We start from the raw sequence: 65,887 nt of genomic DNA, 5'->3' as shown, positions 1-65,887 counted from the left end.
ACCCCACGGCCAGGCGCGCGCGCCCCGGCCCTTGGCGCCCGCAGGCGGCTCCCCCGGCTCTCGCCTCACTCCGCGCGGACCCCGGCGCTCTGTCAGGATTTGGGTGAACTCCCGCAGCCTCGCGGTACCTCCTTGCGGGATTGCTTAAGTAAGTGAATTGACGGCCGAAACCTCCGGAGGGGGAGTGCATGTGAGACTTCTGAGGCGCGGGTGGGCGGAAGGAATCTCGGCTCCTTGACCCAGCCGGGCGCCCCTGCCGGGCTCCGAGCCTGGCCATTCCCGCGTCGTCCGCGCATCTCGGTCCCAGCGCCGGCGCGCGGTGAACGTGCGCGGGCCATGATTCCTCTTACTTAAAAGGTTTGAAGTGGCTGAAGTTAGTAACTGCTGGCAACTGACCTCAGATGCAGACACACATAATGATGACGTGCTGTCATAAATATCTTCACGAATAAAAGGTGTAATTTGAACCCCCCCAAAAAATTAGGCAAAAATCAAGCTACCAAACTACCTCACTGGTGGAAGATAGTTTAGTTCTTTTAAAGGGTGGCTAAAAAAAAAAAAAAAAAAAAAAGAGCATTGGCTTTCTATAGGAAAAAGCTTCACCTGAGGTGAGGACTAAAATGTTTTTTTTTTTTTTTTAAAGATTTATTTATTTGTGCATACAGAACTGGGGTACAGGCCAGAGACTCAAGGGCGGCGAAAGACTTCACCAGAGACAGAGCGGGGAGCAAAACAGGCAGATAAACGAAGTACACTGCTGAGGGGAGCAGCGGGCGGGTCAGGAGAGGTCTGCCACGCCATGTGGTCACCTCCGGGGCAGACGGGAATCGAACTCATGTGGAAGTGGTCTCAGCTTCTTAGTGCAGTGCTTTAACCCGCTGCGCCACCAGGGAGGGCCCAGGACTAAAATGTTTTAAGATGAGGAATGACAAAGATGCGGGGAGATTCTAAACTGTTATTAGAGTGCTCTCTGTAAAAGCCTGAAATAAGGGGCCCTCGCTCCCTGGTGGGGCAATGGGTTAAAACTCAGACCTGCGAAGCTGGCCGCAGCTGCTTCAGCGCTAGTTCAACCCCCGGCTAGGGATGGGTGACCCACAAGGCTTGGCATACCTCTCCTGACTCCTACTAATCCCCTCAGCAGTGTATTTTGTCAATCTGCTGTTCTGCTCCCCACTCTGAAGCCGTGAATCCTCTCACCACCCCTGCACTTCTGGCCTGTACCCCAGTTCTGTATGCATAAATAAATCTTTTTTTTTAACCTGAAAAAATTTTCAGAGTAGGAAAAACTTGGATATTTGCCTAAAGAATACAAAGACACAAATTCAAAGACATATCTGTACCTCATAATCATTACAGCATTAATTAAAATAGCCGAGTATAAATATATGGTATATATACAAAATAAAATACTATTTAGCTATTTTTTTAAAAGATGAAATATTGTTATTTGCAACAACATGAATGGACCTAGAGAATATTTTGCTTGTGAAGTTTGTCAGAAAAAGGTGTGATTTCACTCATATGGTAGATAGAAACCAAGCAAATGAATGAACGACATCAAACAAAAATGAACTTTGAGCCTATAAGGCCAAATTTTTGGTTACTAGAAGGGAGGTGTGTAGGTATGTAACTTGGGTGTTGACTGGGTCAATTTTATATTGAAGGATAGAATCAGACTTTTAGTGGTGAACTTAATATATACTGATTAGTTGATTTCTAGTGAAATTTACATGTTATGATGCAATGTTACTTAAGTAAAGTTTTCTTTAAAAAATGGGAAAAAGGATTGACTATTTGCAATACAAGGTTAATATGGATTGAAAATGTCTCTAGACCAGGGGTTTGCAACATGAGACATACGGGTTTCTTGGAATAACTGAAATAATATGCAGATTTTTTTAAGCGTTCACAGCTTTCCTCAGGTTCTCGAAGTCCAGATCCTTAACAGTAAGAATTGGTTCTTGACAAATCTAGGTGATTACTCTATATTCTAGAATATTTTCTGACTTACTCATGCTAATTTGGTGTCCCTCCTATAGATGGCATATTTCTGCAATTAGCAGTTGTGCTATATTGTAATTATGTACGTTCCTGTTTTTTGTTAATGTTTAACTTTCTTTTAAATGAAAACAATGCATTTCCATAACATTATCTTTTTTATATTAGTCTCATACACACTAGGTTCTGAAGGAATGTTTATTCAATCAATAAATGAACAGAAACAAAGATGGGTACAGCATAAAATATCTAAAAAGGGATACTTTCTGGGCCCTTCCTGGTGGTGCAATGGGTTAAAGCGTTGCACTGCAAAGCTAACCATTTCAGCGAGAGTTCCATCCCTGGCTGGACAGTAAGGACCTCTCCTGTCTTGCCCACTGCTGCCTTCAGCAGTGTACTTCATTGATCTGCCTGTTCTGCTCCCTACTCAGTCATTGGTGAATCCTCTCACTGCCCCTGCACCTCTGCCCTGTACTTGGGTTCTGTATGCATAAATTTTAAAAAAAGGACACTTTTCTCCTTCAGGAAAAAATAATATGGTAAGCAAAATGACTTTCAAAATGTTACCATGCAACATAGTAATTTTCCTTGAATACTTTTGAAAACGCTTGTTCCAACAGGATGAACTATAACTCAAGAGGACATTTAGCTTCTTCAGACTAATATGAAGCAAAAAAAGCATTCTAAGGAATATACCAGAAAGTCAGAGTAGTGACTGGACCATGCCTGTTAGTTTTATTCAATTAATTGGGGGAAATTACAGAAAAATATGATGTATTTCTAGGCCACTATAAAATGAAGCATTTGTATGTCACTTTGCCATTCTACTCAGTAAAATTGTACAAATTGTGGCATGTATAGGGATGCTTTCAGCAAACAAAGCAGAACTACTGACACTCCTATGTACTGACTCTTCTATCAGGTCTTCTTAACTCATGGTATTCCATAAATATTTGTGGGATGTATTACTAACCTTCCCCTAGCTGTTGGATTAATGAAGAAATATTTAAATGACAAGTACTAATCCATTAACAAGTAAATGAGGTGCCTACAGTAGTTAAAAATTAGTGTTTCATAAAATACCAGATGGTTTTATTCATAAAAGTATAAAGGACCAGGGGGAAAAATAATAATAATGAACAACTATATACCAGAGACATTTTATGGGGGTGGAGTTGGGAATGGGATCAAAAACGGGAAGGTGGGGGGAGGAAGTGCACTGGACTATGGTGATGGCACATGGGTGATTTGGTGATGGGAAACCCATGGGGATTACAACTGAGAAGGAAATAGGCACAAAATAATGTAAAATAAACTATTATATTATTTTAAAAATTAGTGTTTCATAAAAAACCTGCTTTAAAAAATGGAATACTATTATCTGAATTTAAAATAACTATTATATGGATTTAATTTACTAACAAGTCCAAACATTTGTAGATGTGTTGTTTTTCTATTAATTTATCCTGGTATAAAATGTTTTCTCCTTGCAGGTTTCTATAAGCTAACTAAAAAAATATCACTTGATGACTTGGAATGTCATCCCAGTGAATAGTACTAATTCCCCTAGAAAGCAATAATCTTTACTTTTATATTTGCAGAATCAAGCAAGCTTGGCTAAACTGCTAAATAAAAACTCAGTTGATATTAGAAAACAAATAGGGATCTATTGAACCTGACATCATGGAAATGGCTCCATTTCTTCAGGGTATTCCATTTTATTTATTATCTGATCAAGGAAGCAGAAGCAAAAGTTCAGTGGCTGTGAGGGAGGATATACACAGCTAGCTAGCTTCTCATATGCCCACATAGTAATTACTTACATATGTTTTCCCATACTGCATTTTTGTTTATTCAGTTAAGACTAGAATTAGAATGTTATTAAGATGATTGTTTAAAAGATTTGTTTACTCGTACAAGAACTGGGGTACAGGCGGAGATGTGGGAAGTGAGAGGATTCACTAGAGTCAGAGTGGGAAACAGTACAGGCAGATTGACTGAGATACACTGTTGATGGGAGCAACAGGTGAGGTAGGCAAGGTCCCTGGTCAGGGATCAAACTCATGATGCTGTAGTGGCTGCTGATAGCTTCATAGTGCTGTACTTTAACCCATTGCACTATTAGGGAGGCTCCTATTAAGATGATTTTAAAAATGTGAAATGTTATATGAACATATGTGAAAAAGAGCTTCCTTTTGAAACAACCATAGAATTTAATTGGGTTAGTCCCAGGTTTGCGCAACAAATGTTACATTTCTATATGCAAGCAATGAACTACCAGAAAGAAATGATGAAAACAATACTACTTCAGCTCACAGCAAAAATAATAAAATATGTAGGAATAAATATAACCAAAGACCTGTACACTGAAAACTATCAAATACCATTGAAAGGAGAGAAGACACAAAGAAATGGAAATAGTCTGTGTTCCAAATATTCTTTTGGATCAAAAGAATCAATATAGTTAAAATGGCATTTTACTTAAAAGCAGCACACAGATTCGACATAATCCCATTATTAATCTTCAGAGAAGTAGGCCGAAAAATTATAAAATTTATATGGAACCATAATACTCCTCTATTATCTAAAACAGTCCTGAGGAAAAAAGCACAAAAATGGAGGCATCGTGCTCTAATGTTAATCAAAACAATAAGTGTGCTATTGTAATAAAAATAAGATCAATAGAGGCAAATCAAGAGCCCAGAATTAAACCCACATGTATATGGGCAAGTAATATATGACAAAGGAGCCAAGAACATATAATGGACTAGGAAGTCTTTTCAATAAATGGTGCTGGGAAAAGTGGAAACTGTCTTACACCATACACTTGAATGTAAAACTTAAAACCATGAAATAGAAGAAAACAATACATAATCAGCTCTTTGATGGTCTTACTGATATCTGTGGATTTGTTTCCAATGGCAACAGAAACAAAAGAAACAAACAAATAGGACTCCACCAAACTAAAAAGCTTCATTCAGCAGTGAAAGAAATCATTAAAACAAAAAAGGCAGTCTACTGAATTGGAAAAAGTATTTGCAAACCTATGTATCAGGCAAACGTATAACTTGTAAAACTCAACGACAAAAAATTACCACCTGATTTAAAAACAGAGGATCTAAATAGGCCTTTCACTAAAATAAGATATATAGATGGCCAACAGACACATGAAATGATGCTGTGCATCATTTATCATTAGGGAAATACAAATCTCACAGTGAGATTTTACCTCACTCATTTAGAGTGACCATTATCAAAAAAAAAAAAAAACAAAAAAACCAAGAAATAAGTGTTGGTGAGGAATGGAGGAAAAGGAAAATGATATACTTACTGTTGGCAGGTATATAAATTGGTGCAGTCACTATGGAAAATAATATTGAGGTTCTTCCAACAAAAACAGAACTACTATATGATGTAGTGATCCCACAGTTCTAGGTATTTAGGTGAAGAATATGAAAGCACTAAATCAGAGATACTTACAGGACTATGTTCATTGCAGCACTATCTACAATAGTGAAACTCAAGTGCCTGACTATGGTTGAATGCTTAAAGACATATATATACACAATGGCTTACTACTCAGGTATTAAAAAAGAACAAAATCTTGCCATTTGTGAAAACACAGAGGACCTTGAGGGGATTATGCTAACTGAAATACATGAGGAAAAAATACCACAAGATTTCACTGCAGGCTTCATTGTTATGTAATTATGTATATTTGGCATAAATTTTAACTTTTATTTGTTCTTTTCCCCTAATAATCCTGGGAACCATTCTGCTCTATTATGCACTGCTGTCAATAGCGAAATTGCCTTTTGTAAATTAAAGGGATATGACAGGTACATTGTCTCCTTAAAAAGCTCATTTGGGGCCTCCCTGGTGGCGCAGTGGGTTAAAGCACAGCACTAAGAAGCTAAAGCCACTACCACATGAGTTCACCGCATGAGTTCAAATTCCGCCTGCCTTGGAGGAGATCCACATGGCGAGGCAGACCTCTCCTGACCCACCCGCTGCTCCCCTCAGCAGTGTATTTCATCAATCTGCCTGTCCTGCTCCCCACTCTGTCTGGTGAATCCTCTCACCCTCCACATCTCTGACCTGTACCCCAGTTCCATATAAATAAATAAATAAATCTTTAAAAAAAAAAAAAAGCTCATCTTTCCCCTACATAGAATAAAAATCTTAAGTCATTCAAGTTAGTCCAGTAACTTTACTCAAATCATCTCAGCAGAGTTTTCATCTAAAAAAGGATAATGTTTAGATAAAACCTCAAAGGCAGTTTTATTTAAGAAAGCAAAAATTTAAACTTCTCAGTGCAGCCAGAGGTACAGGGAATGGTGAGAAGAATCTCCAGAGACAGAATGGGGAGCAGAACGGGCAGGTTTAATAAGTACACTGCTGAGGGGAGCAGTGGATGAGACAAGAGGTCTGCTGCACTTTATGGGTCGCCTCCCTGGCTGGGGATTGAACTTGTGCTGCATTGGTTGAGGATAGCTTCATAGTGCTGCACCAACAGGGAGGGCCCTGTTACACTAAATTTTAAATGATTATCTCCCACATAAGTAGGCGATCTTTTTGAAGGTTGTACACGTCTTGTTCTCTTTATTTCATGCCAGGAGACTCTGGATTTTGACAGTTCAGCCTTTTCCTTTGAAATGATTTATTGGGCAACTAGATACTTTGAGCTAAAAATTAAAGTTACGAAGTTTATTGTTAAACAGTTCATTATTTAAAACTTTTGAGGTAAGAACAAGTATCAGTAAGTTTATGAGCTGCGTTACTCTGACAAGACACCGTAATAACTAATTCTGTATGCTAATTTGTCCTGAAGACACTGTTTTCTTACTTCTCTTAGTGCTAGGAAAAGTTGTTCACTCATTTCATTAAGCCAGTCTTAGGATAAATTAAGTCCATGTAAAGTCCCTGTGTTTAGTGTAATTAAAACAGAGGATGACAGATCATCAAGAAACTTCTGCTTTTGGGGAAAAAGGCAAGAGGATGGATGATAGAATAATGTTACAAAAGGTCTGAGTCTTCTATTGGCCTGCCATGTACCGTTTGGGAACTAAGACTAAACCACTTCAGTTACAGAAGGAAAAGTTTAGTAGAAAACCAGACAAATGGGAAACCCAAGGGGATTGCAACTGAGATGGAAAAATGCACAAAAGTATGTAAAAATAAACTATATATATATAAAACCCACCAGACAAGCCTCCAAGTGATTTGGTCACTGTAACACCATCCTTAGCTAGGACAGTATCCTGCATTAGAACTAGGGTTGAGAATAAGTGAGGGAACCAGTATTTGATGCCACTTCCTTTTTTGTCCACTACATCTATAAACAGGTTATTTTAGTCTTTGATAATCTGGTGTATGAATGCTATATTTGAGTGAGTTTACAAAGATATTTTGGGCCCTCCCTGGTGGTGCAACAGGTTAGGACGCAGTACTGCAAGCTAACCACAGCTGTTTCAATGCAAGTTTGATTCCTGGCCCTGAGGTTGATCTGCATGGCGTGGCTCTTCTGACTCGCCCGCTGCTCCCTTCAGCAGTGTTATTCCTCTATCTGCCTGTTCGGCTCCCCACTCTGTCTCTGGTGAAGCCTCTTACTGCCCTCTGAACCTCTGACCTGTACCTCAGTTCTGTATGTATAAATGAATAAATCTTTAAAAAAAATTCATTTTTGTTCTTTGAAAGTTCCAAAGACTACTGAACTGACTTTGTGTGAGTTTTCTGGATACCTTTATTCAGATGTGGGCATTAAAATATACTGTCTTTTTCAAGAATGATATAATTGGAGCACTAGTTTTTGGTCTCTGAGAGACTGAGAACCATATCCAAGGGAGCTTGGGCCCTAAGGAGTATAAAACAAAACCACTATATAGGCTCTGGACTACCCCTGCCTGGACTTCTTCATAGAGGGAGAACTAAACTCCTACCAGATTTAATCTATTTTATCTATGGCTCCCAAATGTAGCCAGGTACATTTGGATGCTTCCTAGAGCTCTATGACAGGAATATCCTGTGAGATCTACTACATTAAGACTCTAGCGATAACACTGAGCTGACTTGCGATATATTATTGAGAGCCTGAAATGCTCTGCTTGAGGAATACCAGTCCAGTAAAGTTGGAAGTTGCATTTTAAGAAACCATTTGGCATATAACATATACATTAAGGTAAATACTAATGGTATAAAAGTTATAAAATGTTTACAATGTAATATTGAAAAGGCTTTGTCTAAGAATCTGTTTTTATATACATATAAGGATAAGTTTGGGAGAGAGATCCTGATTACCATGAAATCTGTGTGTTATTTCTATAAAGGATTCTGATATAACTTTAATAGGAAAAACTTGACATAAAATATTTCAACAAATGTTTAATGAATTGGCAATATTTACATTATCTTAATGTTCTGAATACCTAAAGCAAATACTAATTTTTCTCTTAAAGTTTAGTTTTCTTTAGATTTTTTGGACAGCAAATAACAAGTTTCATCATCAGAAATAAAATACTGGACCATTAACTACTACATTTTTAAATTTATGCCTTTATAGTATTTCAAAAGCCAATCTTAAGCTAGTATCCTTGAAAAGAAATTAAAAACATTTAATTTCTAGAGTTACATAAGGTAGACAGTACAGGCCACATTTTTGTATTCTGTAAACACAAACTATTGCATAATAAATACATAATAAAGGTAACAGTGATAGCTATTATCAAGGATAAGAACATAAAAAGCTGCTTTCTGAATCCGAATGATGTACTCTGAAGATTTATCAGTTTCATATGTAGAATCTCTGTGGTCAAACTTATTCATTTTCATGCCCCCACATGGGAAGTGGTAGGTGAGTATCTGTAGGAATACAATTTGTTGTCTGCTCCTCCACTCAGAAGTAACTATGTAAAGGGAGAGGAAAAAAAAAAACACAAACACAAAGGTAACTATAATTATTCCATGTTAGATAAATCTAATTAAATACCATGGATGAGTAGTTAATATGCATTCAGTTAATATGTAAATGGGCCAATCACATCAACTTTCATTATGTTACAACACATTATATTAAAAGTTTAGAACGATTTGATTTGGTTGAGGTATAATGTTAATGAATTTACTATGAAATATTTGCTAATACAATTGAAATTTTAAAGATAATTTTAAACAGGACATAATTTTACCTATTTAAGGATTTTTAAAAAAATACCCTTATTTATTTTTTTCACTGTATGGGTTTACTTCAGGTGTGATGATTGTAGCTCTTAAAGGACAGTCCATTTAACATATACAGATAAATGGATTATTACAAGTAATTGAAGTAGCTTTAGATACCAGAGCTAACTAACTTTAGTTAGTATTTTTAGGCTAAAAGAGCTTAGTTCTATATACAAATACTTAAATTGTAATTCTTTAAACAGATTTTATAATCTAGATCTTTCCAAAATGGGAAAGACTTTAATCCAATTAGTATGAAGCAGCAAGCTCTTTAAAACTTATGATAAAATAAATCTTAAAAATTTCAAATTTTACTATTAATGAAAGCTAAATTTGTTTCACTTTTGAATAAGATCTATAAAACACACGAGATTCATTTTAATATTTTCTTCTTCACCAAGTAATAAATTCTTACCCCTGTGTCTGTCCAATCTACACTCAGAACTTTGTCTTCATGAGCAGCCAGATCATAGAGAGGAGCCTTACAACTAAAAGAGGAAAACAAGAACATTATATGTACTTTATAATACTAAAAAAAGATCTATGAACAATCACTTATACTTTTCTAAAAATTCTAGTGTATAACCCTTGCTCAATAATTACTTACTACAGAAACCCTAAGTTAAAATGATCATCAACTCTGCTTTTCCCATATCATTAGCAATTATAGATTTATTACAATATTTTTTAGGAAAATTTACATCAATTTTTACTTATAAAAATTTATCTTAATTAGGGTTGTATCCATACTTTCTTGACTACTTCTCTGTAGCCATCCCATTTTATATACCCTTTGTCTATCCATCTACATGATGATAATCCCCACATTTCTATTTTAGCCCAAATGTCTGCTGATTTTGATATATACAGCCAATGCATATCCCAACAGCTGCCTTGACTTATGGGCCTACAAATTTAAAACAACCAAAACAAATCTCTTGATTTCCTCCTACTAGGCTAATAGAAAATGGTAGCACTTATCACCCAATTGCTCAGACAGAAAATTTGAGCATAGTCCTGGTTCCTATTTTCATATTCAATGCACAGACCATCTTCAAAAGAGATAGATTCAAAATATACCCAGAATCCAACCATTTAGCATACAAATCACCATTATCTATCTCTTGAACTATATTAACAATCTATCTGCTGCCAGTCTTCCCCATTTGTTTATAATCCTCCAAAGCCTTTCCTACCATTAACGCAAATTCCTTATTAAGACCTCTGAGAGTTTATTGACAGTAGCCATTATTTGTCTCAAGCTTCCTCCACTCTGTCAACACCCACTCTCTTGCTATTTTGTCATTATGCTAACATTTTCCCTGTCTCACCTATGATCTGTGTCATGATCTGAGCCTGGCTCAGACCTTAATATGTGCAATTTATTAGAATCACTGTCAAAGAGTGACCTTTAATCCTGAGTTTTCTTTTTGATACCAACACAGGGCCTATGACCAATAACTTTCTTCACTCTTATGCTTTTGGATAATCATTCAGTATTCATTTCATTTTCTTTGTATACAACAGATAACGAATACATTTCTTTTGTACATCAGAAACAGTAATTACCTTCTTATATCCCAAAGCTTGACAATATTATCTAAAGAACCTGAAATCAGCTGCTGTTCGTGGGTAGGAGACCATTTTACTGATGTGACCCAGCCTGTATGTGAGGTTAGGGACAGCGACACCAAAGATCCATCTGAACAATGTAAAAAAGATTACAATAATTGAATTTTGGAAAACAGAAACAAAAAAACTTGTAGAAAATTACCTTTTTAAAGAAAAAAAAAGATTTATTTATGCATACAAGAAATGGGGTACAAGCCAGAGGTGTGGGGTGTGAGAGGATTCAGCAGAGACAGAGTGGGGAGCAGAAGGCAGATTGACCGAAATACACTGCTGAGGGAGCAGCGGGTGGTCAGGAATAGTCTGCCATGCCAAGTGGGCTAGCCCCAAGGTTGGGGATCAAACTTATGCCATGGTGGCTGCAGAGAGCTCCATAGTGCTGTGCTCTAAGCTGTTGTGCCACCAGGAAAGGCTGAAAATTACTTTTTATGTACATCTCTAGTGAGAAGAGAAAGTGACTTTATTTCTACATACTTTTTCCTCTAGTGGTTTACATTACTCACCTTTAGTTCGAGGATCCCACAGTCTGATATGCCTATCTGTGCTTCCAGATGCTAAACGTTTACAAAGTGGAGAATAGGAGATGCAATTAAATACTTTATTTCCTGTCTAAAGAGGGGGAGGAAAAAAAAGGGGTTAGGACCTTTTACTTCTTTTGTTTAAAAGTAATCATCTCTAGTTTTGTCACTTAAGAGTTAATAGAAGAAATACTGATTTATATGCCTTACCAAAGTTGACTTAAGGCTGCCAGACTCAACATCCCACACTCTAATTGTGTGATCCCAAGATGCACTACAGATTTCTTCAGCATCAGACCACAGAACGGAGGAAATTGCTTCCTTATGGCCAGAGAGAGTCACTATGGGAGTCTAGAAATGAAAGATACCCAAAAGGAAAAACCTTTTCAGTTTAGGGTAATTAAAACAATAAGTTATTATTTCTGAAGCCCATATGGTAAATATTTTGCCAGGTGGTTTAGCTTTCATATCTTAACGTTTCTTCTTTACAATGATACTACAAGAAAGATAATGGCTTTACTTCATAACTGAAGAACTAAACCTGACATTCATACACTTTATAAGTGACAGATTTAAGTTACCAAATAGCAGTCCACAGTTATACTCTTTATGTTATATTCTGCTACTTCCTCCATTTGTTTTAATTTTCATTTTGAGAAATAATAAAGTTAAAACTAACTTAATTCTGTACATAATTCTGTTATGTCAGTTAGTAGAAAAAGCCCTGGGGTCTTACAAATTTAGGCTTTAGTCAAAGTGCTGCCATTTTGTATATTACTTCCACTGGAGGAAAAAGGTGCATGAATAACATTAATATCTTCCAGGTAAATTAATCTAAATAATTTATTATCACCACTTCATTTCCTAAGTATCTTTCAGTTCTATTATCAAATCTTTAAATGATGTCCATGTCTTAGTTATGAATACACCAAAATTCCTAATGTCCTTCTCAAACTAAAATACCAAAAGGAGGTGTAGTGCTAGTCTTAAATATAAGGAATATGTTAAAGAGACTGGAAATAATTTTGAAATGGGAGACAATTTAGTGGATAATGCTGTAACATCTAACTGCTTTAAATATTTAAAATATTTATTATTTGTTTGCTTATATGGAGAAGAACTGGGGTATAGGTCAGAGATGGGAGGAGGTGGGATGATTCACTAGTGGGGAGTTGAACAGGTGGATCCACTGAAATACTCTGCAAAGGGGAGCAGTGGGCCAGGTCTGCTGCAGGCTTCAGTGGTCATAGCAGTGATAATGCTGAGATTTAACCCCTACATCACCAGGGAAGCCCCATAACCTCTTTAAATATTACTTAATCTGTAATATGAGGTTAGATTAGATTAGTGTTCAGTAAACATTTTCAGTAAAGATTCATAATGTAAATATTTTTCAATTTTGATAGACCAAATGCAATTGCTGTTACATATTCTTTGTTTTAAAGCATCCCTAAAAATGTGAAAACCACTGCTGGCTCTCTACAGTATAAAACAGACCTAGTGAAAGAGGCTGCTGGGCTATAGTTTGCCAATTCTGGGATTAAATGTTCCCTAAAAAGATACATCAAAAAAAGTCAAGCAGCAGAAAGACTGAAATCTGACAAATATTTTATTTAGTTTAACAACTGATGAAGCTAATCTATAAAAGTTACAATGGTGATTAAATTACTGCTTATAAGAGAACTCCAGAAAATCTTCTAGGGTGCTGGTAATTCTGTTTTGGTTTGGATAGTGATTATTTGGCTATATAAACATGTAAAAATTCACTGAAATTCAATTGAAAAGATAAAAATTATCCTCTGAGTGATTTTTTAAATTAGGACATCTTTTTATACATACATATTTAAAAGATTTATTTATGCATCAAGAACTGGGGTGTAATCTAGAAGTGCGGGGGGTAAGAGGATTTACCAGAGACAGAGTGGGGAGCAGAACAGGCAGACTGACAAACAGGGGTGAGACAGGAGAGATCTGCCATGCAATGTTGATCACCTCTGGGATCAGGGATGGAACTGGTGCTGCAGTGGCTGCAGATAGCTTCACAGTGTTCTGCTTTAATCAGTTGCACCACCAGGGAGGGCCCCTTACTAATATTCTTCAGAGGTTTATCAGTAGTATGCATTAATGAATTACCACCAGTAGAGTATCTGATTAATAAAGCTCCTTTACTTTTAATCTGTCCTTCCAGAGTTAGTTGACAAGAAAGTGAAGTAGCTGCTAGATAGATCATTCCTCTTGCAATTCAACAGTTCATGTTTAAATGTACTAAGAAATTATAGCTATTGTAAGTTGGAACCAATAAGCATTTTACAAGTTTGATAAATCATTTATGATCACACTTTATGCCTTGACACCCTCATTTCAACAGTTGTTTTCTTATCACTGTAATTATAAGAAATAAAATTCAAATTTCTACCTGATTTACTACATATTCATTTTAGCTGTTAGAAACTAAGTGAAAAATATGTTTTCATAAACTGAATTCAGTATTAAGTACATATCCATACATGACAAATATCTTTTTAACAAAACAGATCAAAGAAGAACTTGGATGAACTTTCTGAATTTGTATTAATTGGTTCTAACAGTTTAATGACAAAACCAAAACCTAAAATAAAATCTTGACTTCTAGTAACTTAGGAAAAAAACATTAGCACCCTAGTAATAATTACATTTCTGGTGTATGAAGCAAATATTATTATTAAACAGTCAGATAATAAGATACTTAATTTTAGTGCAACTCTAACAATTGAAAGATCGTACTTCAAAATGCACATGAAATCATATATAATGGCTAAATCATTAACCTTTCCCATCTGTGAGCCTGGCTCAATGCTACTGCATTTAATGACAGATAAATGTAGCATAATACAGTATTCATAATAAAAATTTACAAATCTGCTGAAAGAAACCCTAATTAGAGTTGAAGCAATATAGATAAAGGAAATTTCAAATGAGAAGGACATTCAATCACCATATATTTGTCAATACGTAGACTGAATCCTCACAAATACTTACCCTTGTTAATCCCAATTGCTCTGTTTTCTGTTTCTTTCTTGGTCGATTTGTGGATTCCTCCATTTCATCCTCTTCATCTGTAGGTACTGTATCATAGAGAGTTATAAAGTTGATCTTTAAAATTTATGGGAAATATCAATTGCAAACAGTGTCATAGTTCTTGGGCTTATTTTAGTTAATAGATATCTGTATGACCAATTTCCCAGAAGGAAAAAGCAAAAAGTAAAGTACATTAAGTCCTAAAATTTAACTAGTTTTGACATCTTGCTGTAAGTAAGCTCACCCTTAGGAATATTGATCACTTTACCAGATCTATGAAAAAATGCTTACCACTGGCTGTAGGAGAGTTCTGACCTTTTGCATTTATTTTATGAAAGGAATGACAATGTAAACACATTAAAAGATGTCTCCAGTCATGTTTATTTTCTATTTTACTTTTTTAACAATTAACTAAAAGTTTCAGATAACTATAAAATCTTCAACATACCATTTGACTCTTTTGTACTATTCTATAAATATTAATCTATTTCTCCCAAACTAGACTACAAACAACTTTAAGGTAACAACTAATCATATATAGTACGTTATTTGCCTTGCAGTATCAAAAGGAAAACCTGCACAGTGGAAAATTTTCTAAACTTCTTTCTGCCTCAAAACAGTTTTCAGCATTTTGGGGGCATCTACTAAATAAGTTGTCTGTATCCTGCCATTTTTACATATAACTATTTAAAATGGTTTTAGTTTTTCTTGATTCCACCCAACTTACTTTGTGAGCTATATTTAATATCATACTGTAATATAGCAATACCCTCCCATATAACAAAGTTATTCTGATTGTTTACCTGAGCAAACAGTTTTAGATCACAACTAATTATTTTTTAACTACTTATTTCTCCATATGGAACTGGGGTACAGGCCAGAGGTGCGGGGGACAAGAGGATCCACCCCACTGGAGAAAGAGTGGGGAGCAGAACAGATAGACGTACTGAAATACACTGCTGAGGGGAGTAGTGGGAGGGTGAGGAGAGGTCTGCCATGCCAAGTGGGTCACGCCCTTAGCCGGGGATCAAACTGTGCTGCAGTCACTGTGATGGCTTCATAGTGCTGTGCTTTAAATTGTTGCCATCTCCAGGGAGGGCTCTAGGTCACTACTAATTTTTTTAAATCTAAGTATCTGTGGGTTTCCCCCTTTCATTTCTTCTTTTGGTATCTCACTACTTATCAAGGTACCACCCTCTTAAGAGTCCATCCTGATCTATTTGTTCCTTCTGATCTGTTTTCAAAGGTAGAAAATTAAGTTTGGTAAGCAATATTAAGACCCTTTTTTAAAAAAGTAAACCAGCTTAATTAAGAAGTCCCTTGTCAGTAAGGTGAATCAGAATAACTCAAAGTATAATTCCAAGTTTCTGAATAAGTGACTCTAAGAACTAAGGCAGTTATGTTCCACTGCACCAAAATGTTGTTGATATTTGCAGCAATTCAGTGACCCTTTAATAGAAAAAGGGATGCTGAATAGAAAATCATTTTGAAAGAAAAGAAATATATTGATTTCTCTCTATGGCTTCTTGTGTCCTCAAAAGCACTGATCCATTTTTATGTCAAAATGTGGGTTAAAAAGTCCTCTTGTTAAAATTTGTGTAACATCCTTATTAAGTCAAAGTAAAGGAAATACTTAACTTACCTGTAGACCAGATCTTTAGCATTTTGTCCCAGGAACCACTGCAAAACTAAACAGATAAAGGGGAAAAGAATTATGTTATTTATTTTTCTATTTGACTTAGAATCATTACTTTTCTCTGAAATTCTTGCTACTAGGATGTTACCTGGCTGGCTTCCTAGTTTTCTGAAACTATACTCAGTCTTTAAGGCAACCGAAGGAAATGCCATGTTTACTATTCTTACCCCATGCTCTGGTCACAGTTGCTAGATAGATAAAGATGTATAACTGACCTATACTGTGCCAAAAATTCTCTCACTCCTTTAGGATTTCTAAAAAATAATTTGTGTGCCAAAGAACTGAAGTTAGTCTTTTTTCCAAGGACAGAAGGTATAGACAGAACGCAAAGACCAGGAGATATTGAAGGCCATGTTGCATTATCATGGGTCAGTCTAAAAGTGAGAAGAAATAAAGTCAAGTTGGAGAGACAAAAGAAGGTGTGCTGGCCATAAATAAGCTTCCACTCCGTTGGTTCATGGGACCCAAAGTGTTAACAGCTTTTTTGTGACATGTCTGATCACTCCTTCCTCAGACAGTATAATCTTTTTTTTTTTTTTTAAGATTTTTTTTATTTGTGCATTCAGCACTGGGGTACAGGCCAGAGACCCAGGGGTGGTGAAAGGCTTCACCAGAGAGAACAGGAAGCAGAACGGGCAGATCAACGATGTACACTGCTGAGGGGAGCAGTGGGTGGGTCAGGAGAAGTCTGCCACGCCATGTGGTCACCTCCGGGGCAGGCGGGACTCGAACTCATGCGGAAGTGGCTTTAGTTTCTCAGTGCTGTGCTTTAACCCGCTGCGCCACCAGGGAGGGCCGACAGTATAATCTTTTAAGCCGAAAAAACTTCAAGACCGGTTTGTCTCTTATAGTCAAATAAGGTTAATTCACTAATATTTTGTAGTTCATTCACTAACATTTTGACTTGATAACATATAAACCTTTAAGTTTTATGAAAAATCATAAATCTTTACCTTTCAGTATATCAAATGTCTTCTGCCCTTCCAACTGAAAGCATTTCAGTGTGGTTTAGGGAATTTTTAAGTTGTAAGAGAGATTATTATTATTTTTTAAAGGTTACATTTATTTTGACTTGTGTGGGAAAAAAGGGAAAAGCAATGAAAGGGAAAAGCATTAGGTAGGCAGGAGCTCCTTGTCACAGCTTTTGTGGCTACAGTGCCCAACTCACTAGGTGGGAAAGTGTCTTCCCTCATTAGGAGTTCACCTTCTGTAAAAGAGCTTATAACCCTTCTTACGTTAATACAGTGTTGCTCTCAGGTTTATGTCCTTTTAACTAACTTTCATCATTTTGTTGTGATAAAAGAGTAGATCAGCAATAATAATGAAGCAACCTGCTAAAAATCAGATGAGTAACTAGACATTTTCAATTGATGACAACGTTTGAGTAAGCTAAAGATGGAAAGTAATCCATCATTATGATTTAAGATTACATAAAGAAACTTCATTCATCTGGGATTATGTTTCTAAAATAGAAATACCCAGACTGAGGAACTGAATTTTTGCATCTCTTATTGTATGAGTACCATATTCTTTAGTCACCAACTTTTATAAAAATAGGTCAATCACAATGAATATATGTAAAAAAAATATTTTTTTCATAAGCTCAAATTCTAATACAACACACTGTAAATAAATTAGCTACTAACTTTAGTTCCTGTGCTGTCAACAGCTATAGAATCCACACTTCCAGCGTGACCTCTGCAGCAGTGTAGGGCTTTCACTTTATTTCTCTCTACATTCCATTCCCATAAGAGAATAGTCTGATCCATAGAGGCACTCAATAGTAGGCAAGACAAACTATCTGAAAAAAGGAAAAAAACAAGAAAACAAATAGTACAAAAATTTAAAACACATAATGTTCTAAAACCAGGTAATTAATTTTTTTCTTAAAGATGTTAAAGAGATAAAAGAATTCATAAGGCCTGCCTTGAAAAAGAAGTCAACTTATGAAATAAAGGAAAGATTCTTCACAAAATACAATAAAGTATGAACTTAGTAACACTCAATATTGACTTGAAAAGGTATATTACATAATTTCAGTAAGGACTGTTTTCTACCAACATACAGGTTTTATGTGGGTGTATAGAACTGGACCATAGCCAGAGGTGCAGGGAGTGAGAGGATTCATTTATTAAAGACAGTGTGGGGAGCAGAACAAGTGGGTTTACTGAAATACACTGCTGAGGGGAGCAGCAGGAGAAACAGGAGAGGTCTCCTGTATATATGTGGGTCAGCTCGCTGGCCAGGGATCAAATTCAGGTTTTTGAGGTGACAGCACTGAAACTTAAATCCTACCCCATCAGGGAGGTCCATACCGATTTTTTAACATAATTCTTCTTTTTGAACATTATATTTTTTAAAGACCTCACAAAAACCGAGTCACAGGATATTTCCTATTTCATCCCCATTCTGCTATAGTACTCAAACGGGTGTCTTCTAGTTCACTCTCTTGGATTCCTGTCACTTTAGGAAAAGTATCCTAACCTTTTTTCACCCAGGCTGTATCTTTGACAACGTCTGTATGTCCCACAATTGTCATGATTGACTTTCCTTCCAAGGACCAGATCCGAGAAGTTTTATCATAAGAGCCAGTCAAGATCCTGTGAAGAAAAGAAAAATGCTATAAACACAAAGGCAACTTTTCCAAACCCTGAAATCCATTATATTTCTAAGGTAATAACAAATTAAACCTGATTGATTATGCTTCTAAACGCTTCTTTAATATTAAGATTTCAAAACACACTATCATTTACTTTCTTGACCTCTTAAAATGTGACAAACCTCAGATTTCATTTTGATGATTATAAACACTAACTCTTAGAGAAGCTAGGAAACTCTTTGTCAAGTATAATAGCTCTTTATTTTTAAGTAATCAATTAAATTCATTACACGTAATTAATCAAACTATTAAAGTATAGGTAAGACCAGTAAAAAGATAACTTTGTGTAAATCTCCAGGAAGACAATCTTTGAAATTAATTCCTACTTCTATTTTCCTGTAAATAAGGATAGTGGAGGTCTGCTCTGAGCCACATAGTCCTCTGATTTGATTGAGTTTGCCTAAAAGCGCTAAAATAATACAATCTGCATCTTCATGGCCAGATCTGTGCTTTTATTCCCCCTCTGGAAGTAATAATATTCATGGTCTTAAAAACAACATACCAAACCCAAATACATCAAATAGCCTGAGACATTTGGCCTATTCATAAATGTCACTACAAATGACATCTTAATGTTTCTTCTTGAACACATTGAATATAATGATCTTTGTTTGGCATGGTTACAGATACATACATCAAAGTTAGTTTTCATAGAGAACAGAGAATCAGAGAAAAATATTCACATAGTGCACTTAAAAAGAAAACAGAATAACATTCATCTGGCAATACCATTCCTCTGCCCCTTTGACTGAACTGATCCAGTCATCATGGAACAAGCATTGCTCTGGTTGAGGTGCAGTGTACTTCTCCACATATTCTAGTTCCACAACCTCTTCCTGGTCACAGAGAAAAACCAGAAATCAATCAGGTGGTGCAGTTTTAAAGAGTACATTATGAAGATAAAGTTAAATATATCTCCTTCATATCAATCCCCTTCTAAATTCAAAAAAATTTAGAGCCATACAAAAGTTGAAAAATTTTATTTGACCTAAAGTATGCTGAGAAATAGTAACACCTTTGAAAACTTATGCTAAAGTGGGGGGGTGGGAGTGGGGCTATAAGAAACTTTAATCATAAAACTTAAAGCATGTGGTTTAATGGGTATAAAGCTTCTATTTGGGGTGAAAACATTATGGAAAAGGATAGTGGTGATGACTGCATAATATGGTGAATATACTTAATGCCAATGAATTGTACACTTAAAAATTACTAAAATGGGGCCCTTCCTGGTGGCGCAGCAGGTTAAAGCACAGCACAAAGAAGCTTAAGCCACTTCTGCATGAGTTCGATCCCCGCCTGCCCCAGAGGTGATCCACATGGTGTGGCAGACCTCTCCTGACCCGCCCGCTGCTACCCTCAGCAGTGTACTTCGTCAATCTGCCTGTTCTGTTCCCCACTCTGTCTCTGGTGAAGCCTCTCGCCGCCCCTGAGCTTCTGGCCTGTACCCCAGTTCTGTATGTACAAATAAATAAATCTTTAAAAAAAAATTAAAAAAAAATTTTAAAAAATTAAAAAAAATTAATTAAAAAAATTACTAAAATGGCAAATATATATATTTTTTCAGTTGTAAGTAAAATGTAAACTGCAATTATAAAGTATATTTTATATTATAAAAACAATATTTTAAAAATCTGAAATTAAAAGTGGGGGTTTATTATGCATCATAATAACCTAAACTGATGAATTTTAGTTTGTGCGCAGTTCATTTTGTATACCTATATTAGAAGTACATGAATATTTGTTATTCTCTGCCTTACCTATTCTTCTACAAAGATGAAGCTATATTTTCATATTCATCCATTTTTTTTCTTAATGCATACTCAGAAAAAAAAGGCATTTAAAATTTAATATGTAGAAACTAAATTTTAAATTTCTAGGAAAAAATAATAGTCAAAAGAATCTTGGTTGCAAAAAAATAAATACATGCCTTTTGCAGCAATATAGATGGAGCTGGACAAGATCATGCTTAGTGAAATAAGCCAGAAAGAAAAGGAAAAATACTGGATGGTCTCACTCATAGAAGGAGTATAACAGACCAGGTGAGACAATAATAATAATAATGAACAGTTATATACCAGAGATATTTTATGGGGGTGGAGTGGGGAGTGGGATCAAAAACAGTGAAGGTGGGGAGGGAAATGCACTGGACTATGGTGATGGCACATGGATGATTTGGTGATGGGAAGCCCACGGTGATAACAACTGAGATGGGAAAAATGCACAAAATGATGGAAAAAAAGACTCTTGGTTGCTAGACTGATTTAGACTAATTCTAAAAGGAGTTAACTACATTATCTGCTAATACCTTAAGCAAAGTAGAGAAGTTTAAATTCTTGAACTTACTGATGAGATGTTTTCCAATTCCATATGTTTAAACAAGGGCATTCGTAGAAACTGACCCTTGATAAGGAAATCAAACTCCACATGTTTGTGTAATTCTAAAGAAAATATACAATAAAATCATCACTCTTAGAACTTAAAAGTTGTATTAGCAGCATTGTATGAAAAAACTATAAAACAAACAGGTATTTACTAGTCCAGTGTGAACTTTGAGTTCTCCAGGATTTGACACGTAGCCTCTAGTAACTTACGGGATATTGAAAGAACTTTAAATACTTAAAGATATTTAAATAGTTTCTTCTGTTGGTATAATTCTTACTATTGTTGGTATAGTTATTTGATTTAAAAAACTTTTTAATACATGGGAAATTTTTTTCTGAAAATTTTGTTTCAAAGCACTTTCAAAGTATCTTGTAGAATGGAAACCCATGTAATTAAGTTTACTACTATAAAATGGACACAGTATTATAAAATAGTGCCAAAAAAAGTAAATGAGTTTTACTTTAGTGAAACTGTGCCCTCTTCCAAACTATACATATACTCACCATTTTTGGCCTCCAACAATTTATTGATGATGTTACTAAGGTCAGCAATTTCAGAGGCTGCAGGGATTGAGAAGGGAACATCATCTACTGCATACCTTTAAAAAGGAAATGGCATGTCAAGATCAAATCTACAAATATTCTAACAAATGTGCATTATTTTTTAAAAATGATTTATTTATTTATATAGAACTTGGATACAAGCCAGAGGTGCAGGGGCTGTGAGAGGATTCACCAGAGACAGAGTGGGGACCAGATTAGGCAGATCTACGAAGTGCACTGCTGAGGGGAGCAGTGGGCGGGTCAGGAGAGGTCTGCTGCACTCTGTGGATCCTCTGGGGTGGGGGATCCACTTGAACTGAAGCGGCTGCAGGCTAGCTTGCAGTGCTGTATCCTAACCTGTTGTGCCACCAGGGAGGGTCCACAGATGTGCATTATTAACAAACATTTACCGGGTCTCTAAAAAAGGGCAGACATTTTGCTAATGGGTATTAACAAAAGTGAATTAAAGATGCGGCCTCTGTTTTTCAGAAAGGGTAAAAATCTGGTGATCAAATACAACAAAACAATGTAAGAACAATGTTATAATGATAAACTGAGAGAACAAAGAAGTGATAGGCTATTTCAACAGGAGAAAAGGAGGATGGAAGAGAAGGATCTGAAAGGATGCACCATAAAGACTACTTGTATTATACCCAGAAAAGTGAATTTTTACCTAATGAGAGAGTACATAGAAAGGATACAGGAAAGCAGCAAAACAGTAACTAAGAGATTCAACTACCTAAACAGTCTATTCTAGAAAGTGTGATTTTGCTCCCAGCAGTGACCAAAGAGAGATGCATGGAGTGGTTTGTATCCTGTGTGAAGAAAAATTTTTAAAAATGTTAATGCTGAATCTATAGGACTCATCAAGACAAGCTATAATAAATTCCATTTTACCACACCATGTGTATTTAGAGGGGGAAATTTCAGAGCTTGTTAAAAATGTAGCAGATCTGGGCTCTCCCTGGTGGTGCAGTGGGTTAAAGTACCTTATCATGAAGCTCTCTGAAGCCACTACAGCATGAGTTCGATCCCTGGGCAGGGGGCTGACCCACATGGCGTGTTAGACCTCTTTTGACCCACCCGCTGATCCCCTCAGCAGTGCACTTTGTCAATCTGCCTGTTCTGTTGCCTACTCTGTCTCTGGTGAATCCTTTTACCCACCACACCTCTGGTCTGTACCCCTGTTCTATAAGCATAAATAAATCTTAAAAAAAAAAAAAAGTAGCAGATCTGAGGTGGAATTGAGATTCTGTTTTTTTCCTAATAAGTTCTCAAATGTGGCTGCTGTTTCTGGTCCTCAAATTACACCCTGGACTTGTCAGGTAATGTTCTGTATTTATCATACCAAAAAGCAGCAAACATTTATTTAGGGTCTCCAAAAGGAAACAAAACCTAGACATCAAATTTTCCACTTCTCCTTTCCCTTACTATATTGAAAAGTAACATGAGGGCTGAAGAATAATTTACACACAGATGTGTAAATATTATTATGTGGATAAAACCATCTCCCCATCTCATTTTACTAAGCTGAACATATTAAACTAAAGGAAGAAGTATAGCCTTTAATATTTAAATTTAATATTTAAATTTAATATTTAAATTAAAACTAATACCTTTTTTCATGAATCTTAAACATACACCTACACATGATTTATCTCTGTGTTGAAGGTACATGGTTTACTATTTCTGAAGTTTCATGTGAATCAAAAATTGTCTCAATATAAAGTTCAATTTGAAAAAATACAGTGGCTATGCTATTGCATTATCAGGTTTTTTACCCATGTATATAGACTAATTATATATACTCAGGTGAATTAATGATACAATGTATGTGTACAATCAGCAACAATACAAGAAGAGTAAATATTATATACCAAGTCAGTTCATAATTCATATAAAGAATAAAAGATACAATCCTAATTGAGGTGGGAATTTTTTAGCTTATTGCTGATATTAACTTGTTCATACAATAATATTTTTTTATCATCAAAAAAAAAAAGAAAAAAGGGAACAAATGTTTATTATTATCAGTTCCATAAGTTGGCATTTATTGATCCAGTCACTACAAGGCCATCAATGTAGGGACTGAACAATGTAGTTAAAGCAACACAAAAAGTGTTTTAAGTTTATATACACCACAGGGCAGAATATGACTCCGTTTCAAACAAATGCTACGGATCTGGAGACCAGTTGTAAAAATGTTTATGTTTACATATATACTTACTATAACGTATACACACAATTTTAGCTGACTGGACTTTGCACTCTTAACCAAAAACCAGTCCTACCGTCCCATATTAAGAACTCTACTTTCTCCTTTTCTGGCTTAGAAAAATATCGTCTGTTACCTAATTTAAAAAAAAGAGTGTAGTTGTGTTTTCAGAAATCGTTAAACACTCCTATTTTGTTCTTTCGGATTACCGTGTAAGCAAAAACCAGAATTTAAATAAACTTACATGAAATAAAACAAATTTCAGAAATATATGAACGGGAAAGAAAACCACCACTGGGATGTAACTAGTTGACTTCTTGTTCATTATTAAATTACATAATACGTTTCATTCAAGAAGGGTATCTGGAGCCCTCAGACCCCACTACACTCACACTTCAAATTATGTAGCCTGAAAAAGCTAGTCAAAAGACGGTGATGTTGGAGAGCTGTCAGTGGGTCGCAGACAGCTGTGGGCCGCTACGGTTGGAAAGGAAAAGGCGCTCACGCACGGAGTCTGGGGTTAAAAGGAGGGATTGGGGGAGAGGCAGAACAACGGCAAACAAAATGAGGGATCCACAAGGTCATAGCGAAAGTCTTTAGAAAGGATACAAGGAAGGGGTTAGGGGAGGAAAAAAGGGGCAGACGCGTACTTACTTCTTGTTGTCAGTGAAGAAGCGTGTCTGCAACTGAGCCATCGCGGGAATTACACAGACTCGCCTAGAGAAATCTGTGGAGTAACAGCAAACGCTCTGATCTCCTAGAGCTGCTAAAGAAGGTTGTTCAAAATCAGATTTAAGAGGAAAATAAAATTTTCAATTAGAAAAAAATTGCATTGATCATGGTATTGCTCGCACAGGGCTTCCGCCTTCTTTCCTCTGGCCTCCCAGGCAAGGCACCACGAGGCAGTCTTTTCACAGGGACCAGCCCCAAAACATCAACTACCTATTTCCAGATCTAGGAATCATCGATCAGCAAAGCAGTCTTAAAGGTAACTTGTCCTTTTTTTTTTTCCCCCCCCGAAGGTAGGCCTGTGATCGGCTGTGAAGTTACTGAAAGGTTTTGGTCGACTTTAATCTCCCGCCATCCCCCCCCCCCCACCTTTTTAAAGGCTGAATATTAGACCCGATATTTCAAACCCAGCTCCTAGATACTACAACTCCCAGAAATCAGCTCTTCTCAGACGCTGCACCTACTGGGAGTTGTAGTCTTTTTTTAAACGACGTTAGTCGCAGAGTAGCTGACTTGAATTTATCCTTCCCTTCAGCCAGATCTATTCCCTCTGTCTCTTTAACTTATTAAAGCCTTTCGGGGCTTATTTCACGCATACTCCCAGTCGGAATCTCACTATCTAGATTTTTCGTGAGTTGGGTCTCTAGATTCAGGCGTTTGGATCCAGGTGAGAGGTGGGAGCACACCAAAAAAAAAAAAAAAAAAAAAAAAGATTCCGAGGGGCAAACACACGACGGTGGCTGATTGTGGCCTTATCTCGTGGCGCTACGCGGCGCGCGCTCGGAAAGCTGCGCCTGCGCATTGTGCTGGTCTCCATGGCGGGGCCTCGGAGCCAAGACGAGGTTGAGTAGACTCGTTTTGAATTTTCTCCCCTCTGCTCCAGCACTTTGTGGACTTCCCTCCTCGCCCTGTAGGGCGCTCGGCGGCGGTGGTTTGGGGGTGTCGGAGGTTTGGCAGCGCCGTCTGCGCCGGCCGACCGGATGCTGCCTCCCAACCCCCCTTTCTTCCTCCAGCCTCTCCTCCCGACACCTCCTGACCCGCCCGGTCCCCGAGCAACCGCCGGCCCCTGCTGCTCCCCAGCGGCTCTCCGCGGAAACCAGCCCAGGCCGCACTGCTTGCGCCCCTCCTCGGGCCTCTTTGGTACCTCCCGAGGCGAGGCCTAAACCCCCGGTTCGCACCGGACTCCTGGGCCCGCGGCCGGCAGGCTTGAGAAGGTGTCTCGCGCGTTGCTGAGCCCGAGACGCGCTACTGCGCCGCGCAGGACCTGGACTCAGCCGTGGGAGCGCCCTGTGTGTGTGGTCCTTTGCGCTGTCTCTCGCCCCCATCTAGGGCCCACCCCCCTTTATAAGCCCTTTTAATATAGGATTTTTTTTTTTTTTAGAAGGGAAAGCGTCCTCCTAGGTACTCCGTTTTTTGCCTTTTTTTTCTTTTTTGAATCTTTACGTTACCCAGAGGTCTGTGTCTTCTTATCAGTGATCCCGAGAATTGTTCTAGTTAAATTTAAGTTGTTTTTCTGAGAGGGCAAGAATGGAGAGTCATTCAGACCTGAAAGTCACTTTCTGACGCATTCACTAAAAAAGCTCCCAGAGGGGAATTTCAAGAGACAGCGGTTTAGAATCAGGCAGAACTGGATTGCCAAAGTGTGGGCAGAGCGGTATGTGTGCAGATGAAGACAACTAACGCTTTCCCATTGTCTGTGGCTTAAAGATGTTCTCCACCTGAATAGAGTAAACTGATGGTTAGATCAACTGTAGAATGTAAGAAGCGAGTTGAACGATTGTAAGCGAAAAAGAATTTCTTAGCCATGACAGTGGAAACTAGGATGGTTTTCTATTTCCTCGAGTTTTCAGAACGCGGTCCCCGGAATCCGAATGCGTTGGAATGGGTTCGAATTCTGCCTCAGCTCCGTATTTATCAATGTTTTTGTGCGGCACTTTGGTCAATTGTAAGCGTCAAGTGCCACAGAGTAAAAGTTAACAATTGTTACCATCATAATCAGTTAGATGTCCGCTTAACTAGAAGCAATGAAACATGGAAGAAGGGAGATTAGCCTATTATTAGAAAGGTAAAATAAAATCGTTGTACTGAAGTCCTAGGAAAGAACTGGACTTACAAATTGAGACCATGTTCAATTAACAATGTAATTACATGTAGTGATGAGAATTATATACCTCCAACATTTTAAACCACCAGAAGTTTGAAACTCTTTAATTGAAGTCTTGCTCTTTGTGTTTTCAGAATTTGGTAGACATGGAAAGAAATTTCAGTTTTAAACACCATTCCTTAATCATAGGAGGTTTTTGAGTTACAGTAGAATTGCCTGAATTACAATTCATAAAACCTGAAATTAGCTTTCAAATAATTTTCTTTTTCTCAGATTTAAAAAAATTGTTGATAATTACCATTGTTAAAATATGTTTAAAAATGTATAGTCATTGATTTCCTACTTGATTAATTTACCATGGTTCTCATGGAGACACACAGTTGTCTGGAGAACGACAGTTGGGAAATATTTTTTTTATTATAGGTTTCTTAATGTTATGTCATGGTGGGGGTTGATATAAAGACTGTTTATGGGCTTTCGAATACTAATTTTTTTCTACATGGTTTGGAATTTGAGCTCTAATGCTCAGATGTTGAACAAATTTCTTGACAACTTTAGTTTTTTAAAAATTTAAACAGGTAATAGGATCTTTCTTTAGAGAAATTGGAAAATTAAGTGAAGTAATTTGTAAAGCATCAAGAACAAGAGGTTAAAAAAATGTGTGTATATACAGGGTAAGAAGTACATAGAAACCAAGTATATGGGAAAATTTATAGGAAGAGCAAACCTTAAATAAGAGACACTGAATATTAACTAAATAGTTTTCACTAAAAAGTAAAAGTAAAAATAGGTTGTATATTTGCATACATTTAAATGTTTGAAATATACTATAGCTTTCAAAACTCATCTGTAAAAAAATTCTGTAAGGTATTTGTGAACTAGGAACCTTGATATAATTTATGTCACAATTGATTCATAGTATTTTTTGCATATATTCTAAAAGGAATATGAGAAATTTTATTTTCTAAAGTACTTTTGAGCAATATTAATGTAGTCAATAAGATTGAACACTGAATTTTAATGTTTTCAAGAATCTTTAAATCGTAATTATAGTACCTTGAATTGATACCTTGAATTGAATTAAGACTAAACTTCAAATGGCTTCATCATTCAGTTATCCTGTTTGGGGTTTTTTCCCTGAGATATTGGTTTAATGGATACATTTACTACACAGAAGTCTAGAGAAAACTCAACAAAAAAATCAGGTTTTAGGACAGGTTTTTAAAAATTGCTGCAGGGAATTACCTCTAAAGTTTTAGAAATGCTGTTGAGCATACTGAAGATAGCAGTAGCCAAGAATGGTACAGAGAGATATAAGTAACAGCTGACTAGTCTCTTCCTTTCTGCTGTCTATTCAGTATATAAACAATTTCCCTATAAATAAAAATTGAATTTCTAGTATAACAGTTTGTTCCTAATCTTTGCTTTTGATATAAGGTAAAATCTACTTTTTAAAATGTGATATGAAGCATTCTAGAAAACAGTTTGTTAGCCAAATTTAATGTGTGTGTTTTCTGAGGTCCAGTAATTGCCTGGGCTTCACATGTAATATATCTTTCTGTTCTGTTTGTCAAAAGTCAGTAATAAGATAAAATTGTCTAATCAATCCCAGGATATTATAGGGAGTGACTGTGAGGAAGGGGAGCCTTTAATCTTAAAATTTCTATGGCTCCAAAGGATTGCCTATTAGTAAATACTTGTGAAGAGAATTATAATTTGCTATAAAGGTACTTATTTTGCTAGCAGTTAGAGAATGTGAGAGTTGAAATAAAACCTTTGTCCAAATACCTAATTTTATTTTATTTTTATTAAATATTTATTTACGCATACAGAACTGGGATACAAGGGTGCAAGGGTGGTGAAAGGATTCATGAGAGACAGAGTAGGGAGCAGAACAAGTAGACTGAGAAAGTACACTGCTGAGGGGAGGACAGGAGAGGTCTGCGGTGCTATGTGGGTCTGCCCTGGGCGCTGGGGATCAGACTGCAGCTAGCTTGCAGTGCTGTGCCTTAACCCGCTGTGCCACCAGGGAGGGCCTAAATCCCAATTTTAGATAAGGAAACTGACACAGAAAGATTGTCACCTACCCTGAAGTACACAGTTACATGTGAAGTCATTCCTAGTTTTTCTCTCCCAACTAAGTCAATTGATGGTTCTACTATTCCAAGATGATAATGGCTATTTTATAATAAAGCCTGTATAACAAAACTTAGCAGTTTTCTTTAGGTGTAGTAAAATATACATTGAATACCTTTTCATTGCAGAAAAGATGTTGCTATGAAGATAAAGCTTTCACATAAATGATACTGCTACTATCTTGATCTAGTGCCCATAAAAGGAAGAACCTCAGTGGACACTCAAGGGCGCCGATGATAGGAGAATGCTTGAGACCTGGGATTTAAACTTGAGTTACTTCCTGAAGGTAATCATTTAATTTTCAACTAATTAAAAGTAATAACTTTATAAAAGTTAGCTATTGTATATTTTTAAAAGATTTGTTTTATTTATTTATGCATACAAGAGCTGGGGAATAGGCCAGAGGGTGGGAGTGTGGTGTTGAGAGGATTCACCAGAGACAGACTGGAGAGCAGAACAGGCAGGTGTACTGAAGTACAGTGCTGAGGGCTGCTGGGGCCAGACAGGAAAGGTCTGCTGCACCACTTGAATCAGCTCCCTGGTGGGGGATCAGACTCCTGGTGCAGAAGCTACTGATAGCTTCCTAGTGCTGAGACTTTAGCCCTTAGGCCACCAGGGTGGCCTCTACTAGTAATGAAAAAGTCAAAGTATACTTTTTTCTGTCTATAGTTACCAGTTGGAAAAGAACATTTTATATTTAAACTATTTAATATTAATATCTTCTTTCTTAAAAAAATTAATGTAGTTAAGTGACAGGGATGATGATTAATAACATTTACTAATGTTATACATTAATTGGGAAAATTGGGTATTTTTTAGTCACTAGAGTTGTCAGGTTTGGTAGTGGTAATGCAAATTGGTGAAATAATTAGCATAGGAAGGAGAAGTACTTTCTGTTGCATTGAAATAGCTTTTTAAAAAGGTTATCTGTAACTTTTAAAATGTTCTTCAATTTCCATTTCAATAATGGGTTAGGTGAATAGAATACTACAACCCTTTTTTTTTTACCTATAAAAACTACTTTATATATTATTTCCTTAGTGTCGCCACAAAAGCTTGTTACCTGTACTATAAACATACTATAATATATACTGAAAGGAAAATTTTGAGTTTTCAGTCCCAGTAAAAGGTAGGTAGTTAACTTTCTTCTATTGAAAAAATATTGCATTCTGAGTAAAATTCTGAAGCGCAGGTAGTTTGTGTTTGGCAATTGTCTAACGTTCACATCATCCCTGTCCTTCACCTGTGCACTTTTCTTGGATATTCAAACTGCTTTCTATCTTCACTGCAGCATCTAACTCAGGCCCTATGGTTCCCTTTGAAGTGCTGTGAACTTTAAATGTATTTGCTTTCTTACCTCCAAATTTAACTTTTCTGGGTCTGAAAGGAAGAAAGCTCTTCTTATATACATTTACACAAGTTTGTTAATGACTGATAACCCTTTCTACAGTTTTTTTTTTCTTTTTTTTTTTTTAAAGATTTATTTATTTGTGCATACAGAACTGGGGTACAGGCCAGAGGCTCAGGGGCCGCGAGAGGCTTCACCAGAGACAGAGTAGGGAGCAGAACAGGCAGATCTACGAAGTACACTGCTGAGGGGAGCAGCGGGCGGGCCAGGAGAGGTCTGCCGCGTCATGTGGTCACCTCCGGGGCAGGTGGGGATCGAACTCATGCGGAAGTGGCTTCAGATTCTCAGTGCTGTGCTTTAACCCGCTGCGCCACCAGGGAGGGCCAGTTTTTTCTTTTTTTTAAGATTTATTTATTTATGCTGAACTGGGGTACAGACCAGAGGTGCAGGGACAGTGTGAGGATTCACCAGATGTGACAGAGTAGGGATCAGAACAGGCAGATTGACGAAATACACTGTTGAGGGGAGCAGTGGGCAGGGCAGGAGAGGTCTGCTGCACCATGTGGGTCACCTCCAGGGCCAGGGATCGAACTTATAACACTGAAGCAGCTGTGGCCAGCTTGCAGTGCTGTGTCCCAACTTGGGAGGGCCAGGTTTTTTTATTTATAAGAGAAAATGCTTATTAAAATGAGTGAACATTCCATTGATGAAATTTTAGGTACATAAGAGAAGATACATTTTTTTAAAAAGTAGTAGGTCTGTAGAGAAAATCTGTAGTGGGATCGGGTCACCTATTAGGAAACTTGGAGTAAGTCTTTGGAATGCCTTGCCTCTCCTTCCCAAGCTCTGCTGTTGAGTCTTTTATATAATGAGTTTTTTTCAGTGACTACACAGCCTACATAGTTGGAGCTGTAATTTAGGGATGGGTCAGAAATCATTAGTTTGATTGGCAAGAGAACTTTTGGGAATTTGGGGTGATGGACTTATTCTGTATTTTGATTGTGGTGGTGATTACTTGTGTTAAAACCCATACACCTATATACTAGAAAAAAGTTTCAATTTTATTCATATTAATTTAAAAAATTCTAAAGATTTAGTAAAATGAATTCATGCTATGTTTTCAAAAAATGAAGGGCTCTTAAAATGATTTCATGGGGGCCACCCTGGTGGTGCAGTGGGTTAAAGTGCAGCACTGCAAGCTAGTTGCAGCTGCTTCAGTGAGAATTCGATCCCAGGCCCTGGAGGTGATCCACATGGTGAGGCAGACCCCTCCTGACCTTCCCGCTTCTCCCTTCAGCAGTGTACTTCTGCCATCTGTCTGTTCTTCTTCCCACTCTGTCCTTGGTGAATCCTCTTACCCCTGCACCTCTGGCCTGTACCCCAGTTCTGCTTGAATAAATAAGTCTTTAAAAAAATGATTTTATGAAGTTTATTTTATATTTTTGAGTGGTATTCTTTACCAATTTCATTTTGACCTTGTTCCAATTTTTAGACATAAAATGTCATTTAGCAAATATAGACCTGTAGGTAGCATCATATGCTCTGCTAAGTTATCTGAAGCTCAGCACTGTGGACATCTTTGTTGTGGGAGCTGTCCACTGAACTTAGTGCACTGCAACCATTTTAACAATTTATCTGGCTTCTCCATATTAGATACTGGTAATACTCTTCCCTCCAGGTAACACACACCAAAAATACTTCTGAAGTTGCAGCTAACACAATCAAAAATACTTCTGCAGTATCCTGGAAGATGAAGGGTGTGTGTATATGTGTGTGTGTGAGAGAGAGAGAGAAAATCACCACCTACTGAGAACCTCCTAGGTCTCACATGGCTCAAGCTTTCTGGAAATGTATCTTCATTTTCAAGCCAATATTAAGTGGCTTGATTGTATAAAAAGGTGAGAGCTATGTGTAATCCCTAGCTATACCATGAAATTCTTCCTAAAATTACCTCATTCTCTAAAAGTCCGCACCTAACTTAAAATACTAAAAGCCTTTATTTGTGCAAAAATCTTTGTAAAATGAGAATTTATATATTTTAAGTAATCATAAAACAGCATTCTTTCAGGTTAACACAGAACTATAATTAGGGCAGCATGAAGGGACTATATAATGTTAACCTTAGCCTTGAATGTGTTCTCATGCCTTGCTATGTAATTTTAAAAAAATGTTTATTTTCTTATCTATAGACTGGATATGATTAAATTGAAAATACAATCGAGGAGATGACAGATTTGTTTAAAATAGGTGTACTATAAATGTTAAGTGTTATAGCTGATTAGAAACTTGAACTTTTTCAGCTATTAAATAATAGAAGAACATGGAACTGAATATGACTTCATCATGGAACAGTCTGATTCACTAATAGTCAACCATAATGATTCCAAAGAGTCAAAAACAGATTCTCAGGTATTTGAGGTTGGGATTCAACTGGGAAAACAACATGCCATTTAGCAACTTTTTATGCTTGAGGATAAGGGATTCAACTGGGAAAACAACATGCCATTTAGCAACTTTTTATGCTTGAGGATAAGTATCATCTCAAGAATTTTAACATTTATCCACTTAACTCTCCTATTATGTAGAAAGTTTTACTTTGAGTAATTCATTAAAATTTGTGCATAAGAAAAAATTTACATTGAATTAATCATTTCAGGATTCATTCATATGTAAAATTCAATTTAAAATTTGTAAATATAGTTAAAATCAACAATTCCACTTTGCTGCTTTCTGTCTTTATCAGTCTGAATAGATAACTCTTGGAAGAAGTAAAGTGAATAATTTGCTGAAAAATAAATGTATATTTTTATTACAAACATTCTATTAAGACAAGTAGCACCTTATTTTACAAGCACTCCAATGATTTTTTTTCCTTTGCAAAAGCATCTGACTTGTATGGATTCCAGGGATCCATCCTTTGGGCAAAATGGTTCTTCAAGAATTTTACCAAGCACTACTCATGAAACAGAAAATTCACTCACATCACAGGCTATCCCTGGGGCCCTGAATCAGACACAGACTCTTTCTGCAGAACAATTCCATCTGGTAGACCAAAATGGACAACCTGTTCAATATGAACTTCAGCCACTGGGGGATTCTAATGCACAAATGGTAAGTATAGATTATAAGTAACTGTATAGCAGTAACATACTTAGTAAAACATTAATTAATCTTACCAGTTGACTTTAATTTATTATTAGTTGACTTAAATATTTCATACAGGAATATATAATATATTAAGCTTATAATAGTTAGAGCCTTGCCAGATTATTAAGTAGTAATTAAGACCGTATGTAGTTAAGATCATAGAGCATAGGCTCAAACTTTCTGTTTTGATCTCTGGCTTTATCACTTCTCAGTTGTGAGGCTGTGGAAAAATGTTTTATGTATGTTAGTTGTTTTCATCTATAAAATGAAAGGAAGTAATAGTAACCATCATAGAGATAAATATGTCTTTAACAATTTATAACCACCGAAGAGATAAGCATGCCCATCGCTTATTTAAACATAATTTTATTAAAGTATTATAAGCTTATTAAAACTTTTTTTTTTCAATGTTACCAAGATGATTGTTGCCAGCCCTTCAGAAAATGGACAGGTTCTTCATGTAATTCCATCCACCCAGACAGGACTGGCTCAAGTGATTATTCCTCAGGGGCAACTTGTGAATGTGAATGGTCTGCAGGGTGAGTAATAATGAGATATGTAGAATTTGAGAATATTTCAGAAAATCATCTCATGGAAATCAGTGCTAAATTTGATCTCTGTAGGTGAAATTGTGAACTGAATAACTAGGAAAACCTTTCTTAGCCCAAATAAACTTCAAGTTCATTTTTTAACTCCTGTCTAGGTTAGCTGTCTATTTCATTTTGGAATTCTATGAAGCTGGTTGACTCTTGCTTCCTCCCAAATGACCAGTGAGCATAAAATAAATTCTTCTTAATTATAGCAATAGTTACAATAACAGCAACAATAAAAAGACTATAGTGCTAATAGCTTCTGGCAAAATTTCTACATTTTTTTTTATCGATGTTATTAGCCATTTGACTGTTCTTTATTCTTTTCATCCTCTTTCCCTCTTTCCTTCATTTCTTCAGATTCAGAAAGGAGACTCATACTTCTCTTTTCGTTTTGTTATTTCTTTACTTATTTGATAATATCCCTGTTAGTTTACTTCCTTTTGCTTTCCTGCCTTTTCTACCTGTTTGACTCTCTTCCCTAACATCATAGCAGCAATGTCCTGTTGCTCTTTCATAGCTAAAGATTTATGGCAAATATTTTTACCTTTGTGTTGTGATTCTTTGTCTTAAGTAACAGTCATTAAAACTTAAAAAAATTCACAGAAAACACTGTAAACATGGTATAGAAACAAAAAGGTTAATTTCACATTATTCTACTATATTGTACAACTCGTATTATAGCAATTATTTCTATCACTTTTATGTCCTAGATATTCAATATAAGTTCCAAAACTTACTGCAGAATTTTAGTAGTCAGTACTATACCTTGAAAGTGAACAAATTAATCAGAGAAATTCTCAATAAAACATTATAAATTTTGTTATCTTGGCTTCAGAGCATATTTTACCTTACAAATATATGAGTTCTATCTACATTCTCATGTTCTTATTCAAGATATTAATGTTTTATTATTATTATTATTGTCAAGATGTTTCTGAAGAGAAACCCAATGACAGAAACTTACCAACTGTAAGAGTTGATGCTTTAGCAGACAATACCAGCAATTATATTCTTCATCCACAAGCATCCCTTACATTGCCCAAAAAGACAGTAACCAGGTGAGTCAGTGGAAAAGGGAGTTCATTCCCCTTTTCTTGATGATATCATGGAAATATTATTTACATTATCTCATCTAAAGCTGACTGACTATAGAAAAGTTCAGAAATTCAAGAAATAAACTATCATCAGATCCATGTTCAGTTATTTTTAATACCTAACAAAGAGAGTACTCTAAAGGTGCACGTGTCCACAGCACTCCTTTTCCTTAGTTATACTTGCCTTTACCTTTTGAAACAATCTGACAGCATCTGATACTATCAATTTTTGGGATTCAGAAATACCCATTGTAGTTCCTAAAATTTTTAATGATTTCATGCGTTTAATTCCTCTGGTGAAGCTTTAAAATGTTTTTGTTAACATCTGTTTCAGCTTTTACTTTTGCCTAAGATAACCCTACTTATAACAATTTAGGGACATACAGACATGAATTTTTGAATACTTATATTAATTTTTCTTGAGAATTTTTTTGAATTGGTATTTTCTGGCAGTTTTAGAACTTAATATAATATGTTAATTTGTCTGATGTCACATAATATCAGATTACCCTTAACAAGTCACCTGAAGGTGTTTTATTAGCCTGTATTTTTTATTACAAAATATATAAAGAGAAGAGTACAAAAATAAGCTTTGAGTGAGTGAGAGAGAAAATGTTTGAATTTGTTGGGATTTGGTTACATGGAAAAGACCATTGCTTTAGCAGCTAATACTATATGACTAAATGACTGAGGTAAATGATATTAATATACCCACATGGTTAGTCTGAATTTACTATTACAGTTTCTTGTTGATAACCCAAATATATTCTAATTGATGACCTTAATGTATCATCATTGATACTATATAAAGGAATTGAGTAATGTGTGTGTGTATTTATGTATGTATATTTAGATTATAGTAAATATTTACATAGATCTTCCTTCCCATCCCAGAATGCTTGAGGAACCCTTGCTGGCCCCTCTGCAGCCACTTTCTTCTAACACACCTATATGGGCCTGCCGTCTTAGGAGCTGTGAGGTGAGTTTAAAATAATCCTTGCCTAATTGAGATGAAAAAATGTACAAAATGAAGAATGATGTAAAAAGAAAAACAAATCCTTGCCTACATTTACTTAATTAATTGTACCTACATTTTATCCCCAAGTGTCTTTTTAAGTACAGCAAATTAAAGTATATGTGATTTTTTTGTTCATGTTTATGCTTTCATCTATTTTTTAATTCCTCAAAGAGTGTAAATGTTACTAAAGCAGAGATCATAAAAATCCCTTCACACTTCACTATTTTTTATTTTTTATAATTTGTGTGTGTGTAGAAGAACTGGGGTATAGGCAGGAAGTGAGAGGGTTCACCAGAGACAGAGTGGGGAGCAGAACAGAATGATCTACTGAAATACACTGCTAAGGAGAGCAGCAGGCAAGACAAGATAGGTCTGCTTCACCATATGTGGGTCAGCTTCCTGACTGGGGATTGAACTCAAGTCGCAGTGGTGATAGCAATGAGATTTAACCCCTAGACCACCTGGGAGGCCCTCACACTATTTCTTTCTTGCAATTCTATTCCCTTTTCTTCCACAAAACTTCACTATCATGTTTTTCTACTTTTGTCTATTTCTTCTCTTTCTTTGCTAACACTTTTCATATAGTCAGTGAAACTTCCTCAGAGATCACTGATCGTGTCCTGTTTCTCTGTATTTGATCCTTGTGGGAGCTTATTAATTTCATTGACCTATACCTCTTTTTAAAAAATTACTATGAAATGTTTATTTAATTCTGTTTTTTTTTAATTCTCCCTTTTGTACCAGATCATGGTTTATATAAGTATTTAACCATTGAAATGTTTAATTTTAAAATCAGATTTTAAAATATATTCAGATTTTAAAATATGGGAAGGAAAATAATAACCTAAATTTTAATATTTCAGCAAGTTTCTTATAATGTCTAGTAATGAGGTGTCTTGTAGGACAATATCACTGTTAGTACTTTCTTAAGTTATATGTATAAACACACACAAACACATAGGTCTTACGTTGCTTAGCAATAGTACTTTTAATCTGTGATGAACATGTGCACAGCAGTGTTCCCAATGGGCCATACCATTAGGTTTATGTATCCTCTGACATGCATTTCTTAGACTGTATCCCCATCATTAAATAATTATTTACATTTGAAGATATTTTTCCCTCATATTTTCTTGTTAGGCAGATTTTTTCAGTGGTTTTGTAAAGGTACTCCTGTTATTTTTGATGAAGATTTTTAAAACCATCATAATAAACTTTATAAAATGCTATTGACATTAAAGCATAGCAGTAATGTAGCCAGATCACCTTATCTTAGAACTATGGTGCATCATCATATATATAGCTTACCTAAAGTCAGACATCTTATAAGAAACTATGGTAGTTAAATTTGTTTTAACTATGGTAGTTAAAACAGAATCGTCAGTAGTCTCTGCTAGTGAAGGAGTCTTCCTTTTCTTCCTAAGCATATTAGTGGTAAAATATGTTTTTAGTTAATGGTTAAAGAAATGTTTTTTCAGGGCCTTGCTTGGTGACACAAAGGGTTAAAGTGCAGCACTATGAACCTATCTGAAGCCTCTGTAGCATGAATTCGATCCTCTGCCAGGGAGATAACCCATATAGCATGGCACACCTCTCCTGTCCTGCCCTGCTACTCCCCTCAGCAGTGTGTTTCAGTCAGTCCATCTGTTCTTTCTGTGCTTTCTCTGGTGAATCTACACCCTCCTGCATCCCTGGCCTGCATCCCTGGCCTGCACCTCTGGCACCCTCCCAGTTCTTGTATGCATAAATAAATATGTCTTTAAAACAAAAATCTTTTTCATTTTGTTTCAAAATACTGTATAGATGACTGGATCAAGAAGATGTGGTACATATACACAATGGAATATTACTCAGCAATCAAAAAAGATAAACTCATGCTATTTGTGGCAACATGGATGGAGCTAGAAAGGATCATGCTTAGTGAAATAAGCCAGAAAGAAAAAGAAAAATACTGGATGGTTTCACTCATAGCAGGAATACAAGGGGTTGGGAGGAAAAATTGTAATACAGTAAAAACTAAATCAACTAACCAGAAAACCAGAGGCATTCTATGGGGGAGGGAAGAGGAATAGGATCAAAATTGGGATGGGAAAGGCACATGGGACTGTGGTGATGGCACATGGGTGAACTGCTGGTGGGAAGTCCATGGGGATTACAACCAAGATGAAAAAAATGTGCAAAATGAAGAATGATGTAAAATATATATATATATAATAAGTATATATATGTAAAAAAACCCTCAAAATTCTATTTAGTAATTTTTTTCCTTTTGAGTTTTTTTTTTAGTGATTTCTTTTTTTTCTGTAGATATTATTTAGATTTGGCCAAAAGTTACTACTTGGGTAAATTTTCAGATTTTATTGAATGTTTCTCTTTTGATATAGGACTGATAGTGCTTTATTGTTTATACCATATACTGATCCTATACTGAGTGAATTTTTCCTTTTATTGACAACTTTATATAGTGTATTCAATCTATCTGTAATAATTTCATGATAGCTAAACTTTATGTTTCTACATTTATTTGTTCTGCTTATTTTGATGAAGATTTCTTCATGTAGACTAGAAGAAAATTTATAAAAATAGGCATTTTCATTGTTTTTAAGGGAAATTATAAATTGTCTCCCCACTATGTCTTTATTATGTGCAAAAATATAGCCACAGCAGTACTTTTATCTCTTCCTCTTGTTTATTATATTATTGGAAGGTGAAATTTTAGTTTAATGAGGAAGAACAAAGTCCCTATTCTCACAATTTTTATTTTCTCTAAGGAAAAAACATATAATGTGGAGTCAGTCTTAGGTCTGTATGTATTTTAGTGAAAGATACCACTGTTAACAAATTTCCTCTATTGGTATAAAAAAAGTTTTTCTGAGGGATACTCTCATGTTGGGTAGATAATATCAGTGTATTTATGTCATTTATATTCTGCATTGTTTCAGAAAGATTGAAAGTTTACAAAAATAAATAAAATAACTTAGCAGGTCGAAATTAAAAATGGGGCTAAAAGATAAAGAAAAACAAGAATAGAACTATAAAATGGAAGTAAGAAATATATATCTTAATGTGCTCTTTGTATATTTAAACAACACATACTTGTCAATAATTTAAGTTTGTACATTTCAAAAAGGAAGATTAGTTAATAAAGTCTGTATCCAGTATATAAATATAAAAATAGTCATTTCCGTAAGATAAAAATTCTTGTCTATTTTTGATAGACAAGAATTTCTTTTAGAGAAGGATTCTTCATAAAAAGGGTATTGATACAAAAACCAATCTTTGAGATCATTTTCATAGGATAAAGTTTTTCAAACAGGACTAATCACATTGTATCAAAATTAGTTTCAATAAAAGAAATCCCCCAATGAATCAGTACTTGTGGATATTTTTGTTGATTTGGTTGAATCAGGGGTAGAATTTTAAATATCTCGTTGAATGAATACAGTCTTCTCATCAACCTGTCCTCTAAACATTTTTCTCAAACATATTTTGATAGAGATACAGTACATCCCAATATCACTGCAGATAAATTGTTGAAAAGTGAGACTGGAAGCAAAAGAATATATAATGAAACCAATTTTCCCATAGGCTAGTTGACATAAATAAAAGTTAATTTCCTACAGCATATTTTTGCTTAAAAAAGCACTACCAAAATTCCAACTAAGGACCCGAAGCACTTCTTGCATTAAGCTATAATTTGTATTTATACATTCATGTCCAGCCCTCTCCAGCTGTGGGTCAAAGGTACCCAGAATCTATGCCTGCAGCCCAGGGCACACGGCTAAAACCAATCCTAGACAGGATGCCATTCCATTGCAAGACACACTCACACCATAATACTCTCTCATACTGGGACAGTTAGGACACACCAGTTGCTGTGAACAGCTGTGGGAAATGGGAGGAAATTGGAGTATCAGAGAAATAACCACACAGATGTTGGAAGATTGTGTAGACTCCACATATTTAGTGCTTGTTGATTGATTGTTTTTTCCTCATTAGTATTCTTACAAAATAATCTTCATGGCAAAAAGATGTTATTTATGCACTTGCTGTAGTATGGCAATGATACTGGTATTATATTCTTATAACAAATACCTGAAGATGATCTACTTGATGAAAATGCTTGAATTTTAGTCAGACTTACTGGTTGCAAATAGATAATTGATATGAGGGGGTAAATGAAATTCTTCTTTCAAAACTGATGAGTTTTTCAACTATCAAATTTGTTGTACAGTGAAACATATTTGCTAATAATTTGTATTTTAATTTATACTACATACAGAAAATTGGAGATTCGTACCGGGGCTACTGTGTAAGTGAGACTGAATTAGAAAGTATTCTAACATTTCACAAGCAGCAGACACAGAGTGTTTGGGGGACCCGCCAGTCTCCAAGCCCAGCCAAGCCAGCTACACGCTTGATGTGGAAGTCCCAATATGTCCCATATGATGGAATTCCATTTGTCAATGCAGGTACTTTTTAAAAGAATTATTTTAAAAGGGTCAGCAATAGCCTGATCCATTTTGAAAATACAGCTTTTCTAAAGTGATACATTTTCACTTTGCTAATTGAATATTAATAGATGAAAATGCATATTATACTAGAAAGAACACTAAGTATAATCAGTTATTGTTATATAGCATTTTAATGTAGTAGAATAAAATAAGTAATACTTTCTATAAACATGATGATAAATAGAAAATATAAATATTGAAATTCCAGATAAACCTATTTAATAAAATTAAACAGTAGAGCAATTTTATTTAAATACCCTTGTCTCTTGGCATCTTTTATATCCAACCCAGATAATATCTCCTCTGTCTTAATTTTTCTTATGAGACAAGTTTGTTTTCATTATATATAGCTACTACTCTGGAGTTACTGTATAGAACTTGTATGCTACCTGCAGATATTATATTTTAATGTTAACATTCTTAATTGTCAGGTGTGCTACATACAGTATTCTCAAACTCTAAGCTAGTATTTATTAAAGTCATAGAGTTTTAAGGAACTCCAAGTGATTTGCTGTAAAAATAGTCGGACCCCAAGGGCTCTAAAAATAAGTTATTTCAGGATGATAACATTACTGATTGAAAAGTCTTTTACTATTCCTCTGAGAGTAAAGGGAAAAGTAAGGGAGATGAGATAAATGCAACCTTTTCTGTCCAGGTTTTATCAATGTTATATAAAAAAATTCAGTTTCTTCCCCGGCCCTAATTCCAATCTGATCCTTTCTTTAAAAAAAGATTTATTTATTTATGCATACAAGAACTGGGGTACAGGCCAGAGGTATGGGGTGGGCAGTGAGAGGATTCACCAGAGACAGATTCGGGAACAAAACAGAGGAGTCTTCTGAAATATACTGATGAGAGGAGCAGCAGGTGAGAGAGGAATGGTCTGCTGTGCCATGTGGGTCACCTCACTGATGGGGGATTGAACTCATGCTACAGTGTTTGTGGCTAGCTTCCTAGTGCTGCGCTTTCACCTGTTGTGCCACCAGGGAGGTCCAGTTCTGTATTTTTAGAGTATAATACTGTAATACAGAATACTGCCACGTATTTCATAAACATCATCACTTACTCGGCGAAGTAGTACTTTATGGATAGGCACACTAAGAGGATTAAATAACAATATAAGACCGGTTAGACTTTGCAGCCAAATGAGTTAGAAAAGCTTGTTTTCTGAGCTTTTTAGATTTCAGGGATTGACCATCTGTACCAGCTTTTATTCATTTTAGCAATGTATGAATAATTCCCTTTCCTTCATTTACTTCATGACTTAGCATTGTAGACTTTTAAAAATCTTTACATTATAGAAATTTTCATGTTACCAAAGTGAAGGTAATGATATACAGAATCTCATGTTTTCAGGTATCTATCTTCCAGCTTCAACAACTATAACATCAGTCTATGATCAGTCAGGGTGAGAGGCACCCCAAAACCTGTTCACCCTAAATCAGTTCTGTCATCTGTCACATCAAGACAAAACATACTCGTGTTTAAGACTTTTAGTGGAAAGGAACTTTAATATAACTACTGTGTAACACAGAAAAGGGAAGAAAGGAGAATATCATTTCCAAATCAAGCACCCAAAGTCACTCATCCCCTCATGGGTATGCCCAGCTAAACAGGGTTGGCCCAAAGCATGGCCACAGAGGCCTGAGAGCCAGCACAATTTGAAAGCACTCTTGGTTTTACCTATAAAAAAGGGTCAAAGCAGCCAAACAAATTTGAAAGAAAAAGAGCAGAATCAAATCAAGATCAGGGCTGCCATTGTTAACTTCTTCACAGGTCTCTCATCCAGTTCTCTCAACCAGTCCAGGACCTAAAAGCAAGTGCAGCTTCTTTCCATGTATCTCCTCCAGATCTCCTTGTTCTCCATCCTTCTTGCTTCCTTCCCCAGTCTCCAGCTTTTCTGCTACTTGTTCAGCCCTACACTCCCTTGGTAGGGCAAGAACGTGGAACATTCCCGCTTTGGGGGGGCCACCCTGTTATAAATCCTGTCTCATCTCTATCCCTACCTGCTTCCACATTTCCCAGTCCCAAAATGATTTTACAACAATTTCCATATATATATTATTTTATCTATGATTACTAAAGCATATATTGATAAAAGATAAAATTTATTCAGACAATCCCATTATCACCCTCTAAAAGAATGAATAGTAATTTCTTAATGTCATAAGTATTCTGATGTTCACTTTTCTCTACTTCTAATTCTTTTTCCATAGTTTTGTTCAAATTCACATCCAGACTTAGTCCATAGATTACTTTGGTTAAGATATATACTAAATTTCTTTTCATCTAAAAATTTCTCTTTTCCTGGGGGGTAATTGTCCTGTCAAGTTTTGTTTGCCACATTGTAGATTTTGGCGATTCATCTCTGTGTGTATTTTAATGTGTTATCTTATCTTCTATATTTCCTATAAACTGTTGGCTCTAAAGGTTTGAGTACAGACTTGATTTTTGCAAGAATACTTTACAAGTGTGCTTTGCACATTTTATTGCTCTCTGTGTGTCATGCCATTTTGTGGTGGTAGGGAAGATCAGTGGATTCAGTTGTTTTAGACTCTTGGTTTTACTTTTGACCACAGTGAAGAGTATAAGATAATATTTTTGTATTATTTTAGTTTGCATCTCCCTAATTACGTAAGTAATGAAGCTAAACATCTTACTCATTTGTTCATTTAATATCCTTTTTATTCTTGGGCCTCCCTGGTAGCACAGGGGTTAAAGTCTCAGCACTATGAAGTTTTCACCAGCCACTGTGGCATGAGTTTGATCTCTAGCCAGGGAGCTAACCCACATGGTCAGCAGACTGCTGCTGTCTTGCTCACTGCTCCCCTCAACAGTGTATTTCAGTTGATCTGCCTGTTCTGCTCCCCACTCTCTCTGGTGAATCCTCTCACCCCTCGTACCACTGGCCTTTGCCTCAGTTCTTGTATGCATAAATTTAAAAAAAAAATCTTAAAAAAAACCCTTTTAAAGGCTCTCGCTGGTGTCAGAACAGGTTAAAGCACTGCATTATGAAGCTCTCCGAAGCCACTGCAGCATGAGTTTGATTCCTGCTCAGGGAGGTGACCCACATGGTGCAGCAGACCTCTCCTGTCTCGCCTGCTACTCCCCTCAGTGGTGTATTTCAGTAGATCTGCCTGTTCTGCTCCTCACTCTGTCTCTGGTGAATCCTCTTACCCACCACACCTCCTGCCTGTACCACAGTTTTGTAAGCATAAATAAATAAATCTTTTAAAAAATCCTTTTTTTAAAATTTCTGCCATACCATGTGGGTCACCTCCCTGGCTGAGACTTAAACTATGCTGAAATGGCTTAATCTTTGAAGTACTGTGCTTTACACCACTGCACCACCAAGGAGGGCCCTAATTTCAGCTTTATCAACATTTTACTTTATAACAAGTGGCTATGACTTTATATCTTCAAAGCTTGATAGTACCCTATGGAGAGTAGAATATCCAACTTAAAAGATTGAACTACATATTTTCCACATCTATTTATTTGTATGTTTATTGCTATGTAACAAATTATCCCAAACTTGGTAGCTGAAAACCACAAACATTTATTTATCTCAGTGGTCAGGAGTCCAAGAATGGCTTAGGAAGGAGTTTCTGTCTTACGGTCTCTCACGAGACTTGAGTTAAGGTGTTGGCTGGAGCTCCTCATGGCCTGACTGGAGAAAAATCTGCTTCTGAGCTCACTCATGTGGTTATTGACAGGCCTTATTCATTGCACATGGGCCTCTTCCTATAACTGTCCCACCACGACAGCTGATTTTGCCTAGAGAGAGCAATTTAATCAAGAGCAAGTATGTACCCAAAATGGAGGTCACAATCTTTTTATAACCTAACATTAAAAACAACATCCTGATACTTCTGCCTAACTTACATTAGACGTTAAGTTAATAAGTCTAGCTCATGGTCAAGGGGAGGGAATCATGCAAGAACCTGAGTACTAGTATCCGGGGTTCATTGGAGGCCATTTTAGAGACTGGTTATCAAACTAACAGTCCACTAAATACAAGGAAATAAATAATTATAAAAGGAAATAACAATTTAAATAACATTAATACTCATTAACATGTAACATTTGCTAATTTCTATATTAAAGTAGTAAATTTTATTACTAAAAATTTCATTACTAAATTTTATAATATCAGTAGACATTCAGTAAATGTGACATTTGCTAGTTTCCTACCATAACTTGGTAAATGTTACAATAAACTTTTAAATTTATATGTTAGTACATCTTAGGGAGACTTAGTGATGTTGTCTTTCCTTTAAATTGAATAACTAAAAGCATAAATTTTGAAATTGCCACCAAGTTATTTTAAATCTAGTATCCAGAACAGATGGATACTTGAATTAATATCATTAGTTGATTTTGGCCCACAGGGAGTAGAGCTGTGGTAATGGAGTGTCAATATGGGCCAAGAAGAAAAGGTTTCCAGTTAAAAAAAATCAGTGAACAGGAAAGCAGGTCTTGCCAACTCTACAAAGCCACTTGTCCAGCTCGGTAAGCTTTCTTTCCTTTTTATTTATTTTACTAATATTATATTTATTTTATTAGCTATTTTTTAATAGCTAATATGCACATTTTTATTAACTTTAAACAGTGACAAAAAGTAAATTCTGTTTCCCCTTACCCCTGCTCCCTCCCTGGTAAGAGGCATCAACTCTTAAAAATTTCTTGAGTAACTTTCCAAGGCACTCTGTGTATATGTATGTATATATATGTATACAAATGTGTGTGTGTCCTCCTAAGCCCTCATAAATGTTGAAGATACTAGTAAAACTTACTAGTATTTTCCTTCTTTAAAGTTAGATGGTAGACAGCCACTATGGAAAAATGTTTGGAGGTTCCTCAAACTGCTAAAGTTAGATGGTAGTATACTGTCTTTCCTACTGTAAATTCACATTAACATATATTATTCTACTCTTTGTTTTTTCTAAATTTGCCTATTTTTCACTCCCAATATATCTTAAAGTTGGTTCCATATCTGAACATAAAAACACCTACCTCTTTCTATGTTTAATTGATACATCATGTTAATTTTGTGACTTTAATAATCATATATTTCATTAATGAATGAGTTATTTGTATAAGTCCTCTAATGATGGACCTCTAGGCCCTGAAAAGTATACTTTATTGTATGTAAAATTACAGTTAATAATATTGAACATGTTTGTAAATGTGTACAAATATATTAGTAGGATAAATTCCTTCAAATTGCTAGGACAATAGTTGTATTTTTAAAAAATGTTTATAGGTTTGCAAAATGTTTTCTAGAGCAGTTTTACCAATTATATCATACCAGTGTGACTACTACTGCTTTAAATAGGATTTTGATTCTTGTAAGAATCAAAAGCATGAACCAACAGAAGACTTTTGTAATGTCCTTTACTGATTTTCTTTTTGGATACTGAAAATTTTAAATTAGCAGACAAAATAATTTTTTAAGAGATAGCATGTATAGGTTAAGTTTAGTTTATCTTTGAAATATTTTATTTTAAAATTATATCTTGGTCCTCACAAACCTCAGCATTCTCAAGTTTTTAAGTTGTACTCTAGTATCATGTATCATCTAATGTTAACTTTAGCTAATACTTAAACATATCAATGAGACAAAAGTTTCAGCTTCATTTTAAACATAAGCACTATAAAATTTTAGTTATAATTAGGAAAAAGCCCTTGTGTGTGAGAAAATAAGTTTATTCTCTGTCATTTTGTGTTCTTTCTTTGAGTATGCTGCGCCCAGCAAGTACATTAGGTGCCATGGGATGAATGGAGGCTAAAAAAGATAAAAGATTTTACTTAATTACAGACAATTTAAAAGATTGTTTGGGGTGGCCTCCTTGGTGGTGTAGGGGTTAAGTCTCGATACTACAGCAATGAGGGCCCATTGAGACAGCCTGAGTTTGATCACCAGCCAGGAAGCTAACCTACATTAGCAGTGTATTTCAGCAGATCCACCTATTCTGCTCCCCACTCTGTCCATAGTGAGTCCTCTCAACTCCTGCACCTCTGGCCTAAACCCTTGCTCTTCTTCACAAAATAAATAAATAAAAGCCTTAATATAAAGGAGTAATTCTTTTCTTTAAAGATTTGCTTATTTATGCAGAACTGGGGCACAGGCCAGAGTTGTGGGGGATGAGAGGATTCACCAGAGACAAAGTGGGGAGCAGAACAGGCAGGTGTACTGAAACACACTGCTGAGGGGTTGCAGTGGCTGGGTCAGGAAGGGTCTGCTGTGCCATGTGAGTCACCTCTCTGGCAGGGTATGGGGCTTGTGACGTGCTGCAGTGGCTGTGGATAGCTTCATAGTGCTGTTTTAGCCCATTGCATGACTAGGGAGGGCCCCAAAGAACACATCTTTAAAAAAGATAGATTGGGTAGATTAGGAAATGGAAAAGTGTTAGAGAACTTAAGAGTATAGTACATATTATCAAATATTTGGATGAACTATCTTTAGAGAAGGGATATATTCATGGACACTAATTAACTTAATTTTGATAATGAAGTTTAATTGAAGTTGAGTGAAGAATTAGAGGAGGAAGGTGCTATAGGCCAGGAGAACTATAAAGATATGGGGTGATTGCATATTTGGTATTAGCATGAAAAGAAAATTGAGATGATAAAACTTCATAGGAAAATCAGTTTTATATTTGAAGCAATTGAAAGTCTAGGTAAATAAGCTAGAATAATATAGAATGCTTTCAGTACTGTCATAAAATTCATACTTATTACTAGATGGATCCTTGAACAGAGAAACACAAATGTGAAAATTTATTATGGTGTTGATATATTAAGTAGATATCACTAATGAAAGTATGTAGACACAAAATCCTAGAGTAATAAGACCTACATTAAAAGAAATCTAGATATAAGATGTTTATAGCTTCCAGAGAATAGAAGAGGCAAATCCTAAAAACAAAAACAAAACAAATACCTTAATACCCATAAATATTTAGATAATTTTACTGTAGTCATAATTATTAATTTGCTAAATATTATGCACTGAAAATATTACATATATTTTTACATAATCCTATGAACGCCCTTTAGATTATTTGAATTTTCTCTCAGCTTTAATGCTAAAATTTCAGGTTGATAAGTTTGATGTTTTATTGATTATAATGAGACAAATTCTACTTTTTCTTTAAAAAAAGGATTTACATTAAAAAGGTACAGAAATTTCCTGAATATAGAGTTCCAACAGACCCCAAAATTGACAAGAAGATAATTCGAATGGAGCAGGAGAAAGCCTTTAACATGCTGAAGAAGAACTTGGTGGATGCTGGTGGTGTTCTTAGGTATGACATGTAGTTTTTCATTCTATAAATTTCTTATATTTGATGGAATTCTTTAAGGGAAATTTTAATTATGTTTTCCATTTATTTTATTAGGAAATGGTTTTATAAAGTAAATGCTCATTAGTAGTTCCCTAGCTATTAAAATGATTCACTCTTCAAACCAGTAAGTTTATAAGCCACATGTAATGGGTAATTCTGACCAAAGCATTCTGTATATATCACATGGAAGTTTTTCTCCAAAATCGCAATACTTTTCTTTATATATTTAGTACTTTCTTTCAGATAGTTATTAGGAGCCAAGCTTGGTATCATCTGTATAGTTTTAAAACCTACCTTTAGTTGCTTATGGCAGCCAAAAGTGAATTATAAGTTTCATAAAGTCCCATTTTTTATCTTTTATACTTCAAAATTTAAATACCAAAAAATACCAGCTTTCTTTTATGTGTCAGTCCAGATGTAGTGATGTTAAGTTTATGGAATATAGGTTTTGTGTGGATTTAAAAATACTTTCACATGTTAAAACATGAATAGACAATAATTAGATCCTTCAATTTGAAGAATATTGTGTATGATTTTTAAGTAGGCTCCATTTCATGCAGTATTAGTCATTATAAAATATTAATTAAATAATATCCTATTAGAGCATTTCATTTTTCTAGTATCTGTATTGCAGGATGACCCTTTATTTACCTTTTAGTTGAGTCTCTTGTTTATTGGGTAGAATTAACTTAATATGAACTTTAAGTAAATACTACACATATATATATGCATAGATGCATATATCCTGTTCCCTTCTTAACTTTTGGCCTAAGGAAACTCTGAAGGTTTTTCAAGATTTTAATTTAATTGGGTATAAAGCCAATTTTATAAGAGTTAAGATAAGCCATTTAATATTTTACTTATATTTATTTTTAAATTTTACTTAAAATTTTTCATACATATTTAGTGTGATACACTCAATTTTTTTTCTTAAGAGAGTATTTTTCTTGATGAATATTAACATAAGTAACTATGATTCTTGCCTTTGTTGACTAATGAAATTTTAAATATTTTCTATTGTCAGGTGGTATGTACAGTTACCTACCCAACAGGCTCATCAGTATCATGAATTAGAGACTCCTTGCCGTCCTTTGTCACCTTCCCCTTTTCCTGTGTCCTCTCTTGAAGAAGAGGAATCTGCAGTTAGAGATGAGAACTGTGCATTACCCTCCCGCCTGCATCCTCAAGTTGCACATAAAATTCAAGAATTAGTATCACAGGGAATAGAACAAGTATATGCAGTAAGGAAACAGTTAAGGTACAATAAAAACAACTTGTCTTTCCACAGGTTTTTCATTTTTGTTGATTTAAATAATGCACGTAGCATTATGTACATTTTCTAGTATATATCCTGTTACAGTAGATAAGGATTATAGTTTATTAATTTAAAATAATCTTATTTCTGAACTGATCATTTTCCATTAGATGTTTGGCAAAACATGAGTAATAATTCAGGTTTTTCATTTAAGATATCTTAAATTCAGATTTGGTAAACTGGACTGTTACTAAATGATATATAAATTGGATTGTATAATAAATACCTTTACAGAAAAACCCTTTATTAAACCAAAGATTTTAAAATCTAGAGCAAGGTATTTGTTTTAGTCTATTTGAAATGCATTTAAATTTTATTACAACAAAAGAATATGTACAGTCCTTTGACTAATGAAATTTTATCTATAGCAGTCTGGTCTAATTTTATTCATTGTCAGGATATAATTATTAGTATTTGGTATGAGGTGTACTTAAGGCATTGTGCTATATTTATGTGCACACTGATTGTTATAATTCTATACAGTTGGTATATTTGTCTCTATTCTGCAGTTGAGAAAATGGAGACTCTCTATTCTGCAGTTGAGAAAATGTTTAAGTTACTGGGTTAAGAGGTAAATACAGAACTGAATACTAGGTCTAAAATCAACAGCCTGTTCGCTTCACCATGATTTCTGTAATTTAATTGACCTTTATTCTACTGATTATGTGGTCTGATCTGAATGACACAATGAGTGTCTTATAGAATTATTATTTTTTAAAAGATTTATTTATTTATGCATACATAACTGGGGTACAGACCAGAGGTGCAGGGACGGTGAGAGGCTTCAGGTTGACTGACGAAGTACACTGCTGAGGGGAGCAGCCGGCGGGTCAGGAGAGGTCTGCCCAGTCATGTGGTCACCTCTGGGGCAGGGATCGAACTCATGCTGAAATGGCTTTAGCTTCTTAGTGCTGTGCTTTAACCTGCTGCGCCACCAGGGAGGGCCCTTATAGAATTATTTAATATGTGACTTTTCTTATTAGCAGCATAGACATTTTATATTAATTTCCATTGAGGCATTGTTAGAACAGCTGGAATTTTGTAAAGCCATCCACTATTTCTAAAACCTATTTACTATTTATTGACCTAAGAACAGAGTGTAATGCAGCTGATATGGTCTCAAAGGGAATACACAAAGCACATATGTAGTTAACTTTCTCATTTCTTTTGTGTATTTTTTATACAATTATGTGACAACACTGACTTCTATTTCTTTTGTCTACTTATAAAATTTGTATATAATGTGTTTCATATGGTATTAATTTATGCCTTTTGGAAGCATTATAAATGTTTTTGCTTATTATGGATGTAGGCCCAAAGCAGCCTTCCTTATTAGGTATGTATATAATTTGGGGCAAATTAATGAACTTTTGCAGCTCTCAGTTCCCTTGTCTGTAAAGTGGGAATGATAATTGCACAGTAAAAGTTAAAGTAGATTATTGATGTGAATTGTTTAGTGTATGTCTGACTTATAAATATGCATTTAGAACATTATACTTAAACTTGAAATAGTGATTCCTTTAAATTCATAAAAATGTCAAAGTTCATTTTTAGATATACAGATGTTAAACCAACAAAAGCATGATGTTTCTTTAATCTGCATGAATTCTCTGATTTGGCTTACTGGAAAGTGAAAAATTGAAAGACAGTTTTCTTATAAAACTATAAATCATTCTTTACAGACGTTTGCCCTGAAAGGGTCTTTATCTTATTTAATTCATATTATATTGCTACATTCTTTATGTTTTTACTTTACCTTGTATTTTCCACAGAAAATTTGTGGAAAGGGAACTGTTCAAACCCGATGAGGTGCCTGAAAGACATAATTTATCCTTTTTTCCAACTGTAAATGATATAAAAAATCACATCCATGAAGTACAGAAATCCTTGAAAAATGGAGATAATGTGTATAACACAGAGATTATTCCAGCAACGGTATGCTTACAACAGTATTTCCTTATTTTATATAGAATCTTTCTCAATTTCTATTGCTACTTAGCCAAATAACAGTGGTTGAAATTAGGCTATATAAATAACTGATAATAAAAAATTATTATTGTCTTTCACTTAAGAGGTGTAAACACTGAATTCTCAGCTGATGATTAAATTTTTTTATTATTCTTGAGTAGAAATATGAGTGAATTTCCAACTTCAACTAAAATAATGGTAGTAGCCATTTGAAAATCAACATTTTGTCTCCATGAAAGGTATATCTTACTCACTGAACAGACATTTATTAAGTAAATACTACTTACATCTCCTTTTTTTAAATATATGGACAACTTTAAATAGGATAATTTAATCTTGAATATACAAAGTGATAATGTTAGTTCCATATATCATGTATAGGTTTAAATTTTACCTCCTCATACAATGATACTGTATGTTCTTCCTAAATACAGTATGTTTCTAAGAAAATTTTACCTACTCTAAAGAGATTACTATAATTACCCAGAAACTGCTAATTATGAAACAGTTGATTATGGCATTAAATCTCAGATGCAGTATCTATCACTTTTCAAAATTTATTATGCTAATTCAATAACTAAATAAATTCAAGATGTGATATATGTGTACTGTGGAATTGCAGCAACATGAATGAAACTGGAAAAGATCATGCTTAGTGAAATAAGCAGGAAAGAAAAAGAAAAGTACCAGATGGTTTCACTCATAGCAGGAGTGTAAGGGATTAGGAAAAAAAAAGAGAAAAGAAAAAAAATATATATATATAGTAATAAAGTAATAAAGAACATCAACTAACAACTATTAACCAGAGACATTTATGGGGGAGGAGAGAGGAACAGGATCAAAACTGGGGAGGGAGGAGCACATGGGACTATAGTGATGGCACATGGGTGTAGTAGTGGTGGGAAGTCCACAGGATTACAACTGAGGTGAAAAAAGGAATAAAGAACAATGTAAAAAATGTATTTATAAAATAAAAAAAAAGTAGATTCAGAGTTTGTTTAAGCTAGAGGTACTATTCTTTGCCATCCAAAACTCTTAATTATTTACTACCCAAAATTCAGTTACTGAGACTGGTTTGGCTAGCAATGATCCTTGTCATCTACATTTGCTGTCAGTGTTCTTGTTATCCGAACTTGAGAGGGTGATATATTGAGATGGTTAAGTATACCTGTGTTTTAAGAATGTGAACACGTGAAGAGAGTAATTGCAGAATAAAGCATGGTTATACTATGACTGAATAGAAAATGACAATTGTATTGATTGTAAGTATTTTTTTCAATATAAATGCTTTGTTTATTCTACTGAAATAAATTTTCCCCAAAAAATGAAATAAATGTTCCCATTTCAGCTTCAGTGGACTACAGACAGTGGGAATATTCTGAGAGAGACTGTAACAGTTACATTTGCAGAAGGTAAGTTACCTTTAAATTATGAAGTAAATAATGTTAAAACTGAGGACTTCTAAGATACTGTATAATCAAATTATGTAACAATGAACCATGAGCTATAGAAGCAATACCAGTAATATTAGAATTTGTCAAAATAATTCTAGCTGTTTAAATTTTCTCTTACAATCATCAGCTTTATGTTTCCTAATGATTAAAATTTGGTCTAGTTAATTAATGATTAAAATTGCTAGTCTAGTTAATTATAAAACTAGGCTAATTCTACTGGTAATTATACTAAGTTACCTGATCAGAAAACCATTGTTTATTAAAAAAAATTATTTATTCATGCATAGAGAACTCTGCGGTACAGGCCAGAGGTGCAGGGGTGGTGAGAGGATTCACCAGAGACAGAGTGGGGAGCAGAATAGGCTGACTGACAAAGTGGGAGCAGTGAGCGAGACAGGAGAGGTCTGCCGCGCCATGTGGATCACCTCCGGGGCGGGGAATAGAACTCATGCTGAAGTGGCTTTAGCTTCTTAGTGCTGTGCTTTAACCTGCTGCACCACCAGGGAGGGCCCCTATTGTTCATTTTTTATGGTTTGCCTTTTTATGTACTATTACTCTCTGTTTTCTCCATAGTCAAAGCTGTTTCTACCTTTTGATCTGCTAACAGTACTTTTTCTCCTCTTTTGCATGGCCCACTTCGCTCATACTAACATGCCAAACTCAATAAGTGCTCACTCAACTTTGCCCCCATGTAAAGCTAGATATTTACTCTTCTGTAGTTACCTCTCATTTAACCTGTACCTTTTTAATTAATTAATTTTTAACATGTTATCCTTTAGTCCATCTGTACCTTTTTTTTTTTTTAAAGATTTATTTATTCATACAGAATTGGGGTACAGGCCAGAGATGTGGAGGGTGAGAGGACTCAACAGAGACCGTGTGGGGAGCAGAACAGGCGGATGGACGAAGTACACTGCTGAGGGGAGCAGCGGGCGGGTCAGGAGAGGTCTGCCACGCCATGTGGATCTCCTCTGGGGCAGGCGGGAATTGAACTCATGCAGAAGTGACTTTAGCTTCTTAGTGCTGTGCTTTAACCCACTGCACCACCAGGGAGGGCCCATCTGTACCTTTTATTGTGATTTGAGCTGATCAGGGTCAGGGGTTATATTTTATTCAAGTAGGCATACCTAGTTTCTTGCATGTTCCTGCTAACTTCTAAATAAATGCTTTAAAAACCAGTAAGTGAATAACATATACAGTATAATTATTTTTTATTCTTCAGCCTTCTAACCTTTAAAAGAGTTACTTTGGAGACAGAGTAACTTCTAAATTCTTTAGCATTATAAAAATTTTCTGCCCATATTTCACTCACTGTGTTATTCTTTGTACTAAAGAGTACTAAGTTTCCTGCTTTCATTGAATTTAAAGTTTCATGAAAGAAAAAGATACTCAGTTACAGGCTAATTATTTATGCATACAAGATATAGGCCAGAGGTGTGCTGGGTGAGAAGTTTCACCATAGAAAGAACAGGGAGCAGAACAGATGGATTGACTGAAATACACTGCTGGAGGGAGCATCAGGCTGGGTAGGAGAGGTCTACCACTGCATGTGTGTCAGTCCCTGGTGGGGCATGGAACTCATGCTGCTGTGGCTTCGGAGAGCTTCATAATGCGCCACCAGGGAGAGCCCTAGTAGGTGATTTTTTTAAACTAAGAGAAAAAGAATGAATAGGAATTTGCCAGTCAGTGAATATGTTTGAAGGCTAAGCAATGTTAATTTTAAGGAACTTAAAACTTTTTAGGTTAGACAATGCTTACAGATAACACTGGATAAAACACGTGTAGGATTCTTTTTCAGCTGTCTAGATCATACATGATAGTGATTTAGACCACAGTTGGCATTTAAATTAGAATTGGACATATTTAAGAGTTATTTTAAAAGTAGAATTTTAAAATTTTAAAGTGGAAAGGTCTTGGTTATTGATGGAGTAGGTATGTGAAGTGAAAAAATAGGAATGATCTGGAGTGACTTCTGCCTTCCATGAGCAAGTAACTAATAGTGGCATTTACTGAGTTTAGCAACACTGGCTTAGGGTGTTGTGGTAGTGGGAGAAGGTAAAAAAAGATCATGAGAGGTCCCTCCTTGGTGGTACAGCGGGTTAAAAGAGCACTAAGGGGTTAAAGCCAATCAGCATGAGTTCGATCCCCACCCTGGTGGTGACCTACATGGCACAGTAGACCTCTCCTGACCCACCCACTGCTCCCCTCAGTACACTTCATCCATCTGCCTGTCCTGCTCCCTACTCTGTCACTGGTGAATCTTCTCACTGCATCCGCACCTCCGGCCTGTACCCCAGTTCTGTATGCATAAATGAATAAATCTTTTTTCAAAAATCATGAGATCAGTTTTTAAAAGCTTGAGATTCAGCCATTTCAGTGAAATAGCATTGGAAGGAAACCGTCTTAGGTACTTGAAAAATGTATAGGAGATGAATGGAGATGATGTAGTCCACTTTTCAAGACGTTCACAGGAAAGGGGTTTGAGGAAGGTATTTTAAGACATGAAAGATGTGATGAGATAGATGGAAAAGGTAATCAATAGTTTGGGTAATGGAAAGTCATTGAAATTTCTACCTTAAGGTTCACTTTTCTCTTTAAGACTATTAAGAATTAGAAAAGTTGGGCCCTCGCTGGTGGTACAAGGGATTAAAGCGGCGCACTGTGAAGCTCTTGCCAGTCACTGCAGTGCTGAATTAGGTCCCTGGCCAGGGAGGTGACCCACATGGCAAGCAGACCTCTCCTGCCTCACCTGCTGCTTTCCTCAGCAGTGTATTTCAGTCTATGTGATGTTCTGCTTCTCACTCTGTCTCTGGTGGGTCCTCTTACCTCTCTGCACCCCTAGCATACACCACAGCTCTTGTATGCATAAATAAATAAATCTTAAAAAAAAAACTAGAAAAGATTTGAGAAAGGGTGGCCAAGATTTCAGGAAAACAGAGTTTTTCTGTCATTCCTAAGAAAGTATAAGAGAAATACTATAGGTTGTTAGATGTAGGTGAAGATCTGACTGAGGTTTGTGATCTTTACTGGGTAGTAGTAACAGCAAGTTTCTTTTCGTTTAGTATTTAGTTTCACTTATATTGGTACTGGAAGTAATTTTCATCCAGAGTTAGCATTTTACTAGAAGAAGATGACCCAAGACAAGAGTTTATATAGTGTTGACAATAGAATGACTATTTATAAATAGAATGACTAATTTTAACTCTAAGACTTTGAGGAAGATGGAGAGAAAATTTTATTAAAGAAGAGGTTGATAGCTGAAGAAAACTAAGGAATCATTTTGGAGGTACATGAAGTTAAACAAAAATTCAGTGCAGTATCTGAGCAAAATCCTGGAGGAATAAGAGGTTATATTCAGACAATGGGATTTTGAATAAGAGCCAAAGTATACCCAGAGTAGCAAGTGGATGACTGTAGTAGAGTGAGTTTGGAAAATTGGAAATAAAAAACTTAGAAATAAATTCATTCTTATCTGGTCTATTTATTTATAAATTTCATGGAATAAAGATTTATTTATTTATGCATACAGAACTGGGGTATAGGCCAGAGCTGCTGGGTTGGTGAGAGGCTTCACCAGAGACAGAGTGGGGAGCAGAACAGTCAGGTCAACGAAGCACACTGCCTGAGGGGAGCAGTGGGAGAGTCAGGAGAGGTCTGCTGCACCATGTGGTCACCTCCCAGGGCAGGTATCGAACTCATGCTGAAGTGGCTTTAGCTTCTTAGTGTTGTACTTTAACTTGCTGCACAACCAGGGAGGGCCTATTTTATAACTCTTTTTTAAGATTTATTTTTTTTATTTATGTATATAAGAACTGGGATGTAGGCCAGAGGTGTGGCGGCTAAGCAGATTAATCGGAGACAGTGTGGGAAGCAGGACAGGCACATCTACTGAAATACTGCTGAGGGGAGCAATGGGCAAAACAGGAGAGGTCTGCTGTGCCATGTAGGCCAGCGCTCTGGCCAGGGATGAAACTCATACTCAATCCACAGTGGCTGTTGGCTGGTGATTGCTTGATAGGACTGATAACTTTTAATTCTTGCACTGTCAGGGAAGCCCAACTTCTTAGTCTTTCTTTCAAATCTTTTACCTTTCCTATTACCATTCTTGCAGCAAGAGTTTTCTTAATGTGCAGTATTCTAGAAAGCATGAAAATTAGTGTAATTTTTTTTAATGTAATTTAGGAAATTCTCCAGGAGAATCAGTTACCAACAAAGGAGAAGCACATCAGACAAGTGGTTCTTTGTCTCCAGAGCCAGCCCACTTGCTGTCCTCATTGTCCTCATTTCAGCCAAAAATATTCACACAACTGCAGGTGGGTATCCAGCAAAACAGCCAAAATTGAGGACTTTCTTCTTCAGTCTTTCTTCTTTTGAGAATTTTAACAGAATTACAATAATAAAGATATTTTCATTATTAATTTTCTGATTTTCTTAGTGTCTTGATTTATGATGATAACAAATGTTTGGAAAAGGTTTGAGTTGAATATGCTTGTGATAAAATTTAATTGTACTATTTTTCCTCTGGTTTTTGTTTGCCTTTATATTTGTAGTAACTATATTCATTTTATTCTAATTTTATGTCATAAAAATGATATATCCTATATGAGAAAAATCATACATGGTAAAATCAAACATTTCCATTTAACTCTTTTCGGTTTAAAAGGGTTTGCAGTTGCAACCAAGATTCACCTCTCCCGAAGGATCACCAACTCTGATATCAGTAAATAACCACCCTTCCTCCAGCCCTTCAAGACTTCTGGACTCAATAGGAAGTGATGTAATGAATAATAATTCTCTACTGCTTGGTCAGAGTCATAGCCTTCAAACAGATACATGCCTAACCCAGAACAATAGTGTTGCCTCTACACTAGATAATCTTCCAGGATCAGATCAAAATCTGGTTGCAGTGGATCAGTTGGTGGAAGATGGAGATATTGAGCCTACAGAGAATCTGGAAAGAAGTGTTCATCAGATTCTGCTGGGAGATGTACAGACCATTCCAATACAGATTATAGACAGCCATCCAGCTCTTAGTAAGTTGAAGTTAGCATATATTATTTTTTGTAACATTTAAAAAAAAACCCTTTTAGACTATCATTATTGCACTACAGAAAAAATTTTCATTTTTACTCAGTGGGTTTTTATATATAAGTAAGTTATTCTGTGTTTAAATTATTTACTCCCTAAATACTTAGTTTTAGATAGAAAATCTATGGTGATATGAAATTAGGGTCTTTTTAGAATGCATGAAAATTAAAAAATTAAAGAGTTTTTAGTGTAGAGGTAATTATAGAAAAATTGATGTGCACACAGGCATAAAGAAAAAAGGAATGGCAGATAAGTTGAAAAGGAAGATTTTCAGTTATAGACAAATATTGAGTTCTATGGAAAGTGAAAGGGAACAAGTAAGACTTGGGGACGGGCTTTCATCTGTGACCTTTTTACCTACCCTTTTTAATGAGCCCAGTAAACAAAGTAATAATAGTTTAATTCCTCCTTGACCTCTATCACTTCCTTTCACACAAATGATTCTGGTTCAACATATTGTGGGAAAGGACTTGCAATTTGCTTTGAAGAACAAAAATCTTCTTAGAAAATGTAACTTATTTCCTCTCCATTCTTAGCTATCATTCTTCTGGGTAAGGAAAACTGAGTTAGTGACTTCCAGAAAAAAGTCATTGTCTTTTAAATTTAATGGAAGTATTTCTTTTAGGAAATTTATCCATAATTCTGCTGTAGTTTTAACTACTGAGAAACTTTAGAAGAGAAGGAAAAGTAATACACATGATCAATTCTCACACCAACTTCATGAAATAGTTGGTGGTGTCTCCATTTTATAGATGGGGAAATGAAGGCTTAGGGGGGTTAAGTAATTGCACAAAGATCACATCTAATAAGTGGACAAGGATTTAAAACCAAGATCTGTCAGCCTCCAAGAGTCTTTCTGTTTTAACATAATTGCTGCCTCTGCATGGTATTTCTGAGAACTCTAATTAAGTCTGCTTTATAAAAAACTGTATTTGGGATTGAACTGCATGCTTTATCAAGTACTATTTTTGAGGAACTATTTTACCTGAAAATGAATTATCAGGTCACTCAAATCCAACCTCTGCTGGCTTTCTCTATGCCTTGGCTAACCTCCAACACATTCATGTATAGTGACCACTAGGTGTATTCATGCACTTTACTAAGCAGATATAATCCCCTTCACCTTAGTTCTCTAAGCAACTGAGAAATCAATATTCCTGAGAAAAAGAGTAAGATCCAATCAGCCAGTTTACAGTAGTGCTGCTGGTCTGCTACATTAAGATTAATTTGTCATGAGCCTTTTGAATTAAAAGTGGTAAATGTGGGGCCTTCCTGGTTGCACAGGGGTTAAAGACACAATGCTATCAAACTGTAACCAGCTGCTGCAACATGAGTTCTATTCCTAGCCAGGGAAATAACCCCCTCAGTCATTCTGCCATTCTACTCCCCACTCTGTCTCTGATAAATCCTCTCATCCCCTCTACCCTCCTCACCTCTGACCTATACTCCATCTCTTGGGTGCATAATAAATAAATCTTTAAAATGGTAAATGCATTTTGAATGTTATAAACAAATATACTTCAGCCAGCAAAGTTAGAGCATCATTTAAGACATTGCATGTGTTTCTGAAATACTTATGTGTAATCTTTCTTTAGGGAGGAAATACCTTTCTTGACATGTGACCATATATGCAAGCCAAATAGTAATACATCTATGAATTTGTAGTATACTTGCCTGCTATTGCCTTACAAATAATTTTCAAATAGTGGAAGACTTCTTGAATTTAACTCACATATTTTTAAAAACAGTAAAGTTTAAACATGATAAAATTCCTAATTTTATCAGCTTATGGACAACTTTTTAAAAAAGATTTCTTTATTTATGCACACAAGAACTGGGTTATAGGCCAGAGGTGCAGTGGGTGGGAGTATTCACCAAAGACAGAGTGGGGAACAGAACAGGCAGAGTGACAGAAATATCCTGCTGAGGGGAGCAGTGGGTGAGACAGAAGAGGTCTGCTACGCTATGTGGGTCACCTCTCTGGCCAGGATGGAACTTGTGCTACATTGGCTGTGGATAGCTTTGCAGTGCTGTATTTTAACCTGTTGGGACACCAGGGAGAGCCCTGGGCTATATATTTTAAAGATTTATTTATTTGCACATACAGAACTGGGGTACAGGCCAGAGGTACAGGAGTGGTGAGAGGATTCACCAGAGACAGAGTGGGGAGCAGAACAGGCCAACTGATGAGAAGTACACTGCTGAGGGGAGCAGCAGGCGGGCCAGGAGAGGTCTGCCGCGCCATGTGGTCACCTCCGGGGCAGGCGGGAATCGAACTCATGCAGAAGTGGCTTTAGCTTCTTAGTGCTGTGCTTTAACCCGCTGCGCCACCAGGGAGGGCCATCTGGGCTATACTTTTAAGAGAACAATAAAAATGAATAAATTTGTAGAGTTGTTTATAGATTTTTTTGTTTCATTACTATAGAAGCATACTAAAAGCATTTAATTCACATGACTGTTAAGTGTCAGGACTGAGTTCTTAAATGTACCAACTGCTTTTCTAAATAATGATACTTTTTTCAAACTGCTAGTTTTTGCCATGCTTCTAAATTTGTATAATTCTAAAATCCAGTTATAAATTATATTAACCTTTTGGATTTTCCTTTTATATTTGGTTTTAAAGTTGAAGAAAACTCAGAAGGTATAATTTCTATGAACCAAGTTAAAGAAGAACCCAAAGAACCAACATTGTCCATGGACGCAAAAAATAATTTGGACTGTAAGAAATTATCTGCTACCTAAATTATTGAAGCTCTTCATAGTTTGCAAATCTGGTGACTTCTGATGCATAAAAAAGAAGGTGAATATTGTCAAAGCACAGCATTGTAATAAGTGAACTGAAGACTGATTTGATGAGCAGCTTGGATTTAAAACTGATAATGTTTGTTGCCAATTCCATATTTTTACCTTAAGAGATATTTTATTCCTATTTTGTATAATTCTTATGTTTTTTTGATTATCTGATAAGGCCAGTATTTCAAAAGAAAATTTGAATTTATCCCTGTCTATACACAAATAGTTATCTAAGTCAACCTCTGGAAATAACAGTTTGGGACTTTTAAAGGCTGAAAGACCCACAACAGAAAAATGTATAAGAGTGTGTGTCTGTGTGTGTGTTTGACTTTAAGTTCTGAAAGAACTTATTTTCTTTAAAGTTGTGTAGAGTTTTTTGTTTTTGTTTTTTAAATTTGCAGGAAGATGAGAGTCTGTTTCATTTGGAAAGATAAAATAGATTTTACATCGTAACACAAAGCTCAGTAGTCACATCTGGAAACTATGTAGTTTCATTTAGCTTCTTCCCTTATAATTTTTATACTTCTAGGTACAAATTAATACCTTACTAGTAGTCATCTAGTAGAAACTTAAAATGTCTTGGTAAGTAATGAAAACTTTAACTTTTACCCATAAGTAACAGAAATAAATGTATATTCCATCAATTTATATAATATTATAGATAAAACACTACTTGTGGGTAAAGATGTAGAAATTGAGATAATTCAAAAAGAATAATAGAATTCCCTGGTGTTTGCAGATAATTGGAGAACTTTTTGATATCAGCAGAGGAATTTTTTCCCCCCATTTTGTATTGAAGATTCAACTCTGGTTAGAAAAGAATTTCAGTTGTGTTTATTTTTCTGGAGTTCTTACTGAATTGATGGTATTAGAATTTATAGTATTTCGAGGTAAGTATTTATAATTTGAAATTTAGCTCATATTTAAAACTTTAAAACAACTCTGTTATATTTGCTTGCTGAGTAAGTGCAGTTACTTTAAACACCTAATAAGTGTTAATTAATATATTTACTATGAGCTTTTTCTATAGAGAAATAAACCTAAAGTTATTTTCCCCAGACACCATATGTGGGTACTTGGAAATCTTACTGAAAAATGAGTAAGGGGCTTAAATGGATATTAATGTTTAAAGCATGCAGAATATAATACAAACTTTAACTGTACTGCAAGTCATTTTGCCTTTTCTAAGTCTAATCTCCCATTCTTTAATTCACTCAAATAGTTTCAGGTATAAAACATGTATAAATATGAAGCACTCTTCTAATAGATGTGAGTGGAATTCTAAAATTCCTTGCACTTTAGATTTATACCCTATTTACTCTAAAATGTATTATTTATATCCCTATTTAATACAGATTAAATATTCAGTTACATATATGATTTTTAATAGAATTACTTTTTCTTAACAATTGAAAAATTGGCGCTTTGCCCTAATCCGAAACCTCATCCTCACACTCACCCTAAAGACAGGCTGTCAATTCTGATTATGTCATGCTAATTAAGCACAATTTTTAGTTACATTAAACCTGGATTTCTCTTCGTCTGTATTTATTTGAGAGGAATAAGTTCAAAAATAAATGAGAAATAAGCCCAAGTTCATTTATATTTTGGTTTTGCATTGTAATATTTTTTTCATTTGTTAATTCTAGTTTTTAAGGAAACCTTATTTCAACATTTTAAATAATAGAACTTTACCTTTCAATAGCAGTAATGGTTTATTATTAAATATTTCACCAATCAAACTAAAAAGTTTTGGAGACATTCCTTTCTTTTTTTGATGTTGAGTTGTTAAGGAGAAATGCTTGCTAAAACATAAACTCTAGTAAGTTGTCTATGGAGATCAGAGATGTCAGAGGATTCAGGCTTTGGAACTTGACCAAAACCAATATACAGTTTAAAAATATTTCTCTAATTTCATTCTATGTGAATGTTTCTCCTGCTGCTGTTGTCACAAGAACAGAAAGTCACAGTACATTCTCCCCAAAACAAGAGAAAAGAGAACATTAAAGAATATTAGTCCCTAATTGTATACTCTTTTGGTTTTTAGGTAAAAAAAAAAATGGAACTATCAATATTTTCATGTAAGTATTTCAATGAGTAACCCCTTAATTGGTTTCTAAATTAGTTTTTAAAAATTCATTTGTCCTTTAAATGCATGTTCAGTCACAGTATATCAGTATTGTATTTTAAAGGTGCTTTGCATTGCTTTTTAAAAAGTGTTTACATATTTAAAATATTCAACTATTTTTTAAATGCACAGGTGTTAAAGACAAGTGCACAGAATCTTTAGTATCTATATTTGGCATTCTCCTAACAGCTCTACAGCAAAGTTTGACTTAATGCTCTTTGTGTCATGTATTACAAAGTATATCTGTATTAGTAACTGGATATTCAAAATAAGCAATCAAAAAGTCATAATTCCAGCTGATTTGTTTCCTCATGGTTTTTGTGTTCCAAGCCTCCAACTGAACTTTGTATATACCACAGTGAATTATAAATAAACATAGTCATGGTGGGTCTTTCCCTCAATAATAATTTTCTGTGTAAGTAGATACATACTTAAACGGTAAAGATTTCCTATCTTGTGCAAACTCAGCATTTTCTAAAACTTAACAAAAGTCACAGAAAACAAATTTAGAGATCTGATCTTGCATTAGAGTTTCTCATTTTGAGGCCCACTAGCTTGTGTTTCTTCTTTATATACTGTCAAAATACATAATCATGTGAGTATGAGAAAAATGTTGCTTAATTTATACCAGGTTTAAAATGTTTTAAAGTGTGTGTGTGTGTGTGTACATACACACACACACATATATAGTAACTTAATGTATAGTGTCTTTGTTATAATTAATTTTTCATTTAAAAATCCTTTGTTATTTTTTCTTTAAACTTGTTTTGTTTTTATAATTTTTCTGGAAATAGTGGTAGTTATGTTCATTTGAAGATGCTGAATAAACATTTTATTACTTGAAAATTTTGACTATAGATTTATTTTCAGTTCGAAACATGAAAGTTTTTAGGCATAAATATAATAACTCCTGATAGGATTACACACACACACATATATATGTATTTTATATGTTGTCATATATATATGATTATATATACATGTATATAGTACTCTCAAGTTAGCCAGCCATCAACATTTAAAACAATGCATGTACTAAAATATAAGTAATTCTTCTTTTTCCACATTTTGGCCCTGTGACATCTTTAAATACAGCTTTATAGTTTAAGTATAATGGCAGAAGCAGAAGTTTCATATTTGAAGAGGTGGATCATTAATTTTTTCATGTTCTTTTGTTTGCCTATTTTTTAGGACGATAGAAAATCTTACTTTCTCCAGAGTAAGCTGAGTTGATCTGGTCCCATTAACTGATTTAGGCTTTAGACATCTTAAATGCATATTTTTCCATATCTATCTAAATATTTGTAACTCTACTTCGTTAACTAGTTAAAACCCAGCCTTACTATGTTTTTATCACATACGTGTTAGCTGTAAATTTGCAGTAAACAATACTTGAGAGATACGAATAGAAATGAGGAGAGCAATTAGGAATTTACTATATTTGCACACATAGATGAGAGGTTAGGTGATTGACTTAATGTGTTGGTAATATAGGAAGCAAAGAGAGATTCTTTGATAGCTTAGTTGTCAGAGCCTGAGGAATGGAGGCGAAAGCAAAGAGAAATGGGAAAATTCAGGGTATATTTTAGAAAATCATCAGAACTTGCTCACTTACTGCTATTGGGAGTGAAGGACAGGGATTCTAACTGTAGGGCTTAAGTCTTGAGCTAGTTACTAATTGAATGGTAGTGATGTTATTGAGATAAACATTGGTGGGGAGGAATAGATTCAGGAAAGAGGAATAAATCTTTAAATTGAACTGCTAAGTAGTTACTTAGAAATCTAGAGGTCAGGATTGGAGATTCTGTGATTTATCAACATATTGATAGTATTTGAGACTAGAGAACAGAGAAGAAAATATAAAGAAGATCCACCGAGTCCGGGTGCCCTCAATATTTAGGTGAGCTGGAGCAGGGAAAACAACTAAGATGTGAAAAGAAATACCACACTGGTCAGTAGAAGGAATGTAAGGACAAGAAGTGCTTTAAATTAGATTGGATGCTAATTGAAGCAATCTCTGGAGGCTCTTGGTCAACAACCATATTTGTTTACACATACAAGAAATGGGATGTTGGTCACAGGTGCAGGGTGTAGGGGTGAGAGGACTCACCAGAGACAGAGTTGGGAGCAGAACAGGCATATCTACTGAGGTACACTGTTGAGGAGAGCAGCAGGCAAGACAGGAGAGGTCTGCTGTGCCATCTGGGTTACCTCCCTGACCAGGGATTGGACTCATGTCTCAGGGGCTGGTGATAGCTTGATAGCTCTGAGACAACCTCTGTGCCACCAGGGAGACACAACAAATACATATTCTACAAAGACATATTCAATTAGAGCAAGGGTCTCTGAGACACATTGCTATATAAAGTAACTCCATTTTAAATATCCCCCTAATCTATATTTATAAAAGTATTTCAGGAAAGTGTCTTTTAGCTGTTTTTTTAAATTAAGTACCTAAAGTTGTAAATTTTTGTTATCTTTTAAAATTAAAATTTTTTTTTCAAACAGTAAAATACTGTTAAACTTTTGCACACATTTTGCTTTTACCTAATACAATTAGGTAGTAGAAGTATAAATTCTGACTTTAAAGAGATAAGAAATACATAAGTATATTAACTATTTTGAGATCTTTCTGTGTTTTCATACCAGAATTAGGCCAAAATGTAGGTTTATTTAGAAGTTAAGAATTTAACCAAAGGGTATAGACAAGAACAAAATAAAACATCTAACTTGCAGTAACTGTAAAATAATGTGTAGCTTTCAGGGAACAGTTTTGTATATGTATTGAATAGTAATTATTTATGGGGTCTTTATTTCCATGGAAACACTGAGATCATTTTAATATTTAATTACACTAGAGTTTAGAGTTTCGTAGATTTTAGCTCTGAAGTAGTAAGCACAGAGGTTAGCACCTTAACAATTTCCATTTAAAAAATACAAAGAAGGAAAAGGTGTTTTGTATTTAGTCTTTAGCTGTATATCATTTCTATTTCCTCCTAAATCTGCCAGACAATTTTATGTCCAATTCTGTTTTTTTTTTTCTATCCCCTTCACAGGAAGTAACTAACACTAGAACATTTAGTGATGGATGCTTTTAGCTTTTGAGATACAAGAAAATGCTGTGAAGTAATACTAAGAAACCTAGTTCTGCCACTTCGCTGGATAATCTTGCGTGAATCACTTAATGTTTCTGGC

At 35.4% G+C, this 65,887-nt stretch overlaps 2 protein-coding genes across 6 annotated transcripts; one reads left to right on the top strand and one right to left on the bottom strand.

Moving 5' to 3' along the window:
- Window positions 1-8,395: 8,395 nt before the first annotated feature.
- Window positions 8,396-24,830, bottom strand: WDR12 (WD repeat domain 12). Its single transcript, XM_004674377.2, has 13 exons — window positions 24,569-24,830; window positions 21,661-21,755; window positions 21,119-21,213; window positions 19,505-19,611; window positions 18,601-18,716; window positions 17,763-17,917; window positions 16,063-16,108; window positions 14,382-14,467; window positions 11,574-11,714; window positions 11,349-11,454; window positions 10,786-10,918; window positions 9,632-9,704; window positions 8,396-8,900 (listed from the first exon to the last, which is right to left on the bottom strand). Exons 1-13 carry the CDS (start codon window positions 24,607-24,609, stop codon window positions 8,823-8,825), a joined length of 1,272 nt encoding a protein of 423 aa, XP_004674434.1. The 5' UTR covers window positions 24,610-24,830; the 3' UTR covers window positions 8,396-8,822.
- Window positions 24,831-25,456: 626 nt separating this feature from the next.
- CARF (calcium responsive transcription factor) lies at window positions 25,457-60,857 on the top strand. Of its 5 annotated transcripts, none has more exons than XM_012728088.1 (17): window positions 25,457-25,485; window positions 29,017-29,169; window positions 31,910-32,129; window positions 32,532-32,640; window positions 33,115-33,342; window positions 33,797-33,917; window positions 34,900-35,029; window positions 35,960-36,044; window positions 40,366-40,555; window positions 44,989-45,109; window positions 47,764-47,907; window positions 48,971-49,204; window positions 51,034-51,196; window positions 52,578-52,641; window positions 56,866-56,996; window positions 57,347-57,716; window positions 60,395-60,857. In XM_012728088.1, the coding sequence occupies exons 4-17, from the start codon at window positions 32,575-32,577 to the stop codon at window positions 60,511-60,513; spliced, it is 2,166 nt and encodes a 721-aa protein (XP_012583542.1). In that variant the 5' UTR covers window positions 25,457-25,485; window positions 29,017-29,169; window positions 31,910-32,129; window positions 32,532-32,574; the 3' UTR covers window positions 60,514-60,857. The 5 variants fall into 5 exon arrangements, with proteins under 5 accessions (XP_012583542.1, XP_012583545.1, XP_012583548.1 ...); XM_012728091.1 differs by lacking the exon at window positions 25,457-25,485 and adding an exon at window positions 26,246-26,297 and having other exon boundaries at window positions 29,012-29,169; XM_012728094.1 differs by lacking the exons at window positions 25,457-25,485; window positions 29,017-29,169 and having other exon boundaries at window positions 31,909-32,129.
- Window positions 60,858-65,887: the final 5,030 nt, after the last annotated feature.

The sequence above is a fragment of the Condylura cristata genome, unplaced genomic scaffold (assembly GCF_000260355.1).
Source record: "Condylura cristata isolate star-nosed mole 26May11 unplaced genomic scaffold, ConCri1.0 scaffold00002, whole genome shotgun sequence".
Classification (NCBI taxonomy): Eukaryota; Metazoa; Chordata; class Mammalia; order Eulipotyphla; family Talpidae; genus Condylura; species Condylura cristata.
This window is presented reverse-complemented; position numbering and strand designations above follow the sequence as displayed.

Coding starts and splice junctions, on each gene's coding strand:
- WDR12 (XM_004674377.2), bottom strand. CDS start 24,609: ATGGCTCAGTTGCAGACACGCTTCTTCACTGACAACAAGAA. Junction 14,468..16,062: donor GCTAAAGATCTGGTCTACAG/GTAAGTTAAGTA, acceptor TCTATGATACAG/TACCTACAGATGAAGAGGAT. Junction 11,455..11,573: donor GCAGCCTTAAGTCAACTTTG/GTAAGGCATATA, acceptor CCCCCTCTTTAG/ACAGGAAATAAAGTATTTAA.
- CARF (XM_012728088.1), top strand. CDS start 32,575: ATGGAACAGTCTGATTCACTAATAGTCAACCATAATGATTCCAAAGAG. Junction 36,045..40,365: donor GCCGTCTTAGGAGCTGTGAG/GTGAGTTTAAAA, acceptor TACTACATACAG/AAAATTGGAGATTCGTACCG. Junction 49,205..51,033: donor GCAGTAAGGAAACAGTTAAG/GTACAATAAAAA, acceptor TATTTTCCACAG/AAAATTTGTGGAAAGGGAAC.